The 65,441-nt window shown below is 35.7% G+C and overlaps 6 protein-coding genes, 1 non-coding gene and 1 pseudogene across 12 annotated transcripts; 6 read left to right on the top strand and 2 right to left on the bottom strand.

The window, feature by feature from the left end:
• The first annotated feature begins 20,015 nt into the window (after window positions 1–20,015).
• Window positions 20,016–23,455, top strand: LOC125206573 (MADS-box protein SVP-like). Of its 2 annotated transcripts, none has more exons than XM_048105826.2 (9): window positions 20,016–20,319; window positions 20,543–20,738; window positions 22,066–22,144; window positions 22,227–22,291; window positions 22,381–22,480; window positions 22,577–22,618; window positions 22,714–22,755; window positions 22,848–23,011; window positions 23,245–23,455. In XM_048105826.2, exons 2-9 carry the CDS (start codon window positions 20,557–20,559, stop codon window positions 23,261–23,263), a joined length of 693 nt encoding a protein of 230 aa, XP_047961783.1. In that variant the 5' UTR covers window positions 20,016–20,319; window positions 20,543–20,556; the 3' UTR covers window positions 23,264–23,455. The 2 variants fall into 2 exon arrangements, with proteins under 2 accessions (XP_047961783.1, XP_047961778.1); XM_048105821.2 differs by having other exon boundaries at window positions 20,017–20,319; window positions 20,548–20,738.
• A 149-nt stretch (window positions 23,456–23,604) lies between these two features.
• On the top strand, window positions 23,605–23,688 carry TRNAL-CAA (transfer RNA leucine (anticodon CAA)). The gene has a single exon. It is a non-coding gene; the product is annotated as a tRNA-Leu (tRNA).
• A 6,602-nt stretch (window positions 23,689–30,290) lies between these two features.
• Window positions 30,291–34,188, top strand: LOC125200963 (O-fucosyltransferase 39-like; annotated as a pseudogene). Its single transcript, XR_016135634.1, has 10 exons — window positions 30,291–30,798; window positions 31,553–31,615; window positions 31,703–31,784; window positions 31,885–31,958; window positions 32,069–32,157; window positions 32,288–32,490; window positions 32,699–32,969; window positions 33,102–33,329; window positions 33,398–33,595; window positions 33,775–34,188. The product of XR_016135634.1 is annotated as an O-fucosyltransferase 39-like (transcript).
• Window positions 34,189–34,301: 113 nt separating this feature from the next.
• On the bottom strand, window positions 34,302–40,532 carry LOC125200962 (mechanosensitive ion channel protein 2, chloroplastic-like). Of its 2 annotated transcripts, none has more exons than XM_048098815.2 (13): window positions 40,351–40,532; window positions 40,197–40,256; window positions 39,722–39,879; window positions 39,399–39,522; window positions 39,147–39,244; window positions 38,954–39,067; window positions 38,076–38,136; window positions 36,823–36,972; window positions 36,567–36,677; window positions 36,122–36,289; window positions 35,920–36,033; window positions 35,626–35,682; window positions 34,302–35,284 (listed from the first exon to the last, which is right to left on the bottom strand). In XM_048098815.2, exons 1-13 carry the CDS (start codon window positions 40,426–40,428, stop codon window positions 34,505–34,507), a joined length of 2,073 nt encoding a protein of 690 aa, XP_047954772.1. In that variant the 5' UTR covers window positions 40,429–40,532; the 3' UTR covers window positions 34,302–34,504. The 2 variants fall into 2 exon arrangements, with proteins under 2 accessions (XP_047954772.1, XP_047954771.1); XM_048098814.2 differs by having other exon boundaries at window positions 40,197–40,262.
• A 1,930-nt stretch (window positions 40,533–42,462) lies between these two features.
• LOC125200964 (Vacuolar protein sorting 55 (VPS55) family protein) lies at window positions 42,463–44,028 on the top strand. Its single transcript, XM_048098818.2, has 5 exons — window positions 42,463–42,543; window positions 42,707–42,758; window positions 43,082–43,121; window positions 43,239–43,323; window positions 43,597–44,028. Exons 2-5 carry the CDS (start codon window positions 42,726–42,728, stop codon window positions 43,778–43,780), a joined length of 342 nt encoding a protein of 113 aa, XP_047954775.1. The 5' UTR covers window positions 42,463–42,543; window positions 42,707–42,725; the 3' UTR covers window positions 43,781–44,028.
• Window positions 44,029–44,265: 237 nt separating this feature from the next.
• On the top strand, window positions 44,266–47,641 carry LOC125200961 (kinase-interacting protein 1-like). The gene is made up of 2 exons (XM_048098813.2): window positions 44,266–44,570; window positions 44,730–47,641. Exons 1-2 carry the CDS (start codon window positions 44,477–44,479, stop codon window positions 47,636–47,638), a joined length of 3,003 nt encoding a protein of 1,000 aa, XP_047954770.1. The 5' UTR covers window positions 44,266–44,476; the 3' UTR covers window positions 47,639–47,641.
• Window positions 47,642–56,897: 9,256 nt separating this feature from the next.
• Window positions 56,898–60,610, top strand: LOC125221597 (AP2-like ethylene-responsive transcription factor AIL6). The gene is made up of 10 exons (XM_048123749.2): window positions 56,898–57,105; window positions 57,181–57,344; window positions 57,513–57,975; window positions 58,105–58,187; window positions 59,056–59,064; window positions 59,159–59,247; window positions 59,330–59,403; window positions 59,493–59,543; window positions 59,632–59,708; window positions 59,786–60,610. Exons 2-10 carry the CDS (start codon window positions 57,209–57,211, stop codon window positions 60,238–60,240), a joined length of 1,437 nt encoding a protein of 478 aa, XP_047979706.1. The 5' UTR covers window positions 56,898–57,105; window positions 57,181–57,208; the 3' UTR covers window positions 60,241–60,610.
• Window positions 60,601–63,202, bottom strand: LOC125221604 (receptor-like cytosolic serine/threonine-protein kinase RBK1). 3 transcript variants are annotated; one of them, XM_048123761.2, is made up of 8 exons: window positions 63,060–63,202; window positions 62,570–62,992; window positions 61,948–62,205; window positions 61,699–61,856; window positions 61,559–61,638; window positions 61,340–61,475; window positions 61,115–61,264; window positions 60,601–61,039 (listed from the first exon to the last, which is right to left on the bottom strand). In XM_048123761.2, exons 1-8 carry the CDS (start codon window positions 63,070–63,072, stop codon window positions 60,821–60,823), a joined length of 1,437 nt encoding a protein of 478 aa, XP_047979718.1. In that variant the 5' UTR covers window positions 63,073–63,202; the 3' UTR covers window positions 60,601–60,820. The 3 variants fall into 3 exon arrangements, with proteins under 3 accessions (XP_047979718.1, XP_047979727.1, XP_088921076.1); XM_048123770.2 differs by having other exon boundaries at window positions 62,570–62,989; window positions 63,060–63,201; XM_089064950.1 differs by lacking the exon at window positions 63,060–63,202 and having other exon boundaries at window positions 60,601–61,264; window positions 62,570–62,999.
• Window positions 63,203–65,441: the final 2,239 nt, after the last annotated feature.

Here is a 65,441-nt window from a genome sequence, read left to right on the forward strand (position 1 = left end):
GTATAGATAAATATAAGCATAGTAGTCAAAAGAAAGTTGAGAATGAATAAAGTGATGAATAAACATATTAGTACTCAAGCATGAATAGTTTGAGCAGTCCACACTAAGGAGACAAAAGGCAGTAGGATCATTGTCTCTTCCAAATTATGTTTTCTCCATTTTTGACCAAAACATCTTCATCTCTTCACCTTAAAGTGTTAAAGGCTTTGCAAATAAAGTCAAGTGGGAAGAAAATACTTTTTTGCTTCTTATGTAAAAGGCGACATTCCTTTGTGTTTTTCTGAGTTCTACTTATAATTCATTTTAATTTTTTTAAATCATCGTCTTGCTAAAGCTTTCTCGATTTTTCCACATACCAATATTTCCTTTACCTTTGTTAAAGTGTAAATTGTAATTGTGTGATATATTTGTCTGGTCAAATTCAAGGGCTCATGTAGTCATTTTCTTGGATTCCTACATTTTCAATAATATTTGAGAATTATAGTAGGAGTTAATTGACAGAAATTTTTTTACCCATGGGAGTGGGGACAGACACTTACTTGCAGGTTTCTTTGTCTTGACATTGATTCACTTAAAATTTCAAGTGCTCAAGAAAATTACAAATAATATACATATAAATATAATTGAATTTTCTTTGTAAATTTCTTCCCTTTTCATATTGGCTTAGGCGGATGGAATGCAAACATAAAGCCCAAGTACAACCAAATTTCATAATTGAAACCTTAAATGTGCAATTAAAAGTATCAATAATCATAATTAGTTTTTCGAGTAGGGTGGGGTTAACCCGTAGAGCCCATTACGATCAATGAGCCCGTCCAAGCACGTTACTTTTCTCTAGTGGACCGATCATGTCCCGAACTAGACGGGGCTGGTCAGGCCACTTGACGAGGCCCGTGTGGCCATTTTATATTTCGAAACTGATTCGGCCCAACCACAACTACTAAGTGGCTATAGTTCCATGGCCCAAGTTGCATTGAATTATTGGGCCAATCAGAATGGACAAAATTTGAGCTGTAGAAATCTAGCACCTATATGGGCCATAGGAACAACGAGCCCATTTTTAAATCCATGAAATCCTATATGTTTGTGATTTTTAATGATTCAGCTTCTTACATTTAACCTTTTCTAATATTCATTGAGATATTTCTTTCCATTCTGAATTATAAAGTACTAACAAAGTAACATAAGAAATAAAAGTCATTTTCTCATAATTTCAATTATTAATATTCAATATGAGACCTTAATCCATTGCAATTTCAACCAAATAAGAAGCTTTACCATAGTGAATATTTTTGGAGGGATGATGGGCTACCATGTATAAAAAGATCGACATTATTATAGTGAACGGAAAGAGTAGAACTAGAAACATTGTAAGGAATAAAATTAAGGGAAATAGTACACCATCAAATCAAAGAATTGTCGCGATCGTGGGGGTGTACAAATTGGGCAGCGTTGAACGGTCCACTGTTTCTTCCACGTGCAATTGTACTTCGAATATTTTCTTAGATTTTTTACTCCCTCCTTCCCACAAAAGACTTGTGGGATGGCACGGAATTTTAAGAGATTTTGTTTTACGTGTTAAATAAAGAGAGAAAGTATAATTTTTATATTCATATAAAAGAAAACTTTTTCCAAAAATGGAAATATGAAATCTTTTGTGGGTTAAACTAAAAAGGAAAGCGTGACATATTTTGTGGGACGGAGGGAGTACCATTTATGCACATATCTACTCATTTTTAAAGTTTTTTTGACGAGTTAGGCAATATATAAGCCCGTCTCGGATCGAAGCTCTAAATTCACTCACTTCATCACTTCCCTCATTTTTTGTGTTAGGCCACAACTCTCACAAGCTCTGGAATAGCATGGATTTGTAAAAAATATTTAATTTTTTTTAAAAATTAAAAAATTGAGCTGAGATCCGGGTCCGGTCCGAGCTACGGCATCGCCGGGCCGGAATGTAACTGGGCGTGTCCCGGGATCACGCAACGCCGACCCAAACCGCACTTGGCATGACCTCAGGTCCCTCCACCGGCTCCAGACACCCCCCCCCCCCCTCACAACGCCTCAAAAAATTAACCGGAACCGACCCGATCTCTAATTCGATTACTTAACTAACCGACTCGGTTAGAACTTGTCGTTTATCGGTTATAACTGAATGATACAAACTCCAACACTTCAACTTTTAAATTTTCAATTTTCATTTACTTTTTTTATTATTATTATTATTATTATTATTATTATTATTCATATTTCCTAGTAATACATAATTTTGTCTAGACACTTCAAAAGTTTAAACTTTAAATGATCTAAGAACTTTTTCTAAGACTACTTTTAAAATAATATTTAGGAACTTTATTGACTTTGAGATATTATAAATGAAAGTGACACAAATTAAATAGTCTTTGACAAAATTTGGAAGTAAACTACATTTTCTTCTATTGTAATGCCACATAAAGAAGTGCAAAACGAATATAATATAAATATGAAATTTTAAAAGTATAAAAATACTACTATAGAAGTTTATTCCTTAAAAATATAATTTAATTAAAATTTAATGATCATTTATAACTGATAGCCGACTTCGAGAAAAAATGCAAACCGGTACCGACCTAAACACCGTGAATTTTGGTTATCGGTTAACTGATCACCGACCAGTTTCGGTTCAGTTCTCGGTTAACCGAATAACCGAGAACCATGTACCCACCCCTAACAACGCCTGCAGGCGCGAGCCAGAACCTAGGTGTGATCCGGGCCGAAGCACTGCGGATGCCCTTAGGCCAAATTTTACTTCCTTTATAAAATTGGTTAATTGTATAATAACTTTGATATTATATTTAATTGTTCTATAGTTTATAATCTGGAAGGAATGTGTATGATTTGACAGATAGATAATATTGTGCTGACTCGTAATAATAATAATGTATCATACAATAATATTGTATCAAGAGAACACAAGAAAAAAAAATGACATGGATATCTAATTGTGCCGAAGTAACCGTTTAGTGCTAAATCATGACTTCTGCAGTTAGTTAAACATTATCCAAAGAATCGAAGATGGCTCGTAGCATCTATACGTGATGTCTTTGAATTCTACAGTAGATCTTCAAATATATTCATTGAACTCTTTATTCGACATTTGTGTAGACAAAGCTTATCGAATAATATAGGCTTTGACTAGAAAGAAAACATAATTCCCACTAGAAAAAGGAAGATAAAAAATCAAAATTCCTAGTAGGAGATTTGCAAAAATCTCTATTGTGGAGTCTATTATTTTAGTCTCATGTCTAGTCTCCTATTTATAAAGTTCCATAGAGACTGGACAAGGTTAAGCTTATTGGACCTTTACTAATCAAATTGAGTCTCAATTTAATTCAAGCTAATACATATATATTATAATCAGCCATTGTAGTAGAATAATAGTAGAATAATATTGATGGTACGTCCAAACCCAAAATTATGGATAATTTTGGCTTCCTCTTTCATTACGTTATTTCCTGCGTTTAATATATAAATATTTGTTAATTAATTGAAGTGTGTTATTTCACTTTAATTATATAATAGTACCATGTTATTCAAGAGTGGTCTATTTTGGAAACAATATTTATTATTCAAAAAATGAATTCCAACCAGCTGAGTTAATTGAATTATATCAAATCGGACTCTCCTAGAATGCAATTCATTGTAATATTAATCCTTGAACCACTATACATTAATCATCATTGCCTGAGATAACAAGATTCTTAGGTTACTAGACATCCACACCTTTTGATAAATCAAAACAATTCATAATCAAAGCTAAGATTTACACTGGTTCGCTTTAGACAGGGGTTTTGAATATCTTGTAGTAGAATATTTTAGAGATCCAATGAATAATGGGCAAGACTTACCCATGAAAATTTCTCTGATTAAATCAAAACCCCTGTTTATTAAAAACCAATAGAATATTAAAAACTAATAGAAAATGTTCATAACCAAATAATATGAAGCTCTGTATAATTAATCATTTTTATGTGTTTAAGATTTCTAATGCACCCATAAATTAGTGTAAAAACACATTGTTGGTCTGTACTCCTAATATCGTTTACAAAATTTGGGTCTAATTCAAGATTTTTATTTATTATAGGAGTATCAGAATAAATTCAACTTCTTAGATTTTTGTATAAAAAGTTTCAAGAATTATCTATTGGGATATTTATCTTACTAACTTTTGTCAGGATAATATTAAATATTGTAACACTGGTAACACCTCTAAATATTATTTTCGCTTTCATGATGTCAGCGTGGGTCGCGAAAACTCGCACCAAGTATTACATGTATAATAATAATGTATGGTCAATATTATATAGTAGTAGTATAAAAATAGCGTTATACTACATCGTTTGAGGATGAGAGAGCGAATTTTGAAAAATCATTTTTAGTTTCATAACAATACGACAAAGTTTAGTACACAAATTTGCTACACCTACCTATTAAAATTTAACATTGTATGCCTTAATTTCAAATTCAAATTTTAATATGATGATCAAATAAAATATTACTTTTAAATAAAGAAAATGACTCTATTACTATGAAATTGAAAAAAAATAAAAAAAATTGATACTACTATAATGGAATGGACGGAGTAACTTATAGTATGACATATGGAGTAGTACATTATTTCCACTCAACAAAAATTCATCCAACATTTTTATTAAAAAGTGTCATTTTGAATGTTGTTATCCTTTGTTTAGATGGAATAAATGCCATGCTACCAATAATAATAAATATTCATACTAATTTATACTGTTACATATATTAAAATATGAATTTTCTGTTCATGGAATAAAAACCATTCTACCAAATTAATACTACTCATTTTGGTTCTTCTACTAAATTAGTTTCATTCTATTTATACACATTTTTTCACCGGTTTTTCATTTCTACTTTATTTTTTTTTATCTTTTCTATTTTACTTATTACTATATATTATCTCAATCTCATGCTGATGCTACTCATATTTTTCTTTCTCGGTTCATAGTAAATTGCTTACACTATTTCTATTTAAAGTAGAATTAGGATATTTAATTACGATATTAAATTTAACTAAACATCATCTTATCATATTTAAATACTCCATTCCTCTTATAAAAATATGGGTAATGGGTATGACACAAGAACTAAGACAAAATTGGTAAAATAAGAGAGATGAGAAAAATTGTAAGGTAAAGTAAGAGAAAAATTAAGTGCGAATATTATAGAACGGAGAAAGTACTAAAATTAGGGTTTATGGATGGAGCTAAATGCTCAAAGCAATTTAGTTTCCGATATATTATCGTACGCTATTTAAAATTAAAATGCAAGCATATTATACTAGAAATTAAAATATAGGACAGTTAGTGATTGAGTGATTGACATAAGCTCAAAGCCTCAAACCATCCACAAATCTGAAAAATTGAAAAAGTATGACGTAGATGTAAGTAATTGTCAGCCAACGAGTAAATTACAACATTTTTGTGTATGAGTACATTTTTATTTACTAGTAGTACTACAATTTTATTATCGCCATTGTTACTGCGAGTTCTCATTCACTTTTATAGGTAAATCCTATTTTACACGTCCTTATTTCAATCACATTCTAGTATAAAATAAATATATAAAAATGCTCTCACGTTCCATTATCTTTCCTCACTTACTTTTCTTTATATTTTTAAAATCCGTGCTACATTCAAATGGAATTCAAATGGCGGACAAAGAGAGTTCAATTTTTTCACTGATATTCATTACCTACATTCGAAAATTATTCATGCAGCTTCTTTTTTTTTTCTTTTTTCGTGTCACCAGCAAAAGTATTAAAGAGTAACTAAATACTCCATTAGTTGCGTGATTTTCTCCTCAATTTCACAACACAGCTATAACTATAAGAGCATCTCCAACCATTTACACTAAACTTAAATATCACATTAAATATAATTTTATTTCAACCATTTGCACTGAACTCAAACTTAAAGAGTATTCTCCATATTATGTCATTTTTACTCACAAAATTTGAAAAAGTTTTAGGTTTTGGTTTAGGCACAACTAGTATTTTTTACTCAAAAACAATAAATGAGATTGGTTTTTGAGTACTGATAAGTCGTGTTTTAAGCCTTGGTTACTAGTCAGAATTACGTGCTTTAACGAATATTATGTGCAAGAAAGTTGCTTAAGTGTGCAGTGAAAAGGACACTAAAAGGGTGCAATAGTAGCCAGAGTGCATGCCACAGAGCTTGAGCGGATAGGGAAAGGAATTGCTAGGAAACAATTAACTATTGAAGATGGGTAGAGCTGTCATTTCAGAAAAAGTAAAACCTTAAGCAAGCCACCCTATAAATAGAAGACCAAATGAAGAAGGAAAAAATACTTGGAGACTAGCTCCATTCACTCGCATTCCTCGCTCTTAGTCCGGCTTCCAATAGAATTTTCGGCCGCCTGCCGAAGGGAAGTTACCGTCCGTCACAGCCAGTTGTCGCTGTAGTCTAGTATTTTATCAGTTCATCGCTCCAAGGAGCCAAACAATCTCACTTGCTTTGTTTTCTTTAAGAATTCCAATTTACGTACTTGTTTTTTTTGCTTTTGATCTAGATTCCAGTAGTTACCTTAGTAGGAACATCTTTTGGTTGATGATCTTATTTGCAATGGACTTTATTTCGGTTCTATTTCGTGTTTCCAGCTCAATCATGTTCTTATTCTGCCTAGTTAGCAAGATCTAGTAGTTTTACGTCAATTTTTGTTGCTATATGCTTGGATCTGTTTAGATAAATTAGATCTCGATGTTCCTTCGAGTTTCTCCAAGTTACAGTTGTTAAATTAGATCTAGTAGTTTAGGTATTCGTTGTTTTTTGCATGCTTTAGTTGCCCTAGTTTGATTTCTTGTTTGATCTGGATTTGCGACTTGATTTTGTGATAAATCTGAGTTGTTTGAGTTTGATTCCGAGTATTCATCAATGGAGTTTTGATTTTCTGATCATTTTCGTTGCTTGAAGAAGAAGACAACGTCACCATCTGAGTCTGGGGCCACTTGTTGCTTTTTGTTACTTTTCTACCTTGTCCTTTCACTTTTCAGCCTTTTTACAGATCTAGGTAGTTAGTTAGTTAGCCATCATTGCCTGTTATTCCTTTTACTTTTATCTATCCATTTATAGTAACATTTCACTTTTTGCATGCACACTAGTAGTCCAGTTCAACCATTCACGTACACTTTCACAGCATGAATCGTTCAAGGTCTTACTAGTCAGGATAGGTATAGGTCCCAATTTCTTTCACGTCAAGTTAAAACTCAACCCCAAAGTGTGGTAGCAAACCACCCCTTCCAAAATGTCATCGCAAGTGTATAACACCTACATCCATCTGTGTGGGATCAATTATTTACACCATTATACTAGCCAGTAGAGTGGGTTGAGATTTATGATACGGAAGATAGACACAGACCCAACGACACAACTAGGTCTAGGTACCCTCCTAGCCAGTTGAAGTTTAAACACACACGCACACGCGTCAGAGTCTATTTCCTCAGCTATAAAGTACTAATAGAGCTAATTACCTATCTCATTTCAGATTTTAGTGTATCAACGGAGATGATATAATCTACGCAAAAATATTTTTGTTTAAACATTATACTATTCATTACTAATAATTTTCTTTTTTTAAATTAAATACTTATAATTAAAGTTTTTGAGTAATTCATTATCTAATACTTACAAGTCCACATTAGATATGATATGGGTTTTAAGAAAAATAGTAGAAAGTGGGTATAAAAAGGATAGTGGACGTTGAGTTTTACTTTTGTATATTAATTTTATAATTTAATGTGATTATGTGAGTGAGATAAAGTTAGTGTAATGTGAGGTTCATTACTAAAAATAGTACTTTAAAAACAAATGAGATATTTATTCGTGGACGAACGAATATATCAAAATAACATTTATTTATGGACGAAGGTATTAAATAGTTACAAATCTATTTATGATTATTATCTTGCATATATTATTCTCCGACAACACAAAAGCAACAAAAGAAAACATTTGCTAGTCAAGACATACCAAAGTGCCATTATAACATGGTATATCTATCTAATAATTATTTGACAAATGGAATTAAGTTAACACCTAAACTAATCTCACCAAAGGGGCCATTAACTTTATTTAGAAAAATACTTAAATATGGTAATATTTGTGGACTTTCCTAAATACTCCTACAAATATCAAATATGCATTCATATGCACACATATATTAAGAGAATATTTTCGAAAGAATTTTATCATAATTTTAAGTTTGAACTTAGGGGTGTCGAACCTGACGGAATCGGGAAACGGGGCGTGGTCGGGTATTCATATTTTGGGTTTTGCGGGTACCGAGTATACCCGATACCCGCTCGGGTATATACCCGTTAGTCCTAACATACCCGGTATTTATATAGGTATTTTATAATTTTTTTATTTTAATTTTAATACATGCTATTAGAATATTATTTTTATTAGTAATTTAGTATTAAGCGTATTTTTTTATGATATATTGTATTGGGATTTGGGGGCATTATAGTTTCTGGAGAATTTTTCATTAAGAAATGAGCGTCTGTATGAATAATTTGTGTGTTACTATAGTATTGTCTTTGGAGCATTTTAGTTTTTAATCTATTGTATTATTGTTAATGATTTATGAAAGTATGTTCTGCAGTCTTACAGATGCAACATGGAGTATTAGGTGTACAGACGCTCATATGAATTTTAGAACTTTGGAAGTGTGCAAATATAAAAAGAAGATTTTTAAAAAGATGTTGCGGGTCGGCCGGTCGGGTACCCGCACTGTCGGGTGCGGGATACCCGACTTAGTGCGGGACGGGTATCGGGACTGCCATTTCGGTCGAAATCGGGTGCGGGTACCCGCGGATACCCGTTTCGACACCCCTATTTGAACTAGTAATATTTATTTATTCATGATGCAGTCTATTTAATAGTATTATACGTATTAACTATTTAGTACTCTCTCCTTCCAAACTAAATTGAGTCATTTTCTTTTCTAATAAAAAATAAAACATCTCATCACTCTTACTTTATTACTTTAATCTCTTTATTTTTCCTACTTTATTTACTTTCTTAATTTTCAACACAATTTCTTAATTTTCGTGCTGAAAAGTTTTGACTCAACTTAGTTGGGACGGAGTGAGTAAGTACTAATTTTGAAAGGGTTAATGTGATCACGATTAGTATTAATTTTAATTATTTTCAATTTTGAATGTAATTGCTATTTTAAAATGAGTGATTTGTTGTATTTTTTTTTTGGGAGTTTTTTCATACCATATAAACATATTTGATGTAATAATATTAATTTTTTTTATCATGTTCTATTCATTCATCTAGTTAATGATATGCAATAGCAGAAAAAACTAAACCATATACTACTATATTTTATTATGTATATATGCGCAAAAATATTTTACACATCATAACCAATACGTATCATGTGAAAATTAATAATATTAAGTTCATTAAAAGTAACTAAATATATCATATGAAATTAACAAAATTAAGTTAACTAAAATATTTTACATCATGATTAATGGAGTATCATAAAGATTAACAAAATTAAGTTAATTAAAATAAATCCAATGAATTTGTTCAGAAAGTCGACTAATCGCGAAATTTTGTGAATATACATTGATGCATATTTTGCACATATAGGAAGTTCAAAAGGTGTTACCATATTTATTATTTTGGCCTTTTCCAAAGAATTGTGACATATTATGTATGATTAATTTGAGTATTAATCACTTTACATTTGTCAAATAATTGAGTAGGCATATAATGTCATAATGTCATCTTGATGTGTCTTGAGCAGTGAATTTTTTCTAAACAAGACAATGGAAATCTGGTGTCCTAAAAAGGAGTAAAAATCAACCAAATTCACCGAACACAAATTTCATTTTCTTCCATTAACATTACAACTAGTTTGAGCTCCTGCTGGTGCGGTAATAAATAAAATTACGGTATCACAAACAAAATACTGGAATAGGTTCGACGACAAGACATCTAAATAAAGCACTCACTGTAGTAATTGCACGAAATTATACAGCAGAGAAGTGATTGGAGAGGGGTCTACTGAATCTACAGTCTCATACCCACGGCCCTACGCACATGGTCACTTTCCAACAAAAAAATTAATCTCTCAGTCCACCAACTAGAGGCTAGAGTTTATGAGGTACTCCACTAGTATATCTCTCAATCCAATAAAATACTCCCTCCGTTTTTGCCACGGTTGAAGCGAAACCTTTTTGCACGAAATTTTAGAAATGAATATTGGGTGTGTTAAATAAATAGATAAAAAAGTAAGAGAGAGGAAAATGTAGAGAGAATAAAGTATAAAGTGAATAAATTAAAGAGGATAAAGTAAGAGAGAGTAAAGTAAGAAAGAGAACAAAGTTACCATATAAGAAAATGACTCAACTATAAAGAAACTTCCCGAAATGGTAAAATGACTCAACTATAGTGAAACGGAGGAAGTATAGCCTATTTTTTAAGTCTCACTCAAGATGGCCACATTCTTGAGTGACATGGAATTTTAGAAAGTATTTTTAGGTGGAATAGATCACTCAAGATGGCCACATTCTTGAGTTACATGGAATTTTAGAAAGTATTTTTAGGTAGAATGAAGTAGAGAAGAAAAAAATAGTTAAATATTTTAATAATGAGAGAGAAGGGATGAGGTTATTTCCAAAATTGGAAAGTGGCCATCTTGATTGAGAAAAACAAAAAAGGAAAGGTGGTCGTCCTGAATGGAACAAGGGGAGTATAAAACACTTGGTTTTTAGCATGAGATTTTATATAGTGTTGTTTTATAAATGAAAAAAGAGAGAGTGAAATAAGAGGAAAAAGTAAAGAGAGCGTTGTTTCCATTTTCAGAAACGTTTCATTTTCAATAGACAATCCAAAAAGGAAAATGTTTAATTTCTAATGGGACAGAAGGAGAAGGAGTATACATATTTTTAAAATTTAAAAACTTTTTTTTGTCTCTAGTAGAACTTATTCTCTATTAATAATACTTTATTTATTTTTTTCTTTTCCACTTCTTTCTTATTTTACCAATTATTTATTAAAATTCGTGTCAATCAAAAGTGCATATTCTTGTGGGACAGATGAAGTATTAATTAATTCCTCTAGTAAATGAATACTCCCTTTGTCCCATTCATGATACCCACATTCTTGAACAACATGAAATTTTAGGAGGAGTTGTTAGTGGGGTAAGTAGGGTGGAAAAAGAGAATTGAACAGTTTAATGAGGTAGAGGACAGATGGATTTATTTCTAAATATAGAAAGTGAACATCTTACGTGACAAACTAAAATGGAAAAGTGGACATCTTGAGTGGGACGAAGGGGGTAGTTTCTTTTAGATAGGGATTAAGGCCATTTATAATCTCATCCCGGATCCAGGCCCCAACTCCCCCATACGTCAGTCATCATTCCCCTCATTTTCTGTATAAGGCCACAACTCTCACAACCCTACAGGCCTCATCTGGACCCCAACCATTAAATTCCACTTTTCACAACTACAAACTATTTTACTCGTAAAATAGTAAACTTTGAACAATTAAAACACGGAAAACTCATTGTTCATTTGAAAATTTAAAATTACAAACTCTAGAAATTAAAGAAGTCCTTAAAATTCAAATATTACAATTCCTAAAAAATTAAATAAAAAAAAACTACTTCATTCGTTTCCTCATAGTTGAGGCTAAACTTCTAGGCACAAAGTTTAAGAAATAGAGTGTGTTAAGTAGATTTGAATAAGTAAGAAAGAGGAAAGTAAGAGTGAGAAGGAAGGGAGTACTTTTTCTTCTTCATCTTTGAGCGAAGGAAGTTGATCATCTCATTATGCAAAGTCGAGTTTAAACTCCGACATTGTCGATGTATCCTTCGCCGCCAAGTCCTTCAGATGGCCCAACTGCAAGATTATACTCATAGAATCAGACATCTTATCTACCGAAGGGTTGGGTGGCGGTGCTGGCATAGTTGGGTAACTCGTAGCAGCCTTCCCCTTTGCTTTCCTCTTCAACTGGGGGATAATCCGAAAAATTTGGTCACGTTGAGGTCGATTGTCGGACCTCCATCGTTTGTAGAGTGGTTTCTAGTGGCAAAAAATTTGGTTCTCTTTAGCGCGCCACTCCCGCCGATTCTACTCCTTCGCTGAATATCGGGCTCCTATGGAGAATCTTCCAAATGTCGTAGTACTTGAAGTGCTTCTTCCCGGAAAGGTAAAACTCCTCGTAGGTCATCGCCACGAGGCTCATCTCGTTGTAGGCTACTTGTCATTCCACTTTGAAATCTTATTCTGAATTCGGCCCAAGTGGTTCTGAAGCTTCATGTAGTCATGCTCGAACGTCCCTACTGGTCAACCAGCTTTAAACTTCTCAGCGACTCACTCCCATAACACTTTACTGGCTTGCTGGTTGCCGATGATAGGGTTCTCGGAGAAGTCAATGAAGTTCTTGGCAAGAAACAAGGTCTATGTACTTCTTCGGTCTGCTATCATCATCAACTATAGCAACCTTGCCCTTCCCCGCACGTTAGGTGACGAGCTTCATCTCAATGATGTCATACTCATACTAGCTGACGACGACAAGTTTAATGGGGCGGTGGTGGACCCCATTGTCGGACTAATAACAACATTTTGTTGAGGTGACGCTGGTAAGTACCAATTTGTTGGACGCGATAAATTCGTTCATCTGTTGTTAGTCGCTGTTAAACCACTGCATACAAACCGAATTTAAATGAATAATAGAGAGGACACAAGCGAAATTGAGGAAGAATGGAAATGATGTGAAATTGATATAAATAGGTAAAAAAATTCGATTTAAAAAAAGGGTTCGGGTTCGGGCCGAGTGCCCGTAAACGCCGGGATGGACCGCAACGGGATGCGTCCTCAGGCCCCTCCGTCGGCTCCAATCGTGGCCCAGACCCAGCCTCCCCTACATGCAATGCACCATGGCCCGAGCTGGACCCTAGATGTGGTCTGGCCCGGAGCGTTGTGGATGTCCTAAAAAAATATAATACTCCTATTTAACTAATTAAAATAAACTGAAAATAAAGTACTCCCTCCGTCCCATTGAAGATGATCATTTTCATTTTTGGTTTGTGAAACTAAGATGACTCATTTCTAAAAATGGAAACACCTTTATCCCAGCTTTATTTCTTCTCTCTTACTTAACTGTCTCCATTTGCATACACAATAAAGTTGCGTAAATTCTTGTGCCGTACAAGGAATGGATCATCTTCTTTGGGACAGAGAGGATATATATGAAATAAAATAATAAATAAAAGCAAATAAAACAGAATGAAAATAAAGCAAGAACAAAGAAAAATTTATTAAATGAAGATAGATTAAAGTATAAAAAATAATTAAACGAATAATTGAAGACGGAGTAAAATATGAAAGAGAATTAAGTATAGAAAGATTAAATGTGGTATTTTTCATAAATAAAAATGACTTAACTGTATTAGGGGACAACTAAAAATAGAATATAATTCAACTACTTGAGACGGTGAGATTATTAGAGAAAATAAGTTTTGTTTCTACGAAGAAAAATTACTCTTTTGTTTTACAATAAGTGAAATATTTCTTATTTTGCATAAAATTTTATGCACTATTTTTTTATTAATTAAATGAAGAAAAAATAAAATAAGACTGAAAATAAAATAGAAAAACTGATATTTTATTTAAAAAATATGTCATTTAAAGAATGTGATATCCCAAATAGAAAAATATGATACTTACTAAAATAGGAGCTTTTTAAAACTGAAAATTGGAAAACTCTTGGACGAATAAAACAAATAGAATTACTATTGATTATAGTGAATAAAGAAAGTAATAGATCAGTTTTTAACGGACTGATAGTGTGAAATGATGAGACAAAACTTCCCCTAGTTTAAATTCGTTTACACTTCGTTCAGCAAGAGCATGTACTTTTAGATGGACATAAATTTTACTCCCTCCGTCCATAAATAAGAGTTTCGTTTTTTCATTTTTGTCTGTCCACGAATAAGAGTCTCGGTTCATAATTATCATAAATGGTAAATGAGATCCCACATTCCACTAACGCATTTCACTCGCATATCATTTAAAACTAATATATACAAGTGGGACTCCTATTCCACTAACTTTCTTCTACTCACTTTTCTTAACATTTCTTAAAACACGCGCCATTTAGAAATAAGACTCTTAATCGTGGATGAAGGGAGTAATATATAATTATTAAAATAAAAATAAGATAGAAAAATAAATAGTTAAAGTATTGTTAGTCGAGAATGAGTTCCATCTTATCAAAAAGAATTTTTTTTTCTAAAATTTAAAAATGCATAATCTTGTGAAACACACTAAATAGAAAAGAGTTCATGCTCTTGTGGAATAAGGGGAATAATAAGTTAAAAACAATTGACAAACAATAAGCATTAAGTTTAATTTTCTTTTACTTCCTTGGTTAATAAATAGATTTATCGGATTTAATGCAATAAAAAAAAGAATGAAAAGTACAATGAAATCAACGGAAAGGAAATAATATAAATCGGAACTATAAATCATAAAAAATTATTGAGTCGAGAAGTCTAGTTTCCGCAGGTGATGCACTTTTTGTTAGTACTAAATAAACATGCAAGTATACAAAGTAGATCTAATATAGCTAATGGTTAGTACCATATATCAAATACAAGAGAAATGATCACAAATTGACTATCTCTTACTGATGCACTTTTTATTAGCACTAAATAAACCTGCAAGTATACAGAGTATATATAGTATAGCTAAAGGTTAGTACCGGATATCGAACATGGGGAAGACGAACACAAAGTGTCTATCCTCTACTAAGACTCAAGTACTATCTGGAAAAACGATTGGGTTTTGAAAACTTTTGAAAAACTAAAAACAATGGAAAGCATAGATCAACTAAAAGCAGATAAAACACAGAGAAAGACGATAGAAATAAGGGAATCCTAGGGATGCGTGTTCACAGTTATGGTTATACAAAATTCCAACTACAATACCCTAGCACAATTTATACTTTGAAAGGACGAGTCACCTAGCTTATGCTCATGCGATACAAATGTTGATTACAAGATTAGGGTTGTCAATCCTAACACGTAATTCCAAAAAGCTCCTAAGACCCTTGAAAAGTCCTCACTCTCAATTAACAGTGCCGTTTTAAGGGAAGCTAAATGTAGTGTCTACTAAGTGAATCTAACTCGCTAGAACTCTGTCACAGTTATGAAGCAAGTTATATTAAATCATACACGATTGTGTCACTCAATCATGCAGCATCAAAACTACTTAGGGAAGAAACAAAGTAAAAACAAAACAGATATTAGATAGAAAAAGGAATTTGTATAACCAAAGTCGTTACTAACACATCCCTAGAATCCTATGAGTTTAGTTACACATAATTGAATAAGCTAAAAACATAGATTGAAGGGAAGACAATTTGAACATAAAACTAAAGCAAATAAAACCCGTGGGTTGAATCCTTGTTGTTCTTGATGTTCTTGAAATCCTTCTCCAACTCCTTGCACCAATGAAGTACTCTAGGTCTTGATCTCTATGAAGTATTTTGCAATTAGAAGTTCTCTCCTTTTGATGAAGCTTGAGGTCTTATTTATAGGGGAACGCCATGCCTTGTTGTAGAAGGAAAAAATCTCCAAAATATGGTAAAACTGGGCTCAAATCTAGGGCTTCTCGGATTCGCCGCTTTCTCCGGCGGGCCGCCGCACCTTGGCCAGCGGTCGCCGCGTTGGAGTCCAGAGAGTCTGTTCCCTCGGCGGCGGACCGCCGCACATCTTCCGGCGGTCGCCGGACGAGACTTCTCTTCCAAGCTCATTTTTCCGCGGCGGACCGCTGCATTGATCTGCCCGCCGGGCGCCGGCGGTCGCCGCACAAATCCGCGGCGGTCGGCGGTCGCCGCACAAATCCGCGGCGGTCACCGGTCGCCGTCTGAGTCTGACTCCAGATTCCAAAACTCGGCGTTTTGGCTCCCTTTTTCGGCTCATTTATGCACATTTCTCACAAAACACGTAAAAATACCAAAATAGACAAAATATGCAAATAATGGACGTGTAAAGTGACTTTGACATAAAAAACGGACCAAATAATGGCCTTAAAATAGTGCAAAATCCGAGCGTATCACTTACTAAGTTTCTTTCATTATTTAGAAAAACAAAAAGGTTTTGATTTTGAAAACTAAAAACTTTGAAAATTAAACAAAAGAAGTAAATAATCGCAGATAAGGCATACAGGTGTAACAGATGAGATAAGGGAATTCTAGGGATGTGCTTTCACAGGTATGATTTATACAAGTTCCAACTACAATACCCTAACACAGTTCATACTTTACTAGAACGAGTCACAAAAATATTTTCCATGCGGCGCAAAGTGGGTCGTCAATCCTAGATTTGCAACTCCCAAAAGCACCTAAGACTTCTACTGTTCTCGCTCTAAATTAAAAGTACCGTTTTAAAGGGAAATAATTGTAGTGTCAACTAAGCTCTTCTAATATGCAAATCCTCTCTTGATTACTTTGCAAGTCAATAAATCATCATAGAATGTGTCACTCAAACATGAAGCATTATCTCACACTTAGATTTGAAGCAAGTAATGAACAAAACGGATATTAAATAATTAAAAACTGTATAAACCAAAGTCATTACTAACACATCTTCTATGAATTTAGCCACTCATGGAGAATTACACTAAACCAATAGTTTAGGAAAAACATACAAAACATAAGTACTAAGATAATAAAACCCAAATGTTGAATCTTGTAGCCTTATCTTCTCCTTGAACAATGATGAACAACTGAAGGAACTCTCAAATATTATTCTCTCGTGTAATGTGCAACAAAAGGTTCATTTGATGAAACTTTAGGGGGTATTTACAGCCTTGAAGTCGTGTACAATGATATGGCAATTCTTCAGCATAGTATGGTATGTCTTGGAGAGAAAACAGGGCAATTTCTGTGCGCCGCGTTTCCCAGCGGTCGCTGGCCAGCACCCCGTAGCTTCTGGACTCATATCAGCGGTTGTTGCGCACACTCCAGCGGTCACTTGGCGTAATCTTCTTTTCAGTCCAAATTTTCGAAGCACACCGCTACATGGACAGCGGTCAATGGCGGCCAGCGCTCCATGGCTCGAAAGCTCTAGACTTCTAACTTCGACTTTTTGCTATCTTTTTAGGCTCTATTTTGCACATTTCTCCCAAAACACGTTAAAATTTCAAAATAGATAAAATATGCAAATAATGGACATGTAATGCAACTTTGGCACTCAAAACGTACCAAATAATTGTCTTAAAACAATGCACTGAGCGTAGCAGGACGAGATATACTCTAGTAGTGCTCTTAGTTCCGGCGAAGTCTCCAAAAAAACGAATTAATTGTACTCCCTCCGTCTCATAGAAATAGGTCATGTTTTTTTTATCTGTCCCATAGAAAAAATCCATATCCATTTAGAGCATCCACAATGAGTTTAGGCTAGCCATAGGTCAGCTATAGGCTAGCCACAAACTCCTCCTGCCACATCATCAGGACAAGCAATAGGCTAGCCACAACAATCAAAATTTAAAAACAACTAAATTTACGGAAATAAACACAAAATACGTAATTAAATTTACGACGCATATACGGGAAAATTCATTAATTTCATTTAAATAAAAAAAGTGCATTAATTAAAAAAATTACATAATAAAAAAAAACCGAGCTTCCACACACGAGCCCTTGCCTAACTCTACTCCTCACCGCTACCCGGGACCCCCAAATCTTCCGCATGCGAGGCCGCATCTGAGCCCCCCGCCTCTGCCGCAGCGGCCGCCAAATCGACCTGCATACTCTAGAGGAGATCATGAAGAAACCTCTTCTCCACGGGGTCAGTTGCCGCCCTCCATTCACCTATGATCTTATGCATTCTCAGCTGCGTCGCTTGACGCCAGATACGGACGAGCTCGGCTGGCGACTTGCCACTTGGGAGATGCCGACTGGACCTCCTCGGACCCCCGGGCGCCTCCCATGGCTGTCCGTTGCGCCCTCCTCTGACCAACCGGGTGAGTGCGGCGAGCGAAGGATGGAGGATTCGAGAACTCTTGAACATCGTCTGGGAGCTCGTGGGAGCCACCGCTGCTGCTGTGGTCACCGGCGAGGTCCAGCCGCTGCTTCTTCGGCCAGCCAGCATCGAAACCCACCCGAAACTTCTCGAAATCCATCAGCACCAGATAGTAGTTCCAATAGGTGAATTCCTTGTACAGCCCCAGCACGGGGAATGCTCTCTCCGATATCCTCGTGCAGCCCTCGTCAGTCTGGCCACTGGTCTTCATGCGGAGGGCGTTGGTGTACAAGCCCGCAAATCGGGAGACCGCAGCCCTGATTCGCTTCCACCCCTTCTGGCACTCCTCCCCGTTGTATGCCTTCCCATGCGGGCTATTCCTCTTGTAGGCTGCTGCAATTTTAGCTCACATGTTGACAATCCTCTAATTGTTCGAAACGAGGGGATCATCACAAACAGACACCCAAGCCTTGGACAGCGCGACGTTCTCATCATCCGTCCAATTCCTCTGTACACTGTCGTCATCAGTCGGCTGCGACGACTCGCTTACCACCTTTTTGCCCTTCTTCTTCTTCGGTGCGCTCCGACCCCGCCCCTGACCTACTCCCTCTGTATGAATGGGAGTGTCTTCGTATCGAATTCCCGGTACCAACAACTCCTCTAGGGAGAAAGTGTCATCTCCAGTGAATTGAGTCTCTACTGGGGTCAATGTGTGGGATGACGCAGTCAAAAAGTCAAGACTGGGGCGATAGACATTGTCCCCCCGGCTGCACCCCCAGCATCCCCTGAATCCCGGCGGGCTGCATCCCCTGCCATCCTGGCCCCCACCCCGGCATCATCTGCCCGCCCGACATCCCACTACCCCCGGCTGCTATCGCGACCATCATCTGCTGCCATTGGTACATATTGTAGTACCCACCCATCGGTCCCCATCCACCTCCAACGGGTACCGTGGGAGTTTGAGACCCGCTCGTCACTGGAGGAGAGTCGTTGTTGTTCTCCATTTCGTGATATTGCTCTTGTACAGAAATTCGGAGAGAGAGAAAACTCGTTAAAACAAGTGGTGCAAATGAAAATGACGTTCAAATCGCGTATATATAGTGTTTCGAAAATAAAAATAAAAATAAAATAAAATACACAGCAGACCGATCGCCAGCCTACAATGGCGGCGAGCCAATCGGCGTGCGCATCGGCCAGCGACGCGAAATCGACCAGCGCTCGCCTATTTTCTCGCCGATTTGGCGCTAGCCGGCCACAATGGTTCGGCAAGCGGACCGACCAGCGCCGGAAATCGGCTAGCCGGCCCGCTCGCCGCCATTGTGGATGCTCTTATGACAACATTTTTCTTCTACCCTTTTACTTTATCATTTGGGCCCCACTATCTCCACTACACTATTTCAACTATTTTTTCTCATTCTCTCTTACTTTACAAATTATACATTAAAACCCGTGTCAATCCCAAATAATTTATTTCTATGAGACGGAGGGAGTATCATTTAATATATTTTACTATTAATCTCTTTTACATAACTAAATAATATTGGCTAAATTTACTCTCTCTATGTCCGCGAATAGGAGTACCGTTTTTCTATTTTCTTCTGTCCGCGAATGAGTCCCGGTTCACTTTTACCATAAATGGTAATAGGGTTTCATATTCCACTAATTTATTCTACCCATATTTTATTTAAAACTAATATTCCATATATATAATTTAGACTTATATTCCACCACCTTTTTTCCACTAATTTTTGTTAACATTTCTTAAAACTTATTCAGCTATGAAATGAGACTCCTAATAACACGTGGTGAAAGTATATTCAAAAGAAGCAACTCAATTAACACACGCTATATGAATAGATTAATAAAATTCATAGTATATAGTTATAGCAAAAATTAGACAAGTCCCCTATCTCTCTTTCTGTCCAATAGCACAATGTTGCATTAAGTGATTGGTGACTTTTCAACCAACAAAATAGGTTTTGGGTTTCCCCAAAAACCCAATACCCAAACATGAACAGTACTACTTTCCAGCTGAAAAATAGTAGAGAGAAAAAAGAGAGAGATACACACACTCCAATCTCCCCAATTTGGTAAAAGCAGTAAATTCCCTGGCAACCAATATCATCTCTCGTTTCTTCTTTATATCTCCCACTTTATCATATTTCCGACCGGGCCCCTCTCTCTCTCTATATGGATCTGTAATGTATAATCAAACGATGGCGCCTTAACGAGGAGGTGCGTGTCTTTCTCATCTCTCTCTCTCTCGCATATCCCTTTTTCTCGATCGTTTCCTTTAGGGTTTATCTTTAGTTCTCATATTCCCCTCTAAAAATAGCAAAATGCCGCCTTTCTCTCTCCTCCCCACCATTTCTAGAAACCCTGAATAATAATAATAAGCATAAGCATAGATAGATCCGTTTCTCTATTTGTATGCTGGTTTATTCCGTGTGTTGTTTAGAATAGAAATTAATTATGGCAAGAGAGAAGATTCAAATCAAGAAAATCGACAACGTGACGGCAAGGCAAGTCACCTTCTCCAAGAGAAGAAGAGGCCTTTTCAAGAAGGCTGAAGAGCTCTCAGTCCTCTGCGACGCCGATGTTGCCCTCATCATCTTCTCTTCCACCGGAAAGCTTTTTGAGTATTCTAGCTCCAGGTCTCTCTCTCTACCTCTTTTTTATTTATTTATTTTTGTTCATTTTTGTGGTTGAATATTTGTGATTCTACTGTTACCTTGCATAAATAAAACTCAAATTTAGTGGCCGTGGTTTTTTCTTGGGAGTCTAGTGTTGGAATATTTTATGTTTTTTTATTGTTTGTCTCACTTTGATTTTACAATATTATTACATGCACTGTTCTTTCATCAAATCCCATGTAATGATATCACTGCATCATTAATAGGTTTGCAGATTTTCACTTAAAAATATCATATCTGCTATGTTTATATTTTAGTGAGGGGTATAGAAATGAAAAAAATAAGATCATTGTCTGTGTTTGATGGGGGTAGGATTTAGTCGTCTGAAAATGGCAAAAAAATTCGATCTATTCGTGTTTTAGTAATTTATGAACTCCTTGTCAAAGAAATATTATAAAGAAAATAATTACTTCTTTAAATAGTATAGTCATTAGGAAATTAAGATGACGTTTCTTCAGTTTGAGGTTAATCATACTTATGCATCACCCTAGCTAACTATCTTACTCTTCTTACTGTTTTAATTGATATTACCAGCTAGTATACGTAACTTGTTACTTCTGTGTTATTGTATACAATTGATATTTTGGTATATTACTATTTATAGTAATATAACTACTAGATAGTTCTAATTCATCAGGTTGGACCACGTTGGATCATATCATATTTTTGAAATAGTTTCCAAGACCAGCTTGAATATAGGAGTATATATTAATGAGTTTATAAAATTCCTTTGATAAATATGTTATCAGAGATATTTGGTGAACAATCAAACATTTTTTCATTTTAATAAACCAATAGATAAAATTGAAGGTTTTTAGATATATGTAGTAAAATGAATTTACCCTTTTAAAAAAAAAAATTAAACTTAAGAAATATTACATACAGTTTGCTAATTACTGCAGAAGATATATGAGCTATGTAGAAAAATTAAAATCTAAGAAATGTATGTTCAATATTTTTTTGGTGTTTTGATATGATGGCCTCCAATAATTACACTCATACTCGCACTTCATGGATCATCGCCTTGGTAGTTATTGTCTCACCAACTAGCTAATCATAAGCAAACTGTGATCCCTTCTTTTGCTCCTCTGCATACAAAGCTATTTCTAACTGTTTGTCCACTCGATCCAAGGGCACAAAATGTGTAATTTTCCTTTCTTTGTACTAAATTTTATTGTGCAAAGCAAAGTCAATATCTCATTTTACTCTCCTAACAAATCCTATGCATTATAGTTTATTCTAGTATTAATGTTATTCAAATTTGTGTTTCTTTTTTTGGATTATGAAGTATGAAGGAGATACTCGGAAGGCATAATTTGCACGCCAAAAACCTTAACAAGTTGGAGCAGCCTTCCCTCGAGCTGCAGGTACTTACTCTCTTTTTCTTGCTATTTCACACACAACTTAGGTTTTAATGAAAAAGCAAGTAATATAATACATGTCATGTAGCTAGTAGAGGATAGCAACCATGCCAGGCTAAACAAAGAAGTGGCTGACAGAACCAATCAGCTTAGGTAATTTACAATCTACTACTTTTATTAGTACAATTTCAAGAATTATCCATTTGTGTGAATTTTAACCGTTATTTTTGTTTTGGATAAAGGCGCATGAGAGGCGAAGATCTTCACGGATTAACTATTCAAGAGCTGCAGCAGCTGGAGAAGTCACTTGAACTTGGCCTAAGCCGCGTCATTGATAAGAAGGTGAAATAAATAAATCAATCTTTTTTATTTCTTTCAACATAGATTTGAAGATGAGATATTGATCAAATATAGTTAATACCTTTTGGTATTTGGCAGGGTGAGAAAATCATGAATGAGATCAGTCAACTTCAAGAAAAGGTATAAATTGATGACATTTTGTTATGTTATACAAGCACTTGGATTTTAAGGAGAATAAGTCAACACATTTTGTTACTTATGTTTTGATGATGCAGGGAATGCAGCTCTTGGAAGAGAACAAACGACTACAGCTGCAGGTTGTGAACTCAACTCTGTAGTATCTCTCTCTCTCTCTCTCTCTCTCACGCACACATCGATTTTTTGATCAAATTACTACTTTGTAAATTAGGTGATAGATTTAACAAATAATGGGGCAAGGAGAGCGGCGATAACTGCAGAGTCGGATACTATAATGTACGAGGAAGGGCAGTCGTCTGAGTCCTTCACGAACGCTGGCAACTCCTTCGGCCCTCCACAAGATTATGACAGCTCGGATACATCCCTTAAGCTTGGGTTAGTTTATCTAACTCTCACTATAATTAAGTTGTTACCGTAAATAATGTTTCATCTTCATTATACTATGGGATATATATACTATTTGAGTGTTGATTATTTTATTTTGTGAACGTAAATTTGAAAATTGAAACCTCGGACCCCATAAATGTTCTTTAAGTAGAAATGCAACTTCGAATAGGTGTATAATTTTCTATGTGGTAATCAATTTGGTGAAATTATATTTCTTGCAGGCTGCCTTACAATGGGTGATGAAACTCAACTTGGAAGAGTTGGTGGCTAATTTACCAGATGATGACTTATTTTAATGGAATTTTAAAACTAACTACAAGCTCAGCTAGAGCAATATGTAGACTCTTGTGAGGTGCATATTAATTCTATGTTTATGTATCCTATATGTATGTACAAGCAAATTTAATTATCTAGACTTCTCTTGACGACAAACGATGCAAACTGGGGATTGTTATCATGTAGCGTAGTACTAATGAATAATGGAGGTCCCATAATATTAACTTTGAACTGTTTTGTGTTTGAAACCAATTGATATTTAAGTTCATAAAGATTAATAATGAAGCAGAGAGAGTAACATCGTTGTCAGGATGGCCGAGTGGTCTAAGGCGCCAGACTCAAGTTCTGGTCCTCTTACGAGGGCGTGGGTTCAAATCCCACTTCTGACAATTGTATTATTTTTTCTTATAATAAAATGCAATTTCCAAATATGGATATGTAACATATAGGAGTATGAGATAACAAAATTTATTTATTGATATTTTTATTATATCTTAAACGAAGAAATAGAGGAAATAAAAGTAGTCCCACAAAAATATGGCATTTAGGACGACACAAGAATTAATGTATAATTGATAAAGTAAAAGAGAAAAAAATAATAATAATAATTATAGTATTGGTAGTAGAATATGTGGTCCCCCTTATTAGAGAGAAAGGAGTTATCAAAAGTGGTGGAATTATAATAAAAATTTTATGGGACATCTCAAAATGATACGTGTCTTTATTTTTATGGAAACGAGTGAATAGTAATTTTTAGGCTTTAACTGTTCAATGGCCCAGTTAAGTCAGAAATTAATGACTTCATCAACGATTGGCCCATTCCTCCACCATAATGCAGCCAACATATATCAAGCGGGTCTAATCGACCCATTAACTTATATGTGCTTTGGGGAATTTCTTTTTTTCTCTGAGGCTAAAATGGAATAAAAATTGGTGGAAAATTTAAGAAGAGTGGTACTAGAATATATATGTCAGTTACTCCCTCCGTCTTAACGAAGATGATTTCTTTCTTGGGCGACGTGAGATTTTATGCAATTTTATTTTGTGTGTTAGGTGGAGAGAATAAAGTAAGAGAGAGGGAATAAAATAGAGACAAAAGTATTTCTATTTTTAGTAATGAATCATCTTGATTGGAACAAACTAAAAATGAAGTGGATCATCTTATGGACGGAGGGAGTATTAGACAAAGCAAAATACTTATTCTATAAGCGATGGTTATATGTAGTATTTTGAAATAGTTTAATTTCTTTAATATATGTCTAGAACATTAGTGATCATTGGGGTTTGAATAATTGTATAGACATTTTATAAACGGGCTCCATCTGCTCATTTTATGGAAAGTTTCCTAGTATTAAATATGGAAAGTTTCATATGTAATTGGTGTCCATATACTATCATAGTATAGTGTTAATATAACATCAACCATTGACACTGTGTTGATATTTTTTATTGCTATTCCTTCCATCTCTAAAGAGTATGAACTTTGGGTTCGGCACAGATTTTAACAAATAAGGGGAAAAATAAAAAAGAGAGAGAGAAAGGGTAGTGGAAATAATGTTAGTGGAGAGTGGTGTCCACATTATTATAATGATATAAGTGTTAATGGTAATGGAATAAGTTGTAAATAAAATGATGTGTAGGGGGCAGTTGTTTGAATTTTTCAAAATTATAAAGTTCATATTCTTTAGGGACGGATGAAAAAGGAAATAGTTCATACTCTTTGGGACAGAGAGAGTATTATTTTATTTCATCTATAATATTGAGTGTTGACTTGAGGAAGGATATAATCGTGATCAACGCGTGGTTGTAAGCAAAGTGACCATGACCAATATGGTTGCGGCCAACGAGGATGTTTTTGAACCAAATCAGAATGATGGCATAGAGAAGGAGTCAGACGTGATCAACAAAAATGTTAGCCCTCAAGGGAAAGTTGATTGTTGCGAAATTCAATACAAGGAAACTAAGTTGTCAACGGATCCGAAGAGAGCCTTTTTGCACAGCGGCAAGAGTCTGTCCGGAAGGACGTGGAGCGAGGATTCGGTGTGCTTCAAGCGCGTTGGGAAATAGTGAAAGGCCCGGTTCGTTCCTGGTACATGTATCATATCGCCAATGTGATGCACTTTTTATTAGCACTATAAATACCTGCAAATAGGGATGTCAATTGGGCCGGCCCATCGGGTTTCGTGCCAACCCTACTCGGGTTGCGGGTCAATCGGGTGCGGGCTTGCCGGGTTGTGATTTCTTTCGGGTTGTAAAAGTTCGGTCCTAACCCTAAAAGCTCGGGTTTTGGGCTAGCCCGACGGGTTAATCGGGTTGCTACCGATAAGGCTAAGGCTCGAACAATCCAATAAATCATGATGAAAATTAGTTATATTTATAAAATATAAAATATTTAATTATGATAAATTTAATATATATGCTTAAACTCAATCATAAAATACTAATATTTGTGATATTTCGTGAAATTTTAATGCATGTTAAAAATTTTAATATTCTTTAAGTGAGATTAATTTATATAAAAATTATTATATTAATAAAAATTCAATATATAATTTATATATTTACCATAAAATTGAAAGTTATCTTTTTTTAGTTATCTATGTCATAAAATTAGTCAACGAAGTGTCGAATTAGGAGTAAAAAAATGAAAAATATAAATTTTACCGGGTTATCGGGCCAGCCCATCGGGTTTTCGAGTCTGGCCCTAACGGGTTGCGGGTTAATCAGGTGCAGGCTTATCGGGTTTTATTTTTATCGGGCTAGAAATTTCCGACCCTAACCCTACAAATTTAGCGGGCTATTCGGGCCAGCCCACGGGTTGCGGGCTACATTGACATCCCTACCTGCAAATATACAGAGTTGGAATAGTATAGCTAAAGGTCAGTACCGAATATCGATCATGGGGGAACAAACACAGATTGTCTATCTTCTACTAAAACTCAATTACTATCTGGAAAACTAAAAGGTTTTGAGAATTTTGAAAAATAGAAAACAATTGAAAGTAGTAAACAACTGATTGCAAATAAATCACGGAGATAAAAGTATAAAGATAAGGGAGTTCCAGGGATGTGCGTTCATAATTATGGTTATGTAAGTTCCAACTACAATAGTCTAGCACAGTTAATACTTTGAAAGGACAAGTCACCTAGCTTATGCTTATGCGATACAAACGATGATTACGAACATTAGGGTTGTCAATCCAAAATACGTAACTCCGAAAAGCTCCTAAGACCCTTGAAAAGTCATCACTCTCAATTAACAGTATCATTTTAAGGGAAGCTAATTGTAGTGTCTACTAAGTGGACCTAACTCGCCAACCTCCTCTCACGATTATGTAGCAAGTCATATTAATTCATCACAAAATGTGTCACTCAAACGTGAAGCGTCAAGATTAACTTAGGAAAGAAACACAGTAAAAATAAAACAGATATTAAATAGAAAAATGAATTGTATAATCAAAGTCGTTACTAACACATCCTTAGAATCCTACGAATTTAGTTACACATGATGTAATAATCTAAATACATAGATTGAAGGGAAAACAATTGGAACATAAAACTAAAGCTAATAAAACCCCTAGGTTGAATCCTTATCGTTTTGATGTTCTTGAATCCTTCTTTAACTCCTTGCACAATGAAGTACTCTAGCTTTTAATCTCTGGAAAATATGTTGCAAAAAGAGGATCTGTTTTGATGAAGCTTGAGAGCCTATTTATAGGGAAAAATCACCTCTCATCCTAGAAGGAAAAGATCTGCAAAATATGGTAAATCTTGGAGAGAAATCTAGGTCAAATCTGCTTCGCCGCTTTTCGTGGCGGGGCCCGCACTTCGGCTGGCGGTCGCCAGACAGCAGTCCTGACTCTCTGATTCATATGTGGCGGTCACCACACATTCTCCGGCGGTCACCGGACGTGACTTCATTTTTTGTACAGAAATTTCGAGGCGGACCGCTGCAAAGTGTTGATCGCCAGGATTGTTGCGGCGGTCGCCGACTGAAACTCCAGATTTCCAGACTTTGCATTTTGAATCACTTTTTCGTTTCAAATATGCACATTTCTCACAAAACACGTCAAAATACCAAAATGTATAAAGTATGCAAATAATGGACATGTAATGTGCTTTTGACATTAGAACATACCAAATAATGGCCTTAAAACAGTGCAAACTCCGAGAGTATTACAATGTCATGTACGCGTGCATCATCTTGCACAACATGATTATTCACGATTAAGGTCCAAGAGTTGACGATTGGTCCGACGATGAAACCGATCGAGCGCAGGTCATGCAACCCCACGGGTCATTTGAGGTTTACCCTATGGAGTCAATGAGAGATTACAAGCTCAGAAGAACATGCACAACCGACAAGCTCATCTTCAACTCATGAACAACATGGTTAAAGAAGTTTGGACACATAGGGGTCGTTAAAATTGTATCTCTTTTAATTATTTCCGTTGTAATTTTTTTTAATTAAGTAATGTATGTTTTGCTAGTTCTTTAATCTAATATCTAATTTTGTTATTTATACGGTGTAAACATAAAAAAAACAATATTTAAATTGAAATGAAAAATGGATAATTGATAGGGCGGACATTAGGGCGAAACCATAGCAGAAACGAAGGGTGAACTAAGAAATGTTGATGTGGCCACCACTAGTCCGCCCACTAGGGCGACCATTACAGATGCTCTAAACGCCACGTCTTTTCTATAAAAATTCTTTAACTTTGTAAAAAAAATTAATTTCTGTCCGATTTAGTGTACTTTAGTGGTGAATTGTGAGTTAGCTTGTCAAATTCTTAGGAGTATCCACTCAAGAATGTGAGAGCTAGCTTATAATTTCATCATTAGAATATGCCCAACAGGAGTATAATTTTTTATATTCACCCTCTATGTTTGCTTCTGATGTCATCCCGAGAAAGAAGGAAATCGATCGATGCTATCTTGGGTTGACTTGATGGCTGATGCATGCCCAAACCATATTTAAGACCAACACTAAAGAGGAGAGAGACTAGATTTTAGATATTAGGATTGCATAGGGATTGGATGGTTTGGATGGTAGAGATTAAGTTTTCGCTATCTTTCTTTCTTTAAATGTGTTTAGTTGACGTAAGGAGAAAGTGTATGCAATCTAAGCATGTCATATTTAAACCTAATGTTTCCAATGGATGATCTTTGATCATTGAAGTAATAATGTTTTCTATAAAAGCACGATGCTCAAATAAGAAAATATAGTGTATAAAAAAGTCACGCATTTGAAGCATGTTTTTTTTTTAAGAGGGAACCACGATACTAGCACCCAAAAAATAAGATTTGCACCTTTTTAGTACCCAGCATTTATAAAATTACATTTTCAGTAAAAAAGTTATATAAATCTCAATTTCAATCAGCATTTTTACTATTCTACCCTTCAGTTATTGAGGGGTGTATTTGCCCATTTAGCTATTTGAGAAGGGCACCAAACTTGGGGTTTTTGAACGTTTATGTACTTCTGTTGTGATTTTTTAAGGACAAAAAATCTTTGTGGTATTATAAATCATTGTCTATTATCTCAAAATAAATTATTTAAATCTTTGTAGTATTATTTAAATTATTGCATTGCAATAAGAAAATTAATAGTATGTATTTGTAGTATTATTTTTAGAAAATATTGAATGGTTTATTTTTAAAGTACTCGTTTTTAGTTCAGTGCTTGATTGCAATAATAATGTATAATTGTTAGATACCGATTTTTCTAAAAAAATCAAGTTGTAATTTATTTTGACCTAGATTGAATTGAGTTGTTGTTTATTTTATTTAAATGACTTTATTCAAATTATTGTTACAATCAAGCATTAAACTAAATATGAATGCTTTGAAAATAAATCGTTCAATATTATCTAAATTATACTACTGCAAATACATACTATAAATTTCATTTTTAGATAACACAACAAAGATTTAAATATTTCATTTTTAGATAACACTACAAAGATTTAAATAATTTATTTTTAAAAAATATACAAAAATTTAATAATACCACAAATATTTTGGTCCTTACAAAATCACAACAAAAGTACATAAACATTTACAGATCTCGCAAGTTTGGTGTCATCCTCAAATAGCTAAATGAACAAATACACCCCTCTCAAGGACTAAAGGATAGAATAGTGAAAATCATGATTGTGTTTGAGATTTATATAATTTTTCAACTCGAAATATGATTTTATATATGCTGAGTACTGGAAAGGTGCAAACCTATTTTTCTAGGTACAAAACTACTTCACTACTCTTCTTTTAAACCAGGGACATAGTCGAAAAGGATTAACCATTATTAATACGTAACTTTGATCCTAATTTTTATATACCCATCCAAATTAAATCTTAAGCAACCATTAATTAAATGATGTTTTAGGCCAAGATAGTTTATTTTACAAAAATTATTTTGAGAGATGTTGTACAAAATTTTTTATTAGATGTCTTTTATATTGACGATCACATCTAACTATTTATAATAAAGGTTGAATTAAATAGGCGAAAACGATCTAGTCAAGAAACTTTATTTTTTGCATCAAACCCGTGATTTTCATTTCCTTTAAAATAGTCTTTTCCTTTCTCTTTTTTTTTCCCGTGAGAGCAAGAAATGAGGTTTTTTTTTCAAATTTTACAATTTTAATGTTATTCTAATTTAATGATACCAAATGAAACGACAATGCATTGCACCATATTTCCATTTTAATTCCATTCAATTAGTAATTTCCAAAATTACATGGCAAATAAAAATGAAAAATAAAGGTATAAAGGGAAAAGTCAATCCAAGTTTTGATGAGCATCGAGACAGCAGTCTGTCGGTGGCCGATTTCCCAATTGAAAAATGCCAACAAATATTTTGTGTAAGATTCTTGTGTAAAAATTTGCATCATAAAAAACCTGCATAACAAAACGAAGCCATAGATTGTGTGACGCGTAGAAAGGAAATTGTTGGCTGACAAAATCAGCTGTGTGAAAAAGCATCTCAACCATTTACATTAGTTCACAAGGAGGCCAACCGTCCAAATCGATGCAGCTGTTTCTTGTCCTCTTACTTTCAAGTTTTCTGAAAACAAAACGTGATTTCATATTACTATTTTCTCTCGCGTTTGCATTATTCTTCAGTTAATTTTACTCGATCGCTGTTACTACTTTTTTTATCCTCATTAAACTGTTTATATAGTCATTACTCATTACTAAAAGTTTAACTGTGAGTGTGTGTAATAAATAGGCGTGTGGACTGATAATGAAAATGGCCCTATACATGAAACTAGCTTTTTAGTTGTGGGTTCCAACTTCCAAGATTTGGAGTTGAATTTCATTACCCTCAACAATTAAAAAAAACATGTGCAGTTGGTTGCAATAAAGATGAACAGGCATTGTTATTAGTACTATCATTCTCACAGTCACAACCACAGACCATAAACCATGGCTGCAGCCCTTTTACTGCTGCTGCTTTTTACTCCTTTTAGCCATGCCTTTCCCTCACTTCTCTCGGTATGTTTTGCTCTTTCATTTCTTTGTTGATTGTGAAGCTGTCTTTGCGTTTGGTGATTTTGCTTTTTTTTTGTTTGATCTATGGTTTAGTGTGTGTCTGCTTGTCTTCCTGTTTGGTAAATTCTGCTGCTTTGTTTAGTTATAGCCTTATAGGAGAGGTGGTTGCAAAAGGGCTGAGATTAGAAGAACATGGAAACTTTCTGCCTTGAATGAGAAATGGCATTTTGTGGAATTTAAGGAAATGTTAGGTATGTAGAGAAAAGATTTGACCTTGATGCGAATTTCAGAATTCTTGATTCTTGGCTTGTTGAGGATTTCGTTGTCAGTGTAGATTTGGTGGAAGTTTCTTAATTGATATAGTAGTAATCAAAGAAATCATTTGTGCTTAAACTGAAAGTTTCCAAAAAAAGAATGTTGAGGTAGTTCAATTTTTCTAGCAAATTGGTCAAGCACAGAAGTATTATGTCAACTTAGTTGGTTGTTATATTCATTTATCTGTGTTTATAATAGTAGTAGAACTTGATGTGCATTAGTAAATGAGGTTTAAATAGAACACTGGAGAACATGCGTGGATGATGATACTGCGTTTATCGATAAAAGACATATAGTTATTACAAAATGACTCATGATGAACGCTGAATGACTGATCTGAACTTATACAGATTTAGCAGCTCGTTTCCTATTAACATCTTATAGTTCGAACTTCGACCTACCTGCCATCATTGTCATAGGCTGATAATTGTATCTGGTGTAGGAGTTGAATGATCCAAAACCACGACATTCTCGTTTACTTAGGAGTGCTCTGGAACGCCAAACTGTGAGTAAAGAGTTCACTGATTAATTTGCACTGTCTTCAGCAATATTCGTTCTTCTACCTGCTGAGACATTCTTGCTTATGTTTCAGTCTGTGGAGCAACAAACTGAACTATGGAGGCCTTTTCCCAACCAAGGATGGAAACCTTGTCTCCGACAAGACAGTGCCTCCAGTAAGTAGAATTGTTTGCATCGTCTCAATTCCGTCTCCTATTTTTTAGGAGAAATGCACAGCTGAATCAGAGCATGTATAAACTGAACTGTCTGTCTTAGCAGCGCTGCCAGAGAAATCTCAAGGGTATATTCAAGTGTTTCTCGATGGAGGACTAAACCAGCAGAGAATGGGTGTAAGTACTTCGGTTTATTATTAAATGGCACGTGCGGGAGTTCTGTTTTCCTTGAGCCGGTTGATATTAGCTTATCTGGAGTAACTAATACATATAATCCGTTTATAAAGATTTGTGATGCAGTTGCTCTTGCTAAAATTTTGAATGCAACACTCATAATTCCGCATCTTGAAGTAAATCCTGTTTGGAAAGATTCAAGGTCCTCTTTATTGAGTTCTTTCCCTTCAAACGAGTTTTGTTAGGACGGGAGTTCTAGTTCTTATTCTTTTTTTTTTTGTCTTCAAGCATTGACCCGAACGAGACAAACGCTCTTTTGTTTTTCCCTGCAGCACATTTGATGAAATTTTTGATGTCGATCACTTCATTAATGTACTGAAAGATGACGTATCTATCGTCAAAGAGTTGCCCGATGAATACTTTTGGAGCACTCGGGAGTACTATGCTGCAGCGATTCGAGCTAACAGAGTAAAGCAGCACCTGTTCATGCTTCAGCAAACTGGTATCTGGAAAATGTCTCACCTGTCCTGCAGAGGTTGGACTCCTGCGTATTTTTTTCGTTTTCTGGATTTAAAATAATGATAACACATTAGAAAAGCTTATTTCGTGTCTGAATAAAACTTTCAGTTGAATGCTCGAGTCCTGCAGCATCTTATGCTGCTGGCCTAAGTAGAAATATCTTTGTTCTTGCCAAAACTTCAATTTACGATGATATTTAATTGTTATATTTTTGGGGGTTTCAGCTATGGGATTGCTGCAGTTGCGCCTTTTTCCCACCGTCTGGCTTTCGACAATATGCCCAAGGACATCCAGAGACTACGGTGTAAGGTCAACTTCCAGGCTCTAGTCTTTGTTCCTCACATTAGGGATCTTGGCGATTCCCTTGTCAGTCGTCTCAGGTATCCTCTCAACACCAACGAAGCTGGGAGCGGTAACTACCTCACAAGAGTAACCGATTCAAAACACAAACAAGGGAGTGGAAAATTTGTCGTCCTTCACCTTCGTTTTGACAAGGTATGATTGGTTATAATACTCCACCTTTGTCGTCAGCGTGGGAGAAAGTATCTTCATGCACACACTCTGAGACTGCTTCGCTTTTCCTTGGTAGCGTCAAGGTATAATACTTCGGTTTCATTCATTATTCAGGATATGGCTGCTCACTCAGCCTGCGACTTTGGTGGAGGTAAGGCTGAAAAACTAGCTCTTGCCAAGTATCGACAAGTTATTTGGCAGGGAAGGGTGTTGAACTCTCGATTCACTGATGAGGAGCTGAGGAGTCAAGGGCGGTGCCCGTTGACCCCAGAAGAGATTGGATTGCTCTTAGCAGCATTGGGGTTCGACAACAGTACTCGCTTATATCTTGCTTCTCACACGGTATATCGAGCAATGTTAAGCTGAACCTGCAGTTTCTAGAAGTTAATTTTTTCGCGATTCTGTTTCAGGTGTATGGTGGGGAAGCGAGGATCTCGACCTTACGTAGTTTGTTTCCTCTTATGGAAGACAAAAAGAGCCTTGCCTCTTCAGATGAGAGAGCTCAAATCAAAGGAAAGGCTTCACTATTAGCTGCAGTTGATTACTATGTCAGCATGCACAGCGATATCTTCATCTCCGCCTCGCCTGGAAATATGCACAACGCTGTGGTAATTAGTTCTTCCCATCGAATCTTTTCTATAAAGTTGCAATGTCAAACACGAAAAACTCGTATCAGACTGTTTAACAGGTGAATATCCGTCAAATGGTATTCATACGGGATCCAAGTTTGAATCTGTGGTATATTTGTAAATTTGAAAGTATACTAACGCGACTCCCGAATTTCCAGGTTGGCCATCGAACATATGAGAATATGAAGACGATAAGGCCTAACATGGCTCTTCTAGGGCAGCTTTTCTTGAACAAGAGCCTGACTTGGGTAGAGTTTCAAGAGGCAGTCATGGAAGGGCATAGAAGCCGGCAAGGGCTACTTCGACTACGAAGGTCCCAACAGTCTATTTATACATACCCAGCTCCAGACTGTATGTGCAGGGCTTGAGGTTGTTCGTGTGTTTATCATGTCGATCGTTATGAATTTATGCTGCAGATAGTATGTGTGGCTTGTGGCTTGTATTACTTAGAAAATAAATGGTTCCCCTCTCCATTCATTTGGTATATTTGTAAAATTTGAGGTCATGATCAGAATTTAGGATATGATTGTAATATGTTGCTCATTTCCACTGGCTTAAATTATTTTGTTTAATTAATGTATTTCATTTTTAAACGTAGTAGCACTTTTCCATGGTCTTGTAGCAACAAAAGGCCAAACTCCTACAAATTAGATCTAGGATTATGCATTACAAAAGGCATCTTCAATTCATAAAACGTAAAGCTAAATTAAACTTAATAATAACAGGAAGAAGCACAATAATGTTGGCTTTCCTTTACTTCGATATTTACCAATAAATCAAGGGAAGATGTGCCTAAGACCATGCAGTAATCTCAAAAATAGCCTGTGTATATGTACAGTTCTGATTATACTTACAATTTGTGCAGTGCGGGAAAGGCCAGATATGATTCTATTTTTGCGGATCTGACTGCTCGTTACTGAGTGAGCCAGGGGTGTTCAGCCTCTTACTGTCGTTTTTCTCATCAGTTACTGCTAGCCCATTGCCACTATGCAACGAGGCCAACTCTTTCGTGTCTTCTGGATTTGGTGGGGCAACCATTTCTTCCTCGATGGGAAGGGTCCTCTTCGAGCCATCCAGAGCAACCCCGAGGACTATATTCTCTTCCAGAGACGGCTTAGTTGCAGGTATCTGTGCAGCTTGCTTCGAATGTGAAGTTGAATAGGCATTGTCTGATCTTCTGGACCCCAAATCCGGTGAGGAGACTGAGCTTGCATCTTGCCCCACCTTTTGCGGTTGCTTAGAGGAACTATCTGCTGTTGGACTTTGTTCTTCGACAGGCTTGTTATCAGTGTTTGCAACAGTTTTTGCACTGCTACTGAGCTTAGGATCAGATGAGGATTTGGTCTCAACTTTAGGCATTTTACCAGCCTCGGAATCAGATTTGGTAACTGATTTTTGCACGTCATTTGTTCCCTTGACAGCTTCCTCCCCATTTGCTCGTGCTGGTCGAGCCTGGTTCCTAGGCTTATCCTCTCCATTGATTTTATAGGATGGTTCAATCAATAGCACTGGACGATTTGACACTCCCCCTCGATCATACATAGTTTCTGAAAATGGTACATTGTCCAGGTCCGCATCAGTATATACTTTCTGAACTGTGCGGATGGGAGTAGCCAGTCGAGCACGATGGTGCCTGATGACTCTGAGTAGATCGAGCATAGTAGCTTCCTGTTGTCCAGACAAATGGAATCAAATACAATAATCAAAACAAAATTGATCTGAACTAGTAGAAAAAACCAGGTGTCATGTCAATAAACAGAATGGAAGAGAAGTCTGGAAAAATTTGTGCCACTTCTATCAACTTTGCATTTTTGCAACCATGCGGATAGGGGCATATATAATCGACAGTTGGGTGATTCTATTTTTACCAGCCTACATCACAGAGAAGTTTAGACTATGTAGTTTCTTATCCTTATATAAGCTATGACCTCCAAATAATGCATCATTCAAAAGGCGTAGAGCGCAGTGTTTATTGAAAGAGAGCGAAGGCTAAAAAAAGAGTTCCTCACCTTAACGCATAAATATTCTTCAAAATGTGAGGTCTTCACAAAGCAGGACACCATTATCTGCATAATTGTGTAAATTTGGAGTTATAATTGTATCACAAATGCATATTCCAGGTAATGATGAGAAATCTTCACACTTGTATTTTAAATTAAGCTCAATGCAGATGATTTTGTAAACTCTATCTCTCTGTTTGGGGTTTTGCTTGGTAGGTGGGGGAGAACATCAACAGTTTTTCACATTAATGTCGACAGAAAAAAAAATTCCCTTGAATTGTGATTTAAAAAATTAAATCTCACCATGAGGGCCTGATTTTCAGGATTAATATTGTCCAAGAATACGCGTCTGTGCAATTTCTGTTGTTCCACGTGAGGATTCTTCGCCAACACCTTGCGCATATCAGCTACAATGTTCTGAACAGAGCAGATGACTTTTTGAGATTGATCAATGAGAGAATCAATCCATTACTTTGCAACAGAATTTATCAACTACACAACTCACATTAATTTTGCTGACATCCAAGTGACTGATGGCTAGGTGGGTTTTAATACGCCAATGAGTTTTTTGAGTGAGATTTCTCACAACATTCACAGTAAACTTGTGGTTGGGAATGTGGACAGCTTCACGATCTTCACCTCTCACAATTGTCGGCGACCACCATCCCACATGCTGCAGTCAAGCAACATTAGTGATGACAAAAACAAGATACGAGGTGTAGAATGGTTTGTAAATTCACTTTGGAACTAGGCATTCGCAACTTTCAAGAGTTTGTGTGCATTGCAATGTGCGAATAGCAGGACAGTCCAGACAGCAAGACTGAGAACATAATTAAACAACCAACATACGATTTTGATGTCGTGAGACACCATGCCTTTAAGAATTATGTTACACAGCTATTGTTTCAACAACTATTATAATGAATGTACGAAGATGACCCCATACAAACCTCAACTGTCCCAGAAACATCATAACCTTCAATCTTGGTCTGAATCCACTGATTCACAACGAATGGACGGGTCGCATGAATCATTGCACTTGAAAGGAAATTAGTAAAGATCTGAGAAAGAAACCAAGGACTCGTGAGTGGCTTTCATAAGCGGTCTTAGTTTACAGACATAAACACAACTTAAAAATAAGTAAGAAATTTTAAAAAAAATGGATTGAGATATACTCAAAAAGACGAACAGAAATTTTATTTACACCTCTCGTCCAGCTAGTGTGAGCAGGACAGTCCCAAGACCCCCAGCTGTGAGCCATTTTTGGGTTGAGAAACCTAACAGCTCCATAAACAATGAAACAGCCGCAACCCACACAGCTGTATATATAGCTTTTCCAGCAAACTGGAAACCCATCTGTCAAGAAGTAACACAAAGAGTGAACTAATTTCAATATCAAATGGAGAGAAACCTGTTTTGTGACTTCCAATTTATGCATCAAAATCCATTGAGCAGCAGCCAATAAAATTTGAACTTGACCGATAGAATCATGGACTCATCACGTACAATTACGAAAAATGGGTGGGATTTTCTACAAGATTGGTATCAGATTAAGCTAAATTGTTGCAAATTTGAATCATACAAATAATCATTTTTCGCATAAACGGGCTCTGAAATGCCATTTTGTACCAGCAACAGTTAAATTTTGTTTTAAACCATGCTCACAAGATATAAGATTGATAAACCAATGATACAGAACTTCAATGCTCATAATTCCTGATGCGAGGTAATGCACGGAAAGCAGACAAAATACAGTAAATTCTGAGGATTTTATTTAATTTTGATAATGTAATATACCAACTTCAAGAGAACATGAAATACATATTTATCCATTGACCCTAACTGCTGGATGTCCACTGAAACCCTTTTAACACCTTTACTGAATATTGCTCACTCATGTGGGAATTTTAATTGGTGAGTCACAGGACTACTTTGAATAAGACAGGATCCTTATTTACTAATACCTACATAGCTCATTAGCAATACAATTGTCACAAATGAACACATGTTGCCTTATCACTAACTGGAATGTTTAAGCGGTTAGAGAGTTCTATGTTAGTATGGATAAATAAGATCTTCATTTACTAGGATGTACACAATTTGCAAGCATTTTAATGGTTCATACTTCATATTTGTTTAAAAATATGAGCATTTATGTTGTGAGTTCTCACTACAGTACTACACATCCAGGGAGTCTATAAGAAACATGTTACAGGGGTAAGATAAGCACTATGGAATTATGTAAGAATTTCAGCAGAAGAATTTCAAGGGAAGGAACTCAATATTGGACAGAGTGTAGATTAAGCAAGTATGCAGTTGGCTAATCTTTTCAACAGTATGGTAAAGTGGTGTAACTTAAGTATCCGTGCACCACAATAAGCGAAATAATTTTTTGACACTAACAATAGTACAAGCGCATTAAAAGATCCTGTAGCATGAAACAAAGAGTGGGAGCATACATTTCTGGTATCTTTGGAGTCATTTGTCTCCATTGCAAATTTTTGTGCTTGTAGGATCAGACTGCATAAAATAATTAAAAATTAAAATCTGACATTAGTTCTCTCAGATATCAACTGGAAAAGTAAAAAAATTGGAATATCAGATATGGAGATCAAAACTAAGATAGACACGTAAAATTATGACTAAAATCATAAAAAAAATGGAATTACACTGATCACAATTAATCACCTAGGAGCAAGCTTTCAAAGTACTTTAGCCAGGCTACTATTCTGATATGGCAGAAAGTGTTGTGAATACTTATGTGCAAAGCCCGACTTACTTTATCAGGACATTTCATATAATATTTGGACTTATCTATTGTATATTTTGCTCAAACAGATACCTCAGAAAGAAGAGTAAAGAAGATAAAAAAATGGGACAAATGATGAAGTGTTGGAATTCTACTAAAGCAAGGAAGGGAGATATCTTATCTGAGAAGGACGTGAAGGATTCTCCAAATACATAAGTGTATGAAGTAACTTTTCGAACGCATAATATGAGCATGGACATATAAATGAATGCTATATTCAACCAGTAGGAAGCTCAGATGAATATATGAATATGCACGAGAATCTCTAAATGCTTAAGTATATGATGTATGAGCATGAAATATAAATGAATGCTATATTCAACCAGCAGGAAGCTCAGATGTATATACATGAATATGTCCGAGGACCTTAGCAAGTCTAGCTGCCAAAATACGTGAAAATAATGATAGGAACCAACCTCTAATAATATCAATTTAAAGCAAAAGAAAGTGGAGTATAGAGTATCAACATAATGTAAACAAAAATCTTTAGGAATCAACACCTGTCAGTAAAAAGATATCAATACGGACCTTGACAGACAATATGCAAAGCCCAACACTGATGACAAAGATCTGACAAAATTTAGGAGCCTTTGTTTAACAATCTGACCTGCTTCTGTTTGTATAGTTACTGGATCCAATGCTCTGTAAGATACAAATTCTTGTTTAGTGAAAGTGAACTGTGAGATCTGATTTTCTATCTTTTGCTAATAAACATACTAACCTGCAAATAATGATTGCTCCTGTCCATAGTAGCAATGGCCGAACATAAGATGTTGTGATTTGATAAGTACTACTCTTTTTCCAAGTATTATCACCCTTCTGTGTGTGTGACAAATTTACTGTACTTGATTAGTTGATGACTTACAAAGGTCCAGCACTCAACTAAGAACTAAGTTTCAGAGGCCCATCATACAAAGGTATAAACAATAGAAAAAAAGGAACAGGGACTGAAATATGAAAAAGAATGCAATACATGGAAGAGTAAGTTTCTGCTAAGTCGCACAAGTGGCCCAAGTCCCCATACAGCAAAGATAATAATACTGACTGCTGAAGCCAGTTTAATCACAAGAGGACTTCCTTGCAAACGATTAAATGATCTGCAAGGCACAAATTTTTGACTTACCAGAATTGACTAAAGAAATATTCAGAAAAACAATTACTGAATGTATAACAAAGTTTCACATCAGATCAACTTTTTCATGTTCATAACTAATGCTTCAACAGGCTTAATTCTGGCTTTAGCATTCTTCTCAGAAAGACCAGACGAGAAAAGAGATGTTGAAGAGGAGCACTTACCTTGCTAATGTCAAGGTTGCATTCTTTACATAGTTAATGTCCGAAGGCGCGCCTGGATTTAAAAAACAATGGCACCTAAGCTGGTTATTTCTACAAGGAATGGTGCATACTCTTGGATTTATTCTCTTCGAAACATTGGAACTCCAAGAATGGTGTTGCTGAAAATGCAATTGAATAATAATGTCAAGAGCGGCCAAGAACAAAGAACTAACATGCATGCCAAATTTTCATGAATTACATACAATAATCAAATCCTTAGTACAATAAAATTCACTATACATTCGGTTTACCAAAAACACGAATTACTATTGTAATAAACCACAAATCCCCTGCAATTCCCATCGAACAAAAAATCCTTATAAAATCGAGACCTTTAACCAAAAATAAACTGCAAAAACAAAATGAGAATTCCCCCTTCCAGAAAACCATCAGAAATAGGGCTCAAAAATAAAACAAATCCAATCACGGAACATACCAGTGATATTGAGGGCAGATTATCGCTCGATACACATAATCTGCTTTTTGCATTCGGATTCTGCAGCTAGAAATTGATTATGATTAGAAAACAATCAGAGAAAAGATAGCTGACTTGGGAATGAAAAACTAGACTGTTCGAATAGAATAATTACCCGAAATCTCTTACTGCGCCAATTGTTCCGGCAATTTCCGAGCTGCAGGGAGAGCTGCAGAGAACCAGAAACAGTCATTTTCCTCAATTCGCCTCCCCCCTCCCTCTTTCTCTCTCTATGCAAATTATATGGGTTCGTCGAATTACTCGTTTTTTTGTGTAGAAAAGTAATTACTCGATGAAAAATGGAATATAATCTCCAAATTGGATTTTAATAGTACTAGTAACAAATTTATTTCTACATTGGGAATATGCATATTAAATTGTGTAGAGTGTCAGTATTATGATAATAAAATAAAATTTAATTGCCTTTTGTAGTTAAATCCTAAAAAAGCAGGAAGAAGAAAAATTGAAATACGAGCTTATAATTGAAGTAATTTTCCTTTGACCTTAACAGTCTGATCTACGACTACGAGATTTTATGCTGCGAACTCCGACTCCCAAACCCTAACCACTTCTGCCATCTTAGATTCTTGTATTGCTTGCTGCGGAACAAAAATTCCTTTGATCGGTAAGAATATGCTTACAAATTTCGATTTTTTTTGTTGTTTGTGCTATGGATTTTGCGGGGGGTTCATTCACTCGTTTGTGCAAGTTACGAGCTTATGCTGTTTGTTTTCTAGTCCTCCTGTGCTCGATAATCTCGCGGATTCTTCATTTCTTCTTCTTCTTCTTCTTCTTCTTCTTCATTGTGTTTAATTTTTTTTTCTTTTTTTGATTCGTTGGATTTGTGCCTTGCACAGTATTAGGGGTTCTGGGACTTGATTGAAGCTGGTGGTGTAGAAATTTCCTCGTGTTTGTATTTTAAGCTGTTCAGCTTATCAATTTATTAGGGATTCAGTTGTTCTTGATAATTTACCTTCGTCGGACACAGACCAAAAGCTTTACTGTGACATTGAAATTAGTAATCAAACTTCTACGCTTGAAACCTAACCTGTTTTAGATTATCATGGTTAGAAAATCTAGATTTGTTAGTTTCCAGGAAAAGATGACCTCATAATTGTTCTCTCTTTTTTGAGAGGAAAAAAGGTTCTATCTTCAATTTTTTGTCTACTAGCATATGAGAATTTGTTAAGCTTTAGGTTTTCCGAGGTTGTGAATTCAATGACGGAAATATGCTATGGTAGAATTTATGACTTTCACAACCATTATTGTCACCGCATGCACATAATTCCCTCTGTAGATGCAAAAGAATTCACTTTCATGGCAATGCCTAGTGTATCATTTGAATTGTATATCTAGATGATGAGTTATAGATGTATAGTAAGTTAAACTCTGATCTCAATATAATGTCTCTGGCACATACATTTGTGTTTTAATACAAGATAAATGGAGATACAGTCATTTTGAATATCTTATTGTCCGAGTTTATTTCTTCCATTTTTGTTCTTATTTATTTTCTCCTAAACTTGTAGCAGAAGCAGATAAATTGACTTGAAAATCTTGGAGTCTGTTTCAGTATCTTTGTAAAGTACCTGCAGAAATGGCAATGACAATTGAAGGTTTGTACCTTTATGCCTTCTCTTTCTATATTCATGATGATTTGTTTGGCATTTAATGCTCAATCCTTATTTTGGAATTAAAGGAGACAATTGTTATTTTGTTTTCTGTATCATAGTTTGATTTGTTAATTGCATTGTCTGATATTTCTGGTGAAACTTAGTTATCTCTGCATTCTGATCTAGTGTTGCTCACAATACTGTTGTCAGTGACTCAGTCGAATTAACTTAAGCATGAATCTTTTATCTGTATTCTCTACCAGGGGTGGAGCCAGGAATTTAATTTAGGGGGGGAAAAATATATATATATATATATATATATATGAGGAAATTTTGAGGATTTGAGATGGGGCATATATAGTGAATTTTTTTTAAAATAGCTTGTAGGGGATTTTTTATGAGGGGCATTTGTCCCTTGTGGAGCTCAAGTGGCTCCATCACTGATCTCTACCCACCAGTATGCATTAGTTATTAGAGATTGGAGCATGTACTAGTATGATTGCTAGTTCACATGCAGTATTTGCTAAACCTCTTTTTGATTTTAACCTAAATGCATTTTTTTCGTAGTGTTGTAAATATATTTTTACTGCAATGTCTAATCTACTTTATATTGTGGTTTTGATCTTGCAACTTATGCTGGTACGCTATTCCGGTACTGTGTGACTGATCTGGTCGATCACTCGATTGCATGCAGTGTAAGTGACGAATACGAATCTATTAATTTAATCTTATTCCTTACATCTGCACTTTATTTCCTTTCACTAGAATGAGAAGGGAAGAGGCGAAGTGTAGAAATCAGCACTTTTTTATTCCTTTCTGCTGTATTATTGACCATTAATCTTGGCATTGGATATCCAGTCTTGCAGGACTTGCATTCATGTTTTCATCTAGCATCCTGCTCCAGATCTTGGTAGGTTTTGACTAAGCTCTTAATTTTCATTATTTGCATCTCCACAATTCTGAAATAACTTCTGATTATCATGTTAAATTGTTAATATAAGGGTCCTTAATCACATGATTATGTATATTCCATCATTATCATGTCTAAATTTGTTTACATGAAAAAACACCACAGTTTACTGTGTTAATTTTCCATGTAGGCTCATGCATTTTTGATAATTATTATAATTATCTTCTTTTTCTGATAGTGCTGTGTAATTTGGTATAAATATGCTGGTAGAAACATGTTTATATTGCTCTTTTTGATTGCTCTGACACTATTCCTGAATGCAGGCTTGTGCGATATACAGCAACTGGTGGCCAATGTTATCAGGTTTGCATGAAGGCTTTGCATTTTCGTTGGAGATGGGTTAGAGGAGGGGATATTTTAGTCAAATGATGTTGGTCATTACATTTCAATACCTGATCTTGTTGTGAATTTTCTTCTCAGCTCTGATGTATGTTCTGGTGCCAATGCCTTGTCTTTTCTTTGGTGGTGGAACCACTCAATTCCTTACCAGTCGAGAAGGTGGAGGGTGAGTAATTCTATGCTTATGACTCAAGATGAGAACGCATCTAGAAACTGCATACCAATGTTTGACATCTTGTGGGAATTTGTTGGGAATTCCGTTCACACTTTGTTATAATCCGTGTTTCAATGGTTGCGTTAGTATGTTTATATGGAAATAAGCCATGCCTGTACTTGGTATTACTTTGATTCCATGGTTGCACGATTTAAAGTTGCTGTGTTTCAAATTTTGTCTCTTTAATTACAAATCTTCTTAGTTTTGATTGTTGTTTCCAAGCAGTTGGATAGATGCTGCCAAGTTCTTGACAGGTGCATCTGCTGTTGGGAGCATGGCCATTCCCATCATTTTGAGGCACGCCGGCTTGATTGGAACCGGAGCAATGTTCATTGAATTCACGTCTTTCTTCATATTTGTCTGCACGATCCTTTGCTTCCATCGTGCCAGTCTGGACGATGAGTGGTAACACTTCTATCAAGAGACGATGTCTGTAAATCTTGGACCGCTGCAGTGTTTGGTTATTTTGGAAGAGTAAAATGGAAAAAAAATTAACAAGAAAGTTGAAAAAGAGAGGAAGATATATATCCAACATGTACAGATAGATAAATTATTGGTCGGTTGGCAGAGTTTGGTCTTGTGAATCTTTGATGTTAGATTAGCAGCAGACCTCTTCCACATTTCTGACTCTTCCAGTAATTTGATATTTTGAAATAATTGATACGTCTCCTATCTCTATTTGTAATAAATATCTTAATTCACCCAAAGTCGATGCTGTGGTGAATAATTTGTGAAGAATATTAATATTCCATTTTTCACGTTGAAGATTAACTTCTTGTTGGAACTAACTAACAAAATCATGTTTCATTGTATTCAATTGTATATAATAATATAAATGAATAAATTAAATAAAAAAAATTCCCATGACAATGTGTAGAATAGATCACAAAGTTGAGTGCAAAGAAGTTGGCAGCTTGTGTTGGAATAGGCAGTGGTGGCCACGTTGGGAATTAATGTGGAATAATTTTAGGTGAAATTCCAAGAATAGATTAAGGAGCGAAAAATCCTCATAGCCATTAACCCCCTAATGTTGTGCTAACTTTTGAGTTTCATTGTTGATCAGTCAGTCCCATGTGAATTGTGTAAGAAAGGGTAGAGATCGGAGATGTTGCAGAGAGCTGCGAACCATGCATATTCATGGTGGTGGGCCAGCCACATTCGCACTAAGCAATCCAAATGGCTCGAACAGAGCCTTCAAGGTAACTCACTCTTTTTCCCACATTTTTTCAACCTCAAATACATATGCTTCTCACTGTTTTTTGGACAACAAATCTATGTTAATCTAGTATACAAATGTTGATAATAATATACTACTCCGTGTTATTGAAAATTTGTAAATTTTGTTTGGAAAAATGCAGACATGGAAGAGAAGGTACAAGGCATGCTCCACCTGATTGAAGGAGATGGGGACTCATTTGCAAAGAGGGCGGAGATGTACTACCAGAGGCGGCCAGAGCTCATCTGCGCGGTCGAGGAGGCCTTCAAGGTGTTCCGCTCGTTGGCCGATCGCTACGACCTCTTATCCAAAGACTTCCAAAACGCCAACCACACCATTGCCACTGTCTTCCCTGAGCAGGTGCAGTTTGGCATGGCAGACGACGACGAAATCCTGCCCAAGATCCCGGACAACTTTGTCGTCCCGGATACCAACATGTCGAAGATCCCCAAGCCCCCGGTCAGGGATCTCAAGACCATCATTACTAAGGCCTCAAAGCAGTTTCAGGCCAAGAAGGTCAAGAATCAGAGCCGTCCGAAACCTGTTGTCGTCTCGGGGCTCACCAAGGAGGAGGCCCTTGAGGAGATCAACAGGATGCAGAAGGAGATTCTGTCTTTGCACACTGTGAAGGAGTTTGTGAAGAGCTCTTTCGAGAGTGGGATAGCTAAGTATTGGGGGATTGAGAGCCAAGTCATGGAGATGCAACAGAAGATTTGTAGGTTGCAGGATGAGTTTAGTATGGATAGTGTGATCGAGGACGAGGAGGCTCGTACGCTCATGGCTCAGGCCGCTTTGAAGTCGTGCCAGGAGACGCTCGCTATGCTTCAGGAGAAGCAAGACAAAACTTCTCTCGAGTCTAAGGACGAGTATGAACGGATTGAGGCTGCCTGCGGCCGCTTGAAGTCACTCCGGGAGAAGTACATGCTTGAGCAGAGTGATGGGGCTGAAAGGCCGGGGAGTTTATCGCATGAGTTTAGTAAAGACTTGGCTGCGTTGCTGCAGGAGACGAAGGAGCTCGAGGAGCTGCCTGAGAAGTTGGAGGAGAGCTTGGACACAGGCTCATTGGCCTCATTGTCTGTCACACAGTTAGCTGAGAAGATTGATCTGTTGGTGAATAAGGTGATAACGCTAGAGACTGCTGTGTCGTCTCAGACGGTTCTTGTGAACACGTTGAGGGCGGAGAACGATGAGCTAAATGTGCAGATCCAGAGTTTGGAGGAGGTGGAGGAGGATGGGAGCCTTGGTGGAGACACTGAGGGGTTGAGCTCCAAGGTCATTCAAATGGAGGAGAAGCTTAATAAGGTGCAAGATTTGAACAAGAATGTTGAGAGCCGCAACAATACGCTTCAAACGAATTTTGCCAAGGCGAAAACGAGCATTGACACTCTTTCAGAGAGGCTGAGTAGTGTGAAGGTGGAGGATGATCTTGAGCCTTCTTCTAGTGATCCGGATGGCGTGGTGGCCGCTCCTACGAGCTCTGGTGACCCTTCGGATGATGTCAAGGCGAATGCAGAGGAAGTAACCAGTGTGGAGGCTGATGAAGTGGCAGATTCCTTTACAGATGCTGATGATAGTCTCTTAACAGATGCAGAGACGGGCGAGGAGGTAGGTCGCGCCTCTGAGGTAGACGAACAAGGGGTAGACGTTGATGAAGTGGAGGCGCGTGAGGATGATGCTGGCCGCGCCTCAGAGAGTCTGGCCGCACGAGAGGCGAGCGAAGATGAGGAAGAGGTGTTCAAAGATGTGAGAGAGGTACACAGTGTAGAACAAGGAGTGAACAAGGTTCGACGCTCTTTCTCAACCGTGCAAGAGAAGGAACACAACGAGAACATGGTAAGGAAAACATCATCATTCTCTAGCCGCAAAACAATTACGGAGATTCTAGAAGAAGATTCCGAAGATTCGCCAAGACACCGAGGCAGAGCCAAGGCGAAGGCGCAAGAGAAAGACAAAGACAAAGACGACTACAGCTGGCAGCAAGTTCTCCTCTGCGGAATGGAGGATAGAGAGAAGATCCTCCTCAAAGAATACACCACAATCCTAAGAAACTACAAGGAAGTAAAGAAAAAGCTCAACGAGGTCGAGAGAAAGGAACGGGACAGCCAATTCGACACCACCATACAGATGAGAGAGCTCAAAAAGGCCATCGCAAGACGAGACGATGAAATCACCAATCTCCGCATGAGGCTAAGCACCCTCGAAGGGGCCACCGCCCCACTCTCCACCATCTCAGAAGAAGACGAAACCTTCCAGCCCGGAGAAAATGAGGATGTAAGCCTCACCAAGGACATCAGAGGCCCCCCCTTGACAGACGAAACCAACGAGACAAGGGTGGTGTTCATGGCATCGTCGCTGTCACAAGTGGAGGAGAAGCTACGGGCAGACATCGACGCCATACTAGATGAGAATCTAGACTTCTGGTTCAGATTCAGCACCGCGTTCCACCAGATACAAAAGTTCAAGACAGAGGTCAGAGACTTGGATGAGGAGCTGTCGAAGCTGAGAGAAAGGCGGAAAACAGACAACGGAGGAGGAGGAGACACACAGATAAAATCAGAAGTGGTCCCAATATTCAAGCACCTGAGGGACATACAGAGGGAGCTATCAGTGTGGCTTGAACAGAGCGCGCCGTTGACGGATGAACTGAAAAACAGGTTTACCTCACTATGCAACATACAAGAGGAGATCACGGAGGCGCTGAGAGGAGGGGTGGAGAAGAGATTCAGCAGCCACCAGGCGGCCAAGCTGCAAGGGGAGGTGCTCAACATGAAGCAGGAGAATGAGAAGGTGAGAGAAGAGCTCGAGGTGGGGCTCGACCACGTAAGCATGTTGGAGCTGCAGATAAACAAGACGCTGGGGCTGCTAGATCAGGAGTTTGGGATATCAGAGCAGTCAGAGAATAGAGGTAAAGTGCCGCTGAGATCATTTATCTTTGGGACTAAGTCATCCAAGAAGCCTAAGGTTTCCCTCTTCTCTTGCATGCATCCTAGTAGGAAATATCAGGTGCTTAGAGCTGGGCTTCGTCTCTCCTCTCATAATAACTCTTCTTGAATCTCTTTTTTCTATCAATCTTTGTTTTCTTAGACATGACATGTGTGTTTTTCATGCTAACTCTCTATGTAATAAGCACTCTCATATTTTTATCTACTACTAACATTTTCACAAAGTTGTGTTTTGTTATCTTAACTACACTTGTTAATTGGCCCAACCTACTCCATTTTTGGGTTTGTGAATCTTAACAGGATTAGATAGTGTTTTCTCAAATTGAAATATTTCGTACAAAAATAACTACTTCATCGATTCCACCATAGTTAAGTTGCATTCGGTTTTTGGTTATCAAACTATAGTTAGTAGGAGTGTCCAAACGGATAGTGGATATCATATCATTTCCGATCTGATCCGATAACCAAAAATATAGGGATACGGGTCCGGAGCGGATTTCATCCAATTAAATGTTTCCGTTATCGGGTAATACCCGAATGAGTACACGAGTATACCCGATTAGCCGTACAAAATATGGTTTATTAATTACTACCTTCGTTCATAAAAAAAATAGTTTTAGTAGGGGACAACACAAGTGTTAATGCGAAATTGGTAAAGTAAAAAATAAGTATTGAGAAAAAAATTATTAAAGTATTGTTAATGAAAAATGAGATTAACCTGATTAGAGAGTGGAACTTACTATATAATAGATAGAGACTTGCGTATTTTGATAGAAGGATTAAAATAAAAATTACAAAACTATTTTTTATGGACAGATGAGTATTAGGTAGTATACGAATCATACAATTACCCTAAATTTATATAATAATCACTCAAACCACCCTTCACTCCACCTTCTATGTCAAATAATCGAAAATACTACTAGCATTTACTAAAACTTGGGCTGTTAATTCTCTCACTAATTTTATGAATCTGCATCTTCTTGCGCTGCACCATTCTTCTTGTTTAAAATTTCTACCATGCTTGCGCCATTCTTCATCGTTTGCTTGTCTTTTTCTTTCATTGCTACACATGAAGTATGAGGTTAATCAGTTAATGTAAAAAAGATTTTGCATTGTAGAAAGTTGGCCACACATGTGTTTATTGTTAACTATAATTAAGATATAAAAGTAGATTCAAAATAAATTAAATAATTTCATTCTTTTTGCATGTCCATTTGTTGCAATAATTGGATTATTGGATATAATTATTAAAGCCGGAAAATATAACTTTAAAATAATTTTATGATAAAAATAGTATAACCTTTTTTATATTAACATAGTATGAGATTCTCGGGAACATGTGAGTTCCTTGTGTCCGAACATTTACAACTGCAATCTAGTAGATAACACAGTAACAACATTAATATAAACATAATAAACAATTTTCCTGAACTCATTACATAAAAATAAATAATATTTTAAGATTCTTCAAACTATTAACTACGGTCTAATCTCACTATTAACCCGCAAATACACGTTAACATCGAATAGATACTAATAGAGCAAACAAACAAAAGAATGATCAAGATTTTATGTTAAAATTAAATCAGAAGTAATTATATTTTATTTTATATACATAATATTATTTCTATACATAATCCATAGTGCCATATCCAGTATAAAAAATAAAAATAAAAATATTTAAATATATCTGATACTTAAACTGGGTCTAGCAAATGATGAATGAACATTTCTGCCATGGATGCTGACATGGCAGGGATATAATACAAGCATGAAAGAATCCTAAACATGATGATAATCGTATAATATTCCCAACAAAACTTCAATATTATTAGTACTAAAAATCTTAATAATTAATTACGTTAACAACAGTTAAGCCAGAAGGAGACAGAAGTGCACGTGCGCCTCTCCGCAATCGCCGAGAAATTTGAGTCAAAAGATGCCGCGCACGTGCCTCTAGTCAAAGGTCAAAAGGCAGTGATTGCATTGCACGAGCCTATAACTCTTTTCTCTCCCCTTTAGTTTTTAATTACTGTATTTTATTTCGGTGTTCGGAAATTCGAATGTGTATAAAATATTTTTATAAAGGGGAAAAGATTACTCCTAACCTAAGTCTAAGATAAGAACGACGAGTAGGATCCGTCTTTGATTAATTATACGCCCATGCATTCACATTTATTTATTTAGTTGTAAACTTATGAGTTGAAAATTTTGACTATCACGGATTGTACTTTGCATGCTCTTTTTATATTACTAGTATATCATGATGTATGATACTAAATCCTCTATTATATACTACTACTACAATATATTTTATTTTGATTGTTTTAAAAGCCAAACACTTAATTAATGTATAATTTAAATTTAAACTTTGCATAGATGAAATTTGAGTCGACATATGAGTTTATATACTACACTCAAAATCTCAATACTTTTATCATCATCACAATTTCAATTTACTGTTACATTATAAAAATAGTCAAAATTATACTCTTTTTTTATCATCATCACAATTTCAATTTACTGTTACATTATAAAAATAGTCAAAATTATACTCTTTCCGTCCCACGATAGGAGTTATATTTGGTGTAGGCACGAGTTTTAAGAAATATAAAAAATAGTGGATTGAAAAAGTTAGTGAAATACGAAATCTACATTTTATATTGATTTTATAATAGAATATGAGTAAAGTGGGTTAGTGAAATGTGGAACCTACTTACCATTTATGGTAAAAAAAAAAGTGAAATGTGACTCTTGTTGTGGGACGAACCGAAATAATAAAATATGGGACAGAGGGAGTAACTTTTAGGTCTAAAACAACTCAACATCGCATCCATTAATGTAAAACATTTATTCTCTTCCTCGCCCAATATTCTTTGTCACATCCTTGTCTCCTTCCACTCCGACCACCACTCTTTGTTGTTGATAACTACCTCTTCTAATTTCCTATTTGGTCTGTGGGCATTGGATGCGTTGTGGCGGAGGAGCGACGAAGTTAGAGTGTGGCGGCGGATGACTAAGCATTTTCATCTAAAAGCTTTTAGGCGATGAAACTATTTTCCTCCTATCAAATAAAAGCACATCAAAGTCGTAGGCACCGACGAACTTGAGGTAGAATCGATAAATGGATAACACAATGCTCCTAAAATGCAAGCTAAGATACTAGAGTTCAATTATACAGATAAGAGAGACTGGAGAAATGCTTTGAGTTAGTGATTTGATATCCATCTACACCTCCATACCTTTTATAGGCACAACTAGGGATACGAAGAAGGATGAAATTAAACAACTATAAGCTCACGGTGGTTATAAGGAAATTTTGATAGAATATATTGAATTTAGAAATGAATTATATAGATATTAAATAAAAATAATAATATTCATAAAAAAGCTTTGCTGGCTCTTAAACTCCGAAGAAGATTTTGGATTTCTTTAGCGCATTTTTTATTTTGTTACATTGATATTCATGTTATTTCTTATAAAATATCCTACTGTATTCATGAATAGTTAGTATATATATATATGGGATGTAATCAATTGCTAACTAATTACCAATCTCAAATTGAGACCAATTTTCAACCATTAGATTTGAAGATCTTGTGGTTAATATAATGTCAAATGTAATATATTTTAAATTTAAATAATTATTAATTAAATTAAAAGGGTATTAATGTCAAATCCTATATGTAGTAATTATAACTAACTACTTTCTCTCTCATCAAAATCATCTCAAATCTTTAAATTTACGTAACTCTCTCGATTTAAATTATTTTTTCGCAAAAAATATATCAAATTAAAGATAATTTAATAGGATTTCAACGAGATCTCAATTGCATATGTTCCGACGATGTTCGGGTGATGAAATTTGATAAATTATATTTCAATTTTCGTACATGTTGATAAGCAGCTATTTTCAACAAATGCAACAAAAAATCTCAATATATTGTAGGCAAAATCTCAATATTATGCATGTCCAATCTCAATAAAAATGTGTTGATATTTTTTTGTCCTTGTGTTGATATTCTAATGTCATATTGTTGATATTTGTAATACACAATGTTGATATAAAAAAACACTCACGAAAATTATCATATGATAACATAATGACGATATTACCATTTTGTTGATATTTTGTCAACTATTTATTGAGATTTTGTGAGCTTTAATCTCATCCACTCATTTTAAAATCCAAGGGTGGAGATTTAGTCTTGATTTTGGATTAGAGTGCTATAAGCATTAGAATAGGACCCTATATATATATATATATATATATATATATATAGAGTTGTGATCAATGTCGAACCAATTTTAAAGACTGAACTAGAGACCAAATCTGGGCCATTAGATCTAGTTTTTTTGATGAGACGTGCTATTGTGAAAATTTTTTCTGCTTCATTACTAGCCCATTTTACTTCATTGTATAGGTTTATTACTTCATTCTGTACGTAATACCTTGAAACTACAACATGTTTTTACTTGCTTCCAGTAGGTTTTGAAATGATTCAACATATGCTTCATTCAAATTAATTGACATGAGTTTTTGTCATAACTCATATTTATTGTGATAACCTAATAACCCTAATTTTATGGACGAAAAATATCATTTTATGGAACAGAATATCATTTTATGCATGCTGAAAAAATATCATTTTATCGTGTATAAATATCATTTTTAGTAAAAATGATACTTTTGACCCATAAAATGATAGGGTTATTAGGTTATCACATAAATATGAGTTATGATATGATCGCACCCCTATATATATATATATATATATATATATATATATATATATATATATATAAATCTTTTCACTCTTTTAATTTTATTAAAAAAATGACACTCTTATTATTTTCAAAAACCAACATTTAAAAAATAAATAGTTTTTTCCATTTTCCTAATATTATTAAAAAATACATAACGACATTTTTATTATTTTCACCAAAATTCTCTTTTGTATATGAAAAAATATCATAACATACATATTATTTTGACTAATATTAATAATAAAGGTTCTGCAAAAAGATATGACTTTAAAATTTCATTATTTAATTATCATTTTAATTCAAAATAACATGAAATGTTCGATTAATTCACTATAATTCTTAGCACAATGTATTAATATATATAATATGTAAGTATAAGGCAAAATTGTAACACTGGGAGCTCCATAACAATATTATAAAAGCAACTCATATACGGTTAGATGATTGAAGAAATAAAATATTTAAGACTAAAGGTCAAAATTGGTCCTAAATATATAGTCAGAATTTTAATTTGGTCTAAAACATTTACTTTTTGAAAATCGAGGACAAAACATTTGTAATCGTTATCGAAGTGGTCCTAAACATTTGACATCGTTGTCAAAGTGGTCCTTTTCCGTAAAAAACTAACGGTCAACGCCTAATTAATGATTTTTTTAACTTAATTAATATACTAATGCATAATTAATTAAGCAAAATTAAATATAAAATTAATAAAATGCTAAGAAATTCCAAAATCGACTATTTCTCCATTTTTTTCCTTCTTTTCCATCTCTCCTTCGTTCTTCCTAAATCGGAATCTCTCTCTTCTTCTCTCCGGCGCTCAACGTCGTCGCGTCTTTCTCTCTCTGCTCGATCTTCCACAAATCGTCGTCATCGTGTGTTTCTCCGCGTTGCTGCTGTCCGAGTTCAAAATCGTCGCCGTCCATTGCTGGAAGAGAAGGAAAAAGAGGGAGAAATAGTCGATTTTGGAATTTTTTAGCATTTTATTAATTTTATGTTTAATTTTGTTTAACTAGTTATGCATTAGTATATTAATTAAGTTAAAAATTCATTAATTAGGCGTTGACCGGTAGTTTTTTACGGAAAAGGACCACTTCGACAACGATGCCAAATGTTTAGGATCATTTCAAATATTTTGGACCCGATTTTCAAAAATTGAATATTTTAGACCAAATTAGTATTATGGCTCAATATTTAAATAAAAAGAAATAGAAACAAAATATTGTATAGTGACAATTGTTAAAATCGTCGTCAACTTTGAAAGAGTGAGCAGTGTCAGAAAGTGCAATGACACCGTAACACTATTTAATCAAATATGCAAATATTTGTTTTTCAAAATAATCTACATTTGCAAAGTGAACTAGCACGAATAATGAGTAATATTGGAAATAATTTAATTAGTTGAGTGTGTTAAAATTTAGAATTTTGTGAATAATAATAATTGTAAGAATTTAATTAATTACTTAAAATATTTATTTTTCATAATAAAAAATTGCAAATGGTAGTAGCATGAATAATGAGTGATTTTGAAACAAATTAATTATGCAAAACTATAATTTGGAAAACATTAGAACAACATTAACTTTTGTAAAAGCATTCAAGTTTTTGTTTTTGTTTTTGAAAACCTACAGATTTACGTGTATTATTTTGTACTACTTGGCATGAATTTTCCAATGGGTCAAGATTATAGATCCGACAGATCTACTTGTATTACATGAAATAGTTAAGAGACTCATAAATAATAGTAGTAGTACAACTTACTAGTACTATAATGAAAGAATGAATTTAAGGGATGTATTGTTGACAACGAAACTAAGTAATCTATTTATGTAATATTGTGGTCCTATCAAAAGCCTACGATGATTAAAAGAGTTAGGAAATTGAGTTATAAGACTATTTTCAATTGCACGCTCAGACCTAAACTGAAATAGTAGATAATTAGCTTTAATGGTACTCTAAAATCAATCTCATTTTTAGTTTTTGAGTTAAATATACTCCTTATCTTTAGGTTTACACTAAAATAAACTTAAGTCACTTTTTTAAATTTTGTGAGTGAAAAAAAATATAATATAGAGAATATTCATCTAAATTTGAGTTTAGAATAACTGATTAAAGTAAAATAAATATTTAATAGTATGATATTCACACATGAATAGATTTTAGTTTAGTGTAAATAGTTGGAGATCAATATTTAATAGTATGATATTCACACATAAATAGATTTTAGTTTAGTGTAAATAGTTGGAGATGGTGGATAATTTTATTAGTACCATTAGTCCCTGAACATATGGCGTAATACGATTTAGAGGGACTTTTGCACTATTCTTTGACATTTCCACCATTTTAACTCCTTTTAAATTGAGGGAAAAAATTGTCCATTGACTAAGAATATGTGGTGATACTAAATACTTTGTCGGGTACCTTCTTTGTGATTTTTGTTTCAGTTAATTATGAATTTTTTTCTTTTTTTTTTTCATTTTATTATTCTTTTTCCTTCTTATTTTTTTATTGTAAAAATATTAATATAAATCAAAATAAAGTTTAATAATCATATTGCAATATACGATTATGTTATTATACATTTGTGAATCTAATATCCTAAATAAATGAGTGACTATTGGATTGAATCCTAAACTACTCCGATTTATATACCAAAAATGTCTTATACTTTCAATATATAAATAAAATACTTTTAAAATTAATTATATCATACTCCTATTAAGTAAATACTTATCAACATAATTAAAATGTATACATCCAAAATAAAAGGGCATGATTTAATTAGTTGCCACTTCACTTACTTATTGGTCATCTTTTTTAGTTATACTAATCATTAACCGAATTTGCTTAAATAATTTGCGATTTTGAATTTTATAATTAATTTATTTTAAATTTATATTTTGAAAATAATAAATAGAAAAAGGAGAAAAGAAGAAAAAATAATACTACTCCATAATGAGAAGAAAGAAAAAAAAAATTAAATCCAAAATCGCAATGAAAGTACCCAATGAAATATTAATACTAGTGCTGCTTGTTTTAGATAAATCTGAATGACATATATTAATGGATATATAGTTAATGGGTAATTTTATTCCTATAGTTTATGGAAAATCCAAACAGGTTCAAATATCTAAAATATAATGCAAAAGATTCTCGAATGTGACTATACAACGACAAAGCGATCAATTGAAATTTTTTAGTCTAATTGAGAATTGAGATACATTATCAGCTATTCATTTTCATTGAATAAGTGATTTAGAATTTGTCACATAAAAAATATTTTTAAATTAATTAATTATAAAAGGGCAGAATGATAATTTCATGATACATTTTATTCAATAATAGTAATTTTTTAATTTTATTTTTTTTAAATTTTTTTAAAATTTATTTATTTATTTATTTATTGTCAGCTACATATACAATTCATGTCAACTACACATATAATGTCAACTACATATATAATTCATGTCAACTACACACATATAATGACAACTATACATATATAATGTCAACTATAAGCTGTTGACATTTGATATGCAAGCTATTAACGATAATACCCCCAAGTTGACATAATCTACTTGTAGTTGACATTTCGAAAATATTGTGGATGAGTGGTAAAAAATACATCTCAATTTTCAATAAGGCTAAAAAATCTCAACCTAACAGGTTCCTATACAATGTCTATAGATTAATGGTGCTAATAAAAATTATTGAGGTACCAAAAAGATTGAAACTAAATTCTCCAAATCTAAATTTATAATTCACTCTAATTAAAAACTAACTGTACTTTGAAAAGAATTATAGCAGGCGAAAACATATTGAAAATATAGAAAAGGTTTACGTTAAAATGACAATACCTCTTAGAGTGACACCGTGATACCACATATACATCAATATTAAAGACGCTACACAACAATCTATAGATTGTTGTATAATGTACTCCTTCCGTCCCATAAAAGTTGAGTCGTATTCCTTTTTAGTCCGTCCCAACAAAGTTGAGTCATTTCCTTTTTTAACAAAAGACAAAACATCTAATCACTCTTATTTTATTCCATCATTTACTTTACTCTCTCTTATCTTTCCTATTTTTTTCATCTCTCCTATTTATTTAATATAAATTCTTAATCTCCGTGCCCAAAAGTTTTGTCCCAACTATTATGGGACTGAGGGTTTACAAAATATTGCTGGCCGAGAAAAATTGTTGTATAGTGTATAAAATATTGTTGACCTTTTTTTAGGGTATTTTTTGCCACGTAAAAGCTAATTATTTATCCACATGTAAAAATGATTGGCTAAGAATGATGTTATTTTAAGAGGGGATGACGCCCTGACACTCTCGTGCAAACGAAATTAAAAAATCCCCTTTAAATTTAAAAACTCGATAAACTTCGTAGATAGACCGCCTTCCCGCATCTTACGCGACGTTTGCCGCATAATATAAAAATAAAATTGTCGAGTTTATTGTTTATCTCATCACCTTTATGCTAAATAATTCAAAAATCATCTCTTTAATTCGAAAAAGGAAAACCTCATGGTTCGTTCCCCTCTGGTTTTACGCCGAATGGCAGACTCAACCGCCTTTCCCTCCCCATTACTTTCCTCCATCTGCCTTCTCTCTCTTACATTACATACACATTACATTTAAATCTTTATAAACTACAAAAACCCTTCTAACTTCTCACCACTTTTACTTATTATTGCTAGCTGTTGATTGACTAAATTTTACTGCCTTTATTTCAAACTTCTGCATTTGGCCTTCTTAATCCCACTCCATTAATGAATGGATGTTGCTAATTAAGTAATTAGGTACTACTACTGCTTCTTAGTGGAGTACTACTATGATTTTTACTTGTGCTTAATCTCATGTTCTCTCATTTTCAGATTATAAACCGAGGAAGAAATTAAAAAGATGGCGCCCGACAACAACTGGCTCTCTTTCTCTCTCTCTTCAATGGAAATGCTCAACTCCTCTTCATCTTCTTCTTCTCATCACCCTAATCATTCCCACCATTACTATTCCTTCGGAGATAACTTCTACACCACTGGTATGCATTTTCTCAGCTTTTCTGGACGTTTTCACGAATCTTTCAATAAAAACTTCACTCTAAAACACCTCGATCTCTCCGTTTTTTTTTGAAAACTAAATTAATTTGCACATTGAGTATTGGCTGAGTTAACTCGCTAACAACTCGTTATCACACTCACTGTTTCAGGGTGGCCGAGCCACAAATCCGCCGCCGACGATATTCACTACATGCAGCAGCAGCAGCAGCCACCGCCGAAGCTGGAGGATTTCTTCGCCGCCGCCGGCGACTCGACGGAAACTCAAGATTCCTCCCTGACCCACATCTACGACCACCACCACCACGGCGCCGCCTACTTCGACGGAGGCGAGCAGCAAGATCTGAAGAGCATTATTGGGTTCCAGGCCTTCTCCGCCAACTCGGCCTCCAACGTCGACGACTCGCCCTTCGCCGCCAAGACTCAGTCTCCGGTTGAGTCGGCCACCGAGTTGGCGCCCTACTCTCACTCCCCCGCCGCCGCTAATAATGGGTTGTCTCTCGACGTCAACATTGACAACAACGGCAACACCAATAAAGCTGTCGTGGCCGCGGATTCCAAAAAAATCGCCGATACATTTGGTCAGAGAACTTCGATTTACAGAGGTGTCACTAGGTGAATAATTTTTTTATTAAATCCAATCTTTTTCTTGATTTAGAAGAATTTGTTTCTGTTTACATGCATGACCCAGATAAAAAGATTTGATTTTTATTTGATTATCTGATTAAATTTGTGATGTTGCAGACATAGATGGACAGGGAGATATGAAGCGCATCTATGGGATAACAGCTGTAGAAGAGAGGGCCAAGCAAGAAAAGGGCGTCAAGGTACAACTAATTCATTTTTTCTCTCTCTGGGCTTGTACTTTTTTCGAGGAATAATCAATTAATTCCATCATACCAAGAAAATTGTGTAGAAAAATTGAATCTTGTTATCTTTCAATCAGGTTTTATGATGATTGATTGAGAAATAGTGTAGTACTAAATGTACTTGAAAGTTTTTGATCTTGTTATCTGAATTCTTGAAATGTTTACCCAAAAGTTAATGAAATTATTCTTGTTTTAGATTTGATTGTAATAAGTGTAACACAAGCATCTGGCTGTGAACATAGTCTGAACACTGGTGGTCTGAATTTCTGAAATGTTTATCAGAATTTTTTACTTTAGCTTTTGCCTCTTTTTATATCATGGGACAATGACTTTAGATGAGGTTTGACCAAATATGAAATTTTGAATGCCCACCTTAATTTCTGGAATTTGCTCACTTTTTTTGAAAATGGGCATCACCACAAACAAAAGTTTCTTGTTTCAAGTATATCTACTAACATCATCATTTAATAAAATGGGGTGTGATGATCGCATGCATTGCTATATTGGGAAATTGGGACAAGGAAATGTGTGTTGTTATTTTTAGTGATGGGAACATGTGAATAATTTTGGGACTAAAATGTTATCTAGTGTAGGCTGTGACATTTGCCAATTTAGCTGCAATTTATGTGACATAGGTTAAAACAAGAAAAGAGTTGATGGTAAAAAATGAGCCTGTCTTGTGTAAGTAGAATGGCTGAATTTTAACATAAAGAAGCTCTCCTTGCTTTTGTACCCATTTTGTTTGTTTGCTCTAACGCAATGTATCGTCTTTTGCATGGACCATGATCGTGTCGGTGTTGCTCAAAACGCGAACTTTATGCTACAGTTTATCTTGGTGAGTGACGTTTAATTTTGTTTCTACAACTTTGTTCAAATATGCAATTTCATCTCATGGATGTGAGTGTTTATCATGTGATTTGGGAATGCAGGCGGATACGATAAGGAAGACAAGGCGGCACGTTCTTATGATTTGGCTGCTCTTAAGTACTGGGGTCCTACGGCTACTACTAATTTCCCGGTAGAGTTCTAAATCGCCTTTTCTTGAAACCGGATGGTTGTTATCGTGAATTATAATCCTAATCCGAGAATTGCGGCTTTAGATGTCGAATTACGCCAAAGAAGTGGAGGAGATGAAGCATATGACTAAACAAGAGTTCATAGCCTCACTAAGAAGGTTTGCTTATACTATTACTCAGGAAAAATTTCTCTATTTATAAGGCATCACATTTTTGCCTAAATCATTATTTTCTGTAATATTTTCAGGAAAAGCAGTGGCTTCTCAAGGGGAGCATCAATCTACAGAGGTGTTACAAGGTGTGTTTCGTCGAAATCAAGGTTAATTTCTAAGTTTATTCATCAAGAAAAACACGTTGTTAAGCGCATATTTTGCTTACTTCCACAGGCATCATCAACAAGGCCGATGGCAAGCAAGAATCGGCCGTGTTGCAGGGAACAAAGATCTCTACCTCGGTACATTTGGTACGCTCCGATTCCTTTTCGTGTCGATGATGAGATATATAACGAAAAATGACGAAACTGACATGTTCTTGTTGCAGCAACTGAAGAGGAGGCAGCAGAGGCGTACGACATAGCGGCGATCAAATTCCGAGGGATAAACGCGGTCACGAATTTCGAGATGAACCGCTATGACGTCGAGGCGATTGCAAAGAGCCCCCTCCCCATTGGTGGGACCGCAAAGCGGCTGAAGCACTCCCTCGAGGGGGTCGACAAAGCATTGCCTCTGGGCAGCAGCAGCATGCTTCAAACTCCGTGCAACAGCAGCGGTGGCAGCAGCATCAGTTTCGCTGCGATCCAGCCATCCTCGGGCATCCCATGTGGCGTGCCCTTGGACAACTCCACTCCGTACTACCACCACAACCTCTTCCACCACCTCTACCCCAACGATCCGGTGGCCTCCGACACCTCCAGCTCGGTCTCCTCTCTGACTACACCGATGAACATGATGCAGGCGCCGGGGGAGTACTTCGTCTGGCCTCACCACACCTATTAACATGCTAGCTACACTTAGCCAAAGATACTGGTCTTCTTCTACTAATGTTTAACCCATAGTCCCTATTCGAGGGGATTCGTTGTCGACTAACCATAGTGTCGCTCGCTCGTCCGACCTGATATAAACTCTTAGGATTATTAGTCTTGTGAACAATGAAATGGAAGGTTTTAGTTTCTAGGTAGAAGATGGGAATATGTGGTGTAAGTAGCTTTGGTTGTTTAGATGTATGTTGAATGATGCAGGTAGCAGTTGGTGTGGATTAATTTTCAATCAGTTTTCCACTGCCACTATCTGCTCCTGCAATCACTCAAATTTTGCTGCAGTTTTTAGCACATATATATAAAAATCACACAAAATATATATTCTCTAATTCCTTGATTCCTTGATCTTGATTGTGTCTCATGTTCAATTTGGACATGTCTACTAATCCAAACCTCTTAAAAAAAGCTAATAGAAAAGTACACTCAGCTCTCTGTACATACTTGATTTTGAGCAACAATACTAGAAAAAAGAGGTGAGAAACACATGGAACTTCAACTCTCCTGATTCTTGAAAGTGTTGTTGCTATGTATATTATACACTACTCCATAACTAGCTGCATATGGCGATTCAAATCCGTGAGGTACGCGGGCGAGTCGTAGTCCTCTGCGTCACAGGCATCTATGTGCAGCGTTCGTCCCCCTATCGACATCAGCTTCATGTCCTCCACATAGTCGTCGCCTTGCAGCATCTGCACGCGCTCGCCCATGGATTTCTGCTTCATGTCCAGCCCGTTATCGCCTTTCAGCAGCTGCACAACCTGCACAAAACACGTGGGCGTGAAGGGTTTTCGCAGATGTGTATCTCGACTAATTAGAAAGTGTTGGTTAGTTACACGCATCATGTTTGGCCGTAGCGTAGGCTGGTGGTGGATGCACGTCGATGCTGTGAACATTGCACGCTTCATCTCCACGACGTCGTAGTTCCCGCCTAACCTAGGGTCGGCTATCTCTTCCACGCTGCTGTTCTCCAAATGAGGCTTTGCCTGACAGCAGATGCGGGCCTTTTCAGTCTCGTATTTTATTTCATCAGCATTAATATAACCAAATCACAGACATACCCACATCACCAGGCTTTGGCTGGAGGAATCAACTGCGCGACGCCCTGTGATGAGCTCGAGTAATAGAACCCCAAAAGCGAACACGTCTGTCTTCTCATTAACCAACCTGTGCATGAAGTACTCCGGAGCCATATACCTGATCTCGACTTAGTAAACATTAGTACGGATGTAAAGGGAGATGCAACGGGTGAAGAAAAAGTGTGCTTTCGACTTTCGTACCCAAAAGTTCCCTCGATTGGAGTGACAACAAGATGAGCCCAGCCCTCAGGAAGCCATTTTGCTAGTCCAAAATCTGATATCTGCAAACACAAAGACAGTTACATTGTATCGAATCAACATCGAAAAACCAGAACAAGAACCTGAGCTTCATAATCCTCAGAGAGCAAGATGTTTGAGGCTGTTATGTCTCTATGGATTATTCGCCTCTGGCAGCTCGAATGCAGGTATTGCAAGCCCTTGGCCACCCCGATAGCCACCTTGTATCGCGTCCCCCAATCCAGATGACAATCTTCTGAGCCTGAAAAAGTAAACCACACTTCATCAGACATGATTCAACATCATATATAGTCCAAATCCAAGACCAGCATCAACAAAAGCAGGAACATCACCGTGTAGGGAAGTGGCGAGGCTTCCATGGGGCGAGTATTGTAGCACGAGGTACAAGCCCTGATCAGCGCTGAAGCCAATGAGCTTAGCAGCGTTGGGGTGGTCGATGTGGGCAATGATCCCGAGCTCAGCCAAGAAATCACCGTTCTTTCCTTCATCGTTCTTCTCCCCCTTCATTATCTTCTTCACTGCCACAACTTGACCGTCGTGTAACATTCCTTTGTACACTTCTGCGTGCCCCCCTTTCCCGATCATTTTGTCTATCAATGTAGATCGATATAAGCCAAGATCGACCGTTAAAATATATAGGTCAACAAAAGTAAACATAGGAGAAGAGAGAGACTCAAAATCTCAACTTGAAATTCTTGATGGAAGCCAATATTAAAAAGTATGACAAATAATGGATTCAAGAATTTAGTATAGTAAGGCAAAATCTTGAATGTCAACCAACTACTTTTGCTGACTTGTTACATAAACAGCAACAATCATCAACCATTTTCTTGATTTTACCAAAACAACTTGAGACACCCCTTATTTTTCAAGATTCCATATAACTAACACACAAACTAAAACAACAAAAAAAACAAAAAAAAATCTGAGATAACTGAAAAAACTAACTCTTACCGGAACTAAATCCATGGGTAGCATGTCTCAACTCCTCGTAGCTGAAATTCCTCCACGACGGTTTAGGCATGATGAAATCCCCGGCGTCCTCAGAGTTGCTCCGCCTCCCCTGCGCTCTCCTCCTCTGCGCCTTCTTCGACATCCCATTACCCCCTCCCAGCAACGAGATGGTCGAAATCTTCCATACGGACGACGTCTTCTTCACCTGCCCGAACATCTTCTTCCACTGCAGACTGCTGAGCTCCCCCGATTTCTCGTCGAGCCTCGACACCATGTCGAGAACTCCCCTCGGAGACGTCTCCTCATCGGTTTCTCCCAGCTTCGCCCCAGATGCAGGGGACTCTGTTTCATCTTCTGTTTTCGACCTCTGCTTTTCAAGGTTCTTCTTCTTCCTCTGCTTTCTTGGAATGTTTTTGCACTCTGCTGCCATACAATATTCTTACATGAGTTTCTTTTTTTAAGGTTGTAATGAATACTAGTATGAGATTACCTTCGATCTTCATGGAGAAATGATTGAACACAGAGCTTTTGTTTCCCTCTCTCGCTCAGCAAGAACAGAGGAGAGAGAAAGCTTCTGAAATGGTTGAAGAGAGTATAGATTAACGGTATATTTATGGGCCACGAATTAGTTAAAATAATAATAATAATAATTTTGTTAATGAATTTGTACTATAGTGTAATGAAAAATGAGGAAGCTGGTTTAATTAGGATGTGAATTTCCCTTAGCGGTTCGTGACTGCGGGCGCAACTGCCGCTTCTACGCTCACAATTGATGACCTATCACCATTTTGAATAGTACTACTATAATTATTATTTTGGGTAGGGTGTATCGACAATCAAATAATTTCGTTACGTAAATGTTCATAAATGCAGTTTATTATGTTTGGTATATTATACCGATCAATTGCCCATTTTTATTTTCTTCCAATATATTCTACCTAATTTCTAGTACTAGTATCTACCTTCTAGTAATTTACATGTTAATGATCCACTATGAAATAATCAAATAAATAATAATGTTGAGTTCTTGTCTCAGGCTCAAATATGTATGTACTTGAAAAAAATTAAATAATCGGATATTTGCTACTCTTTTAGGTAAATTAAAGGACTATAAATGTAACATAAGTGATACTGCATATATAAGACTCTTCTCAAATTATTTGTACGCCTTTTCTTATGAGTAGGGAAAACAACTGGCTTAATTAATTAATGATTCCAAAGTCAAATTATCACATGTTTAATCTTCAGATTTGAGCCAATTTTCATTTCTAAGGAAAGTAAAGGCTGCTTAATTGTGATTGCAACAATTCCAAATATTTCCATTTTATCAAAAGCATCTACTTTCCCCCCCATTAATTGTAAGGCGTCATTTAAATAATCACTATGAACGAACTTGTGCACTAGAATTTTTATACATTTATATTGTGAATCGAGTTTTGTTGTGAAAGTTTCAATCGATCTAAGTATCTTGATTGATACCCAAGCGTTTGATTTTTTTTCTGTTATGAATGAAAATGCTCCAGCCAAAAATTGGCAAGCATATTACATTGAGAAAGGTAGCAAAACAACTATACCAAGAAACATATATTAAAATATTAATAAAATTAAATAATAGCTTCACACACCAATATCAAGCATTTAGATGTATTGATCTTGCAACACACAACAAATAAAAGTGAACATGACAAGCAATACAAACTCCTCAAAATGAGATCAGAAAATCACTAATAGTGAAAAAAAGAAATTACGAAGGAAAACAAAAACTAAGCCAAAATCCGAAATTAGGCGCTGCCAACCCAAACATAATATTGCGGACTAAAAAAATTGGACACCGCCTATCCAAACATAATAAAATGGTCTCTAGCAACTAAATAATTTTAAAGCTAAGGGTTTAGCTCATATATCAAAGCGATGCTTGCTCAGATCGAAGCATCGTCATACCTATTGTAAACTAACTCAATGATTTAAGATTCCAAGTGCAGACAACAAATCCAAGCGACACTCACGTAACAATCAAAACAATCTACTTAAATTGAGATCTTATAACCAGAAATAGAAATAAAAGAAAACCCTAGGGCAAAAAACTGTAAACCATAATCCACCTAGGAAAGCAAAATCGGTAACTCTAAAAATCAGCTTAGAGCAAATTGAATCTAACTCCAAAAAGTCATATGTAGCAAAAGAAATTACCAGAGCTGAATGGGGAAGCTAAAATTCCCAAATAATATCAAAATACACTACATCACGAAGGGAAATAAATTAAGGCATTAAAAGTGAAGGGTTTTAGTCAATTTTTCATAGCGATTCTAAGATCGAACATCATCATACCAAGTGTGGTTGACTCCGCTAGTCATTGCATAATTATGTCTTAGACATTGAATTCAACACAACAAAATCCAATGTTGCTAACATCAACCAAGCTAACAACAACTTGGGATATAATGAAGATCCTCGTTTCGAATGATCTCATATGATGATTTCTAAAAAAATACTTAAATTAATTCTATGAAACAATTGATGATTTTAGATTGACACACAACTGATTAGTAAAAGGATAACAAGCATGTACTTACATATTATCGAAAACCTATTACATCTGATCTTCTTTTTTGTAGATGAGGGTTTGCTACACGCGTTACTCCACCAATTGCATTCTAACCTTCAATCTTCTAGTCAATTACTCTTACTCACAAATTTAAATATTATGTGAGCAATAAACTATCAAGGTAATTAAATAGTGAATTATGCCTAAACTGGTGGAGGGAAGAGAGTAGGAGTAGCAAACTCTCGTCTAAAAAAAGATCAACACAAAAATATAACCCTTGATCCATAGGAATATGCCTATGATCTATTTTTGCAATCTATACTACAA

This window comes from Salvia hispanica, chromosome 2 (assembly GCF_029641045.1).
Source record: "Salvia hispanica isolate PSC_SH4W2 chromosome 2, Shi_PSC_v1, whole genome shotgun sequence".
In the NCBI taxonomy this organism is placed as follows: domain Eukaryota; kingdom Viridiplantae; phylum Streptophyta; class Magnoliopsida; order Lamiales; family Lamiaceae; genus Salvia; species Salvia hispanica.

Bases quoted from the DNA above. Each gene is read 5' to 3' on its own strand.
- LOC125206573 (XM_048105826.2), top strand. From the start codon at position 20,557: ATGGCAAGAGAGAAGATTCAAATCAAGAAAATCGACAACGTGACGGCA. The intron at 22,145-22,226 runs GTACTTACTCTC...CATGTCATGTAG, and splicing joins AGCCTTCCCTCGAGCTGCAG to CTAGTAGAGGATAGCAACCA. The intron at 22,481-22,576 runs GTGAAATAAATA...GGTATTTGGCAG, and splicing joins GCCGCGTCATTGATAAGAAG to GGTGAGAAAATCATGAATGA.
- LOC125200962 (XM_048098814.2), bottom strand. From the start codon at position 40,428: ATGACTGTTTCTGGTTCTCTGCAGCTCTCCCTGCAGCTCGGAAATTGC. The intron at 39,068-39,146 runs GTTAGTATGTTT...TGTATCTTACAG, and splicing joins GGAGCAATCATTATTTGCAG to AGCATTGGATCCAGTAACTA. The intron at 36,034-36,121 runs GTGAGTTGTGTA...TGCTCTGTTCAG, and splicing joins TGGATGTCAGCAAAATTAAT to AACATTGTAGCTGATATGCG.
- LOC125200964 (XM_048098818.2), top strand. From the start codon at position 42,726: ATGTTTTCATCTAGCATCCTGCTCCAGATCTTG. The intron at 43,122-43,238 runs GTTTGCATGAAG...TTTTCTTCTCAG, and splicing joins CTGGTGGCCAATGTTATCAG to CTCTGATGTATGTTCTGGTG. The intron at 43,324-43,596 runs GTGAGTAATTCT...GTTTCCAAGCAG, and splicing joins ACCAGTCGAGAAGGTGGAGG to TTGGATAGATGCTGCCAAGT.
- LOC125200961 (XM_048098813.2), top strand. From the start codon at position 44,477: ATGTTGCAGAGAGCTGCGAACCATGCATATTCATGGTGGTGGGCCAGC. The intron at 44,571-44,729 runs GTAACTCACTCT...GGAAAAATGCAG, and splicing joins GCTCGAACAGAGCCTTCAAG to ACATGGAAGAGAAGGTACAA.
- LOC125221597 (XM_048123749.2), top strand. From the start codon at position 57,209: ATGGCGCCCGACAACAACTGGCTCTCTTTCTCTCTCTCTTCAATGGAA. The intron at 57,345-57,512 runs GTATGCATTTTC...TCACTGTTTCAG, and splicing joins AGATAACTTCTACACCACTG to GGTGGCCGAGCCACAAATCC. The intron at 57,976-58,104 runs GTGAATAATTTT...GTGATGTTGCAG, and splicing joins ATTTACAGAGGTGTCACTAG to ACATAGATGGACAGGGAGAT.
- LOC125221604 (XM_089064950.1), bottom strand. From the start codon at position 62,999: ATGGCAGCAGAGTGCAAAAACATTCCAAGAAAGCAGAGGAAGAAGAAG. The intron at 62,206-62,569 runs GTAAGAGTTAGT...CTACATTGATAG, and splicing joins TACCCATGGATTTAGTTCCG to ACAAAATGATCGGGAAAGGG. The intron at 61,476-61,558 runs GTACGAAAGTCG...AGTCGAGATCAG, and splicing joins CCAATCGAGGGAACTTTTGG to GTATATGGCTCCGGAGTACT.